General features: G+C 41.1%; 4 protein-coding genes across 5 annotated transcripts; 2 read left to right on the top strand and 2 right to left on the bottom strand.

Annotated features, from left to right (window-relative positions):
* Positions 1 to 6,086: 6,086 nt before the first annotated feature.
* On the top strand, positions 6,087 to 19,165 carry si:dkey-178e17.3 (somatomedin-B and thrombospondin type-1 domain-containing protein). 2 transcript variants are annotated; one of them, XM_056377505.1, is made up of 5 exons: positions 6,087 to 6,605; positions 14,084 to 14,266; positions 14,711 to 14,801; positions 16,958 to 17,116; positions 17,666 to 19,165. In XM_056377505.1, exons 1-5 carry the CDS (start codon positions 6,356 to 6,358, stop codon positions 17,769 to 17,771), a joined length of 789 nt encoding a protein of 262 aa, XP_056233480.1. In that variant the 5' UTR covers positions 6,087 to 6,355; the 3' UTR covers positions 17,772 to 19,165. The 2 variants fall into 2 exon arrangements, with proteins under 2 accessions (XP_056233480.1, XP_056233478.1); XM_056377503.1 differs by having other exon boundaries at positions 14,081 to 14,266.
* A 2,910-nt stretch (positions 19,166 to 22,075) lies between these two features.
* snap29 (synaptosome associated protein 29) lies at positions 22,076 to 25,797 on the bottom strand. The gene is made up of 6 exons (XM_056375685.1): positions 25,696 to 25,797; positions 24,374 to 24,610; positions 24,019 to 24,212; positions 23,738 to 23,823; positions 23,549 to 23,653; positions 22,076 to 23,353 (listed from the first exon to the last, which is right to left on the bottom strand). Exons 2-6 carry the CDS (start codon positions 24,608 to 24,610, stop codon positions 23,193 to 23,195), a joined length of 783 nt encoding a protein of 260 aa, XP_056231660.1. The 5' UTR covers positions 25,696 to 25,797; the 3' UTR covers positions 22,076 to 23,192.
* Positions 25,798 to 26,505: 708 nt separating this feature from the next.
* Positions 26,506 to 52,463, top strand: pi4kab (phosphatidylinositol 4-kinase, catalytic, alpha b). Its single transcript, XM_056375682.1, has 54 exons — positions 26,506 to 26,669; positions 27,743 to 27,859; positions 28,462 to 28,555; positions 28,944 to 29,032; positions 29,126 to 29,198; positions 29,292 to 29,554; positions 29,661 to 29,727; positions 29,936 to 30,084; positions 30,192 to 30,257; positions 30,379 to 30,475; positions 30,562 to 30,753; positions 30,877 to 30,977; positions 31,174 to 31,303; positions 32,019 to 32,148; positions 32,240 to 32,335; positions 32,448 to 32,631; positions 33,180 to 33,283; positions 33,555 to 33,723; positions 33,815 to 33,865; positions 37,798 to 37,906; positions 38,282 to 38,418; positions 38,529 to 38,662; positions 39,080 to 39,162; positions 39,252 to 39,322; positions 39,451 to 39,575; positions 39,666 to 39,747; positions 39,979 to 40,062; positions 40,379 to 40,468; positions 40,943 to 41,062; positions 42,190 to 42,282; positions 42,376 to 42,532; positions 42,626 to 42,753; positions 42,858 to 43,016; positions 43,376 to 43,527; positions 43,739 to 43,846; positions 43,958 to 44,085; positions 44,678 to 44,836; positions 45,028 to 45,107; positions 45,212 to 45,411; positions 45,794 to 45,884; positions 46,879 to 47,046; positions 47,364 to 47,417; positions 47,529 to 47,649; positions 47,759 to 47,888; positions 48,882 to 49,025; positions 49,133 to 49,203; positions 49,294 to 49,400; positions 49,539 to 49,643; positions 49,815 to 49,940; positions 50,091 to 50,211; positions 50,755 to 50,914; positions 51,002 to 51,091; positions 51,199 to 51,282; positions 51,383 to 52,463. The coding sequence occupies exons 1-54, from the start codon at positions 26,571 to 26,573 to the stop codon at positions 51,432 to 51,434; spliced, it is 6,294 nt and encodes a 2,097-aa protein (XP_056231657.1). The 5' UTR covers positions 26,506 to 26,570; the 3' UTR covers positions 51,435 to 52,463.
* On the bottom strand, positions 34,328 to 37,454 carry serpind1 (serpin peptidase inhibitor, clade D (heparin cofactor), member 1). Its single transcript, XM_056375683.1, has 7 exons — positions 37,358 to 37,454; positions 36,901 to 37,171; positions 35,936 to 36,579; positions 35,655 to 35,803; positions 35,453 to 35,577; positions 35,145 to 35,289; positions 34,328 to 34,970 (listed from the first exon to the last, which is right to left on the bottom strand). The coding sequence occupies exons 2-7, from the start codon at positions 37,161 to 37,163 to the stop codon at positions 34,779 to 34,781; spliced, it is 1,518 nt and encodes a 505-aa protein (XP_056231658.1). The 5' UTR covers positions 37,164 to 37,171; positions 37,358 to 37,454; the 3' UTR covers positions 34,328 to 34,778.
* Positions 52,464 to 52,713: the final 250 nt, after the last annotated feature.

Here is a 52,713-nt window from a genome sequence, read left to right as displayed (position 1 = left end):
TTCAGTTTTTGTTTAATCTCTTTTCGAGGATTTGATTCAACTGATCATTTGGGAGCCTACAATTTGCAGTGCATTGAATTACAAATAATTAACCAGTACCACACAGTGCAGCCTCCAAAATAACCATACACTTAAATCATATGTGCAATGTTCTTTTTTTCATGAAGGTAGAATTTATTGCAGGACTGTATTGTATCTGCAAGGTACAAGATAACTAAAGCTTTAAAATAAATGTAGTGGAGTGGAAGTATAAATATAAGTATTAAATAGCATAAAATGGGAATACTCAAGTGCCTCAAAACGTGCAGTAACCTATCTACTTCCAGTACAGGTGTGTGTAGGTGCAGGACAGTGGACAGTCAGAATCAGTGTACCATGCAGCAAGGGATAGTGGTCTATCAGTATCAGTTTACTTGGAGAGAACCTGGGATACCATCATGAACTCACTGACAAGACTGAAACACAAACACAAAAAACTTAATCCTAAACACTAGGGGGAGCTGTTACCAGAACCTCAAACACATCTGTGATACGCTCTCTCTCCTCACTGCTCACACACACACACACACACACACACACAAACACACACACACACACACACACACACACACACACACACACACACACACACACACACACACACACACACACTCCTCAGTGATGAAAGAGGCCTCCCCTCTCTTCATATTTGTACAACAGGGCTTTATGAGGAGGGACAAAGCACCCACTAACCTGCCTTCATCCGAACATCATCACTCCCTCCCTCCTCCTTCTCTCATCTTGCTGCAGTGCAGAGGACTGGTCCAAAACTGCCTAAAAAAAATCTCTCATCATCTTAAGTCACACAGGCATCAACCACACAGCAGCTCAGGCCCTGAGATCATCTTTGAACTCCAGAGATGAAAAGTGAAGTTCCCCTGTTTTTCAGAGAGTAGTCCATTTGTAACTTGACAGCTTCACTCACTTAGTTTGCCCAACATGTAGGGTACAAATACTTACCCTTCATGTACAAGTACATTTAATGAATTTTGAGGTACTGACACAAGTTTTCTACTTTACCCCACTGTATTTTATAGATGGAAAAGAAATTCTATATATGTGACCAGTTCCCAACCGTTTTGGCTTGTGATCTCTTATGAGATAGATCCTTACAGGGCCCCAGCTGACGGTGGGTAAACCCTGGACAGGTCAGGTAGAGACAATTCACTATGCATGCTTTTGGAGTGTGGGAGGAAGCCGGGATACCTGGAGAGAAACCACACAGGAAAAGCCTCAACTGGGTTTTGAACCCAGAACCTTCTTACTGCGCTACCACGTCACCATTGTCTATTGAACAATACCGCCAACCAGGTCCTCATCAGGAAAAACAGTGGCATTCTCATCTCTGAAGATACAGAAACTCCTTAGAAAAATTTTAAAAAAGAAAATGATGAACTGATCAGCCAGAAGACAGACTACCAACAGTGTCTCTGAAACAACAATAGCCACAGAGATCACCAAGTAGTACCCCATGTGTAAAAGCCCTAAAAAGGAGGATATCAGAGTCAAAGATGAGGGACACAAGCTTTCTTCAGCTCATGTGTGTAATGACTAAATTATCAACAACAACAGCATACAACAATCACAAATATCAGTGTATGTGACACAGAATACATTTCAGTCATAAGCCATGTAAATAACAATCAAGGCAGAAAAATATACTGGAGCAACTTTATCTCATATGCTTTTTTTTTTTTTAACTCTTCTCTGGCGCATTGATTTGTCCTCGGGCTGGATCCAATCATCCACCGGCGTGTTAATGATTGGGCGGGGCCGTTACGCACTATATATTTAGGCAGGTGAGGCTTTTTCTGATGTGCGCTGCCCCCCCCCCCCTTCCTGAATCTCCTCGGTGCTGGTTGGCGTGGCTGTCGATCGGCGTGAATGGCGTCTCCTGGTGTTTGCTTGATCCGGCTGCCCCGCGATTGAACGGTAGTCTTTGGGTTTCAGTTTTCTCGCGCGGTTGTACATTCGTAGCAGGTGGTAGTGGCATTATATGTGCCTCTGCTCCATTGGTTTGCAGCGTGGCCTACTCCTCTCCTGGCTGCTGAGTTAAAGTGTGCCGCCCACCGCCGTGGTGAAATCTTTGTTTTGTCGAGGTAGGCTGGCTCAACTTTATCTTTATTGTTGGCGATTTCTATCAGACCTGCAACCAAATTGTCTTTTTCTCTTGTCTCAGTGTTTTTGAACCTGTGAACTTTTATTATTGTGAGTGGGTAAACCTCCATATAGTAATTTCCTAGGGGTGAAATTCCCCCAGGTGGCGTTGTTGACAACATTTCACCCCCCACCGTACCAGTAGTGTGCATACCTGGCGGGGTAATGAAATTGGTTGCTAGCACCTTCCCTGAGCTGTTGTCCCTCAGATTCTGGCCTGCGGGCTGGGCTGTTGGCTCCCTCCTGGTCTGGTAGACCACTGGCCTTGGTGCTTCAACTAGTGCCATCGTGTTAGTCTCACTACTGCCACGTTTTTATGCTAAGTGGCCAGTAGTTCAGTACAGGGTGGAGTGTATGTGGTGGACTTGTCCGTCTTGGTCCCTACTGCAGAAATTGAGTTCGGTCTTCTCTGCCCATGCTGGTGATCTGGGTTGCACCAACCTCATCTCGCACGACATCCCCCTGCTTGACGATGTTCCAGTTCAGCAGCGGTACAGGCAGATCCCCCCATCTGAGTATGAGGAGGTGAAGGCTCACATCAACCAGCTTCTTGAGGCTCAGGTGGTAAGGGAGGGAAGTAGCCCTTATGCCTCAACCATTGTTTTGGTTAGGGAAAAGGATGGGAGCCTATGCATGTGCGTGGATTACCGCCTGCTTGACCCCAAGACGAGGAAGGATGTGTTCCCCTCGTATTGAGGAGAGTCTTGATGCCCTTTTGGGATCCAGCTGGTTTTCTACTTTAGATCGGCCAGTGGGTACAACCAGGTACTGGTCTCAGAGCAGGTCAAGCCCAAAACGACTTTCTGCATGCCATTCAGCCTTTTTGAATGGAACCGGATGCCATTTGGGTTGTGCCCCAAGCACCTGGGGCATTGCACAACCGTTGATGCAGAGGATGTTTAGGGACTACCAGTCCCAATCGTGTTTTCTTCTTCTGTCTCCCAGCACCTACAGCGACTGGAAGTCGTTCTTGGCCGGCTCCAAAAGGGGAGGGGCTTAAGATTAAACTTGAAAAGTGTGCATTTTCCAGCTAGAGGTCAGCCATTTGGGGCATGTCACCTCTGGTGGGAAGGTTTCTACAGACCCTGCCAAGAATGAGGTGGTGGCCAAGTGGCAGATTTTGCTCATCCCTTCATTTTAGAGGTTGACGCTGGCCATTGTGGTCTCAGGGCTGTCCTTTTGCATGGGTGGTGTTAGGCCCATAGCTTATGCTAGCCGAGGCCTCTGTCCCACTGAGTGCAACATGGCTAACCATAGTTCCATGAAGCTGGAATTTCTTGCACTTAAGTGGGCAATGATGAATTTTCGGGAGTATCTGTCGGGGCATAAGTGTGTGGTCTTCACGCACAACAATCCACTAAGCTATCTCCATTCAGCCAAACTTGGGGCCACAGAGCACTGATGGGCTGCCCAACTTGCTGCTTTTGACTTCGAGATCAAGTATCGATCAGGTCACAGCCGCCGGTGCTGTGGTTTAATGCAGCTTTGTTTTGACGAGGTAGGCTGCAACTTAATCTTTATTGTAACTACTGTCGGACCTGCAACTAAATACTTTTTTTCTCTCATCTCAGAGTTTTTGAACCTGTATTGTAATTTGTAATTTCCTAGGGGTGACAACAGCAACATAAGATATGAAAAAGCATAAATAATACTGTGCTGTGCTAACGCCTTGGTGATTTTACTTTTTTACAATAATGCATGTGTGACATATATTATTATATATAATATCATTTATATATATAGTAATCATAAATGCTATTATTTACACGTGTTTCATACCAAATTGCCTGCTGTGGAAAATACCTGTTACAAGACTTGAGTTGCTTCTCCTTACTCTTAGTTCAGGAGCCTAAATGCAGTTAATTGATAGCTGACAAATTAGTTTGATTTCATATGTATAATAACAATGATAGACAGTAATTGATAAAAGAAAGTGAAGCATTGCAGGTTGAATTATGTATTTACAAGGTATTTACAGTTCATGTTTTCAGTAATGTAATACCATAAGTTGATAGTTTATTTATGTCACTAAAATAAGTGTGTTTAAGATATAAACTGTACATAATTTAATTTGTTACATTTGGAATATAAAGGAATAGTTGACTAAGGTCATTGTCTTTTAATGAGTTCGCACCTGTATTGCTTTGATGTTCCCGTAAGAGGAGGGGCGGGGAGTGATACCAGGTCAGTCATGCAAGCAGAGAGTGGAGCCACACAGTTTTTTGACCTTTCTGTCTCTTGCTTTAGGTAATTATTTTTGATGACTTTGGAAATGGACATTGTTCTGTGTTATTTTCAGCTGTGTTGAAGTAAACAGCTCAACTTTATGGAGTGGTCATGTGGATTCTTTTGAAGTGGATTTATATTTTTCGAAGTGGAAGACTGATTAGAGCGTTGAGCTAAGGCTTCATTCATTGGAAATCCACACTTAGTTTGCAGCAGGTAATTACCAAGACTTCTGGTGTCAAGGTCAAAGGCTACTCTAATCGATTGTTACACCATCTGGTGGCTAAGAGCTGCATATACATTTTTTTTTCTGAGAACAACAGTTGCATCAGTCAGCTTCATTTCCTGATGTTACTAGACAGACATTTCTGCACATGATTGTGGTAGTTTCACTCTTCAGGACCAGAAATAGTCATTGATACAGAAATGTAAATATAGAAAAACTTAAAATACCTGCAGGGCTGTTCAGTAGACACTCCTCTTTATTATCCTGCATAAGTAGTGCAAACATTAAAAATTGAGCTTCCTTTGTGCCTACAGTAAGTGGTCAAACCTGCATCAGCAAACTAACCTCTAGAAGCAGATCTTGTCAAATGAGGAGCAGTTTTGATTAAAAGTTCAAACTCCTGCAATGCACCTGGACTCATTGCGAAAGGTAAGTTACCAGTAACATCTGAAGGTGACCATGGTGGCAAAAACAAAACAACTAAGAATGTGTTTTATGAGACCACACGAAATCTTATTCTTAACAAAAGCAGCTTTCATGATGCAGTTACAAAGTTGGTTTGACAACAGTGAAGCTACTTCTGCCCATGTGAAGAGTGCATAGTTGATTACCAGGCAAACCTGCGCTGGTATGACAGAAGGGAGTGTGCAGTAAATAAGAAAAAAAAACATCAACACATGTCTTTCCACCTCGTGCTGTCACGATTAAAGACCTAATATTTCAGTCGGTCTACATCATTGACAGAAAGTGTGATACAGTACATCTTATATATACAGTACGTCTTTCTTCTTCCGGAGCCTCCATTCACTCAGAACAAGTGAAGGGTGAGTAATGTCATTGTTCTCCAGTCTTTCTCTCAATAGGGTGGAAGCTCTTAGTCCTTCGGGATCAGCGGAGATCGTTTTGTTGCTGCAACTCAAGAAAGACCGTTTTCACCTTCTGCAGAATGGATTTTGTTTTCAACTAAACTTTGCTTTTATTTACTAATGAAGGTTTTATAAAGTGGCAGCGCCGCTGTCCGTGGTGCTGAATTAAATTTTCTGATGAAATCTCGGCGGTTTTAGATACTTTTCTGTTTACGGATTTTGTAATGGGAGACACGTGAGATGCACTTTTCTTTTTCACTTGTTTGCAGCAGTTTTGAATTCCTTGAAACGTCTTTGGTTCCAGCTTTGGTGCAAGTCAATATAAGTAAATGTCTTTATTACGGCTCATATTTTGACAGTTTTTTCCAAGGTCGTCTTGATTTGATCCTCACTTGTTTCCTGGCAGGAGAAGTGGTCCCACACATTTGGAAAGGCCAGATTCCGCAATACCACACTTGTTTTTTTTTTTGTTTTTTTTTTACTCAAGCAAGAGAGGGAGAGAGAGAAAGAGAGGGAGTGAGAGAGAGGCTGGTACTGTACGTCTTTCCTAATAACCAACAGTAGCTCTAAGGGGCGGTGTCCCACAGAAGGGTAGAGGAGAGCTGGTGCGCACACAGGCTCCACTTTTACGCATCGGTTGTTCGTGTAGGTGTCAATGCAGAAGTTACCTTGTTTTCTTCGTAAGTAGGACCATGTTGCACTTGGATGTTATATAGAAAATACCATCTGTGTCTTAATAACATTGTTTAGTTTTTAATCACCATCCAACGTGAAGCATACACCAACGTTGTGTGTGTGCGTGTCTGTGTGTGGAGCAAGTGGACCCAGAAAAGTTTCCGTCATGGGGGCGCAAGGATGGAGCTCAGCGCGTCTCGGGTTCGTCGTTTGTGGATATTTGGCGTTTTTCTGCGGGGAAATAGTTCCACGGGCTGAAGCGGGCTGCAGGGAGAGGGAGAGCCCAAACTGCTGCACCGGCCGGAATAACGAATGTTTTGAGTACACCAAGAGGAAAACAGTGTGCTACTGTGATACCTACTGTAAGAAAACCGGAGACTGCTGTGAAGACTATCAACGTGTGTGCCAAATATCTGGTGAGTTGCTTGTTCTGTCGCGGTCACTGAAATCTGTAATCAAATAACCTCAGAAATTGTTAATGCTTGTGGAGTTTGTGTCCTGTCCAGAGACAACTGTTGTTCATTATTGTCCAGTTTGAGCCAGAGGTGGCCGGCATGGAGGTGACACAGAGACAGTGAGACATACTACACATAGCTGTTTCTAGCTGTTTGTTTTAGCCAGAGGTGACCATTTGTAGGGGTTGGACTTGGAGGGGTATCTCCTGTCTTCATGGTGTGTTTTTCAGCAGCAGGTTGTATGTATGTGTTTTTAAGTTTGTAGGGTTGACCCTTGGCCTTCACATCAAAGCTTCAAATTACACAACCTGGCCATGAAGTGGTTGGAAAGTGGAGTGAGTGATCATAAGAAAGACCAAAGAAATAAAAACTCCCCTTTGAGTCATGAAAGTGACATTAAGTCGTTCAGAGAATCCTTAAATGTGAGTTAGGGTAACCTCTTTCCCCATCATCCCAGCTGCTGCTGCTGCTATATATGGACAAATGCGGGGATAGACACCATGGAAACAAACTGCCAAAGATGGTCAGGATTACAGGGGAGCTGTGTCTGAGATGTGACACACAGGAAACACTCCAACCTGTAACTGAGGCTGCTCTTACAGTATGTTGAAACGCCTCAACTTCAGGAGGAGTGATTCACTAAGACTGTAACCTTTATCTTAAGTCCACACTAACAAGCACCTGCATGGACAATCCTACAAGTCAAAGAACACTTAAAATGCTGCAGCAGTCCTTCTATTTAGTCACATTTAGTGTTTACATAGTGAGCCTTTGTTTGAGTGCTGTATCTGTGTGGTGATATGAACAGGCTGCCTCATCCAGGCTTGAGTCAGTCACTTAAAGGTACATAAGTGCTGCGATGGAAGCAGTGATACGCTTTATTAGGCCGCAATGTTCACGGCGAAGATAGCTGTGAACCATCTGTTTATCACTCTGAGCCATACAAGCGTTTTGCACATTTTAATCAATTTACTTCTTCAATACTTGTATACTTAAATTACAATTAGCATCATGTAGCATATAGCTTTATTTAATGTTTTTTTTTTACCGATTGTAAAGCCCTTTGATACAAATTTGTGATTTCGGGTTATATAAGTAAAATTAACTTGATTTGTAGATTCCTGCTTGAGAATCCTGATACATCATCATCCATCAAGCAGCATGTTCTAATCAATCTACAATTTGAACTGCATTATCTTAAACAGTGGAAGTGTTTTGCTGTAATGTTGATTAAATGTGTTGTCTAGACCATTAAATAGGCTAAAACATTCAAAAACACCAGTACAGTGCTTCAAATGTGCAGAAACTCTAAAATATTGCAATGATCTAACTGTGTTACATTAAATAAGTAAGGATTTTATGCATACAAGATTCTGTTTCTGCTTTTGAATTAAACTACCAAGTTGACTGATTGCGCATGGAGAAAGGTTTCTTGTAGAGAGGCATTTTCAGCACAAATGAATGCACTCTGCAGTGCTGCTACACTTAAGGAAGAAATATTGCAGACTCAATCTCAATTTGTGTTTTTCATCCACCAATCAAAGAGGCATGTCGAGATGGCATTTATCATCCGGCAGCCAGCAGCCAGGTATCACTTTATCCATCCCATGTGTCTGCCAGGCTGACCTCGGGTCAGTGTTGAGTCATCACTGTGTTGTTCAACAGCAGCTGGTCCCTCGGAGGTCAGCTGACGGCTGCCATGTGCATCAGTTCACTCACGTGTCAGATGAGGACTTTTAGCACCGTGGACCTCATGTGTCGCTCCGATGTGACACAGTACAGTAACAAAGAGCAGAGTCGCAGTTTGGTGTGATGCACATGTTACAGGTTGGAGAGTGTTTTCCAGATGAATGTGGCTACTGTGCAGAACAGCTGTGAATGAAGACATGACTGCTGAATACTCATGTAAGGTTTATATTCATTTTCAATTTAGAAAGTAGCAGCTGTAGAAAAATACTTTTAGGATGTTATCTTTGATGGAGAGACACGAATCTGAACATGAGTGATGTCATCTTAACCATGACCTTTGAACCCTGTGTGGACCAGTGAGCACTGAGTGACACTGAGAAAAACATTCTGACTTCCTCCCTGTGCAACCTGAGCATCTTTACAGTATAAACACAGCTTGACCCACTTCCATCAAAGCACCCTGATATTTTCTCACCCACATTACTCTCTGAGACTTTATCTGATCCTGATCCTGCAGGTCTGTAACACATCAAGGAGTCTGTCTGTGTACTGTCTGTCACAGTCTGTAATTAACACGTGTCAGCTGTAGCCGAGCAAAGAGCTTGGAGTGGGTGACATCAGAGGAGAGACAGAAAGCGAGGCAGACTGTTTGTACCACTTGGACTCAGACACTTAAAGCTCTTCAGAATGTGAAATTGTTCTCTCCAGAGATGATGTTCAAATGAAGTATCTGGCAGGACTGTGTGTAAACAGTGTGGAGGATGTTCCTGTGCACGCCGGTAGACACAAGTCAGATTTTATTGCTCTGTTAAGAGCTGTGAGGTTTTTAAGATAAACACAAAGCTTGTGCTACAGGTATTAATTGAAAACAAGAAGAGTTTGTGGTGGAAGGTTTTTAGGGAAAAAATTGTCCTCCCTTCAGCACAACCACCAAAGCAACTTAAAGTGATGTGTTGTGCATTTCTGTGCCCGTTTTTGCCTCACTCGTCACAGTGTGGCAAGGCTCAGGAGACATTTTCCTGGCTTAAAATCATCATCAATGGGCATAAACAAAAATTACTTTGCAGAAGGTGTAGCACCAGAAAGCTTTTCTCCCCTTGACTGCCTGAATGTACCACTTACTGAGCCGTTCTTGTGTTTGAAATATCCCAGGTTTGAAACATTGAAAATATTGTGGAGCTTGTGGAAACATCACATTTCAGCTGATAATTGAGTTGCTCAGCAGCCCTGAATTTTTAGGACCACAAAGTGAAGTTTTGAAGTTGAGGAGTCAATATATGTCAAGTTAACACAGTTTATCATCTTTATCATCCAAACCAGTCTGCATAATTTGCTAATATATGTGTCTTCTAGCTCCTGGGCTTGGTTCTGAGTGGATGCTTGCCAATTTAATGTCTCTTAATGTCAGCAAAACTAAGCATGCTATTATTCAAGGGTGGCTTGCCAAGGTTATGTGAATAAACTGACGAAAAGTTTATATGAAAAATTTCCCCCAGCTGAGCTAAAAATAAAGGTTTTTAACTAAGCATTCATAAGCTTTCATCTTTGGCGTTTCATTTTAAACACGTGGACAAATGCATCGTTGAGGAGGTTGAGAGGATACCTAATTCTGTTCTGACTGAAGCCTCACTACATCAAAATGAAACACAGCCTTAAGATAAGACGCGAGACACTTTTTTGGCTCTCGCTTTCGTTTTTTGCTATGCTATAACTTAGGTTTGTCAAAAGGCATTCTGGGATAGAAAAGGGAGGGGATAGAATGCGGGTAACTGTCACAAATGAATGATACTGTATGTACAGTGTTAGAAATCCATGTGGGGAGTTGACTCCAGAGATCGAACTGGCTCACAGGAGGATGGGGGGGGGGGGCTTTTCTCCTCTCCTCTCCCACTGAGGAGTCTGTTAATTCTCATTTCAGCAGGAAGACATATTGCAGCCTCTGCCTCAGACACACCGGAGGTTTGCTCATCACTCATCCGTCTCTCCTACAGGCGCTTCTGCTCCTCTTCCTTTCCTCTAGGGCTGGACGATGTTTGCGTCTATCCAGCTACCTTCACTCCCTCTTTCCCTTCCTGGCTTCCCACATGTTCTTTTCCGAGCTTGACTGAAACAAGCCAGCTGTTGTAGACAGCCAACCATCACGTTTCTGCGGGTGCTCACACACTGCACGTACCAGGATAACTACTCCTGGTTGCAAGAAAGTCATCTTTATCATTCCCTGAAGGTGTTTGTCTCACTTATGATGATGATGATGTATTCTTTGTGTAAAAGGATTTTACATTATGAATCTGTCCCAACTTTTTGCTTCCACCAAGTTGTTCATTAGATAAGATGCAAACTCAGAATTGATATATTGAGTTTGTGTATCATGTCTGTCGTCCTTAAGCTATAATAAAGTTCGGGAGGCCATGCAACGCAAGCACTTCTTAGGTGCTGCTATTTCAACAGAAAATCTGTCTCAGCTGTGTTTGTAATGAATCCTTTTAATTAGTTGGTTTGTTTGGCTCCTCTTTTCAAGGTGTCTACAGGAAACATTTATATGCTAACCTGTTATTAGGGCTCAGTCCTGTGTCCTTCACCTCTATTAACAGGCTTATGGTTCTCCCTTGTGGTGCCAAACATTATAAGGCTTGTCTGATTGGGACCAAGGCCCAGCTCTCTACATGGGAAGGGAGGGTGAGCGCGGAGGTTTTGAGGTGCAGTGGTCCTGCAAAGCAGCTGGACATCTGGGTCCCATCAGAGAGGAGATGGGAGGGGGTAGGCCTGGGGGGGTGGGGTGAAAAGGAGGACCAAAAAAAAAAAAAGGGAGACAGATGGAAGAGCAAGAACAAGGGAGAGTGTGTGACAAAGTGATAAAGGGAGAAGAAGATAAAGCAAATTGGGCGGGCAGGTCTGATAATCAGCTCTTTTGTTATGAGACCCTAAAATGGAAGCAGGATTCAGGGAGAGTGAAAGAAAAAGCAAAGGAATGCCCATGTGAAAAGCTAGATTGTACACTATTATCTCACTGTAACAAGTGTGACTGGAGATTGGCTGACAAGTCGGGAGATAAAAGTGCTGATGTTGGATACACATTCAGTCCTGTGTTTCAGTGAGTGGTGTTTGTCTGAAGCTCTGCCAGCTGCCAGGAAGGTTAGCCACACTGCCACAAACTCTGTCTGAACAAACTCCTATTCTCCTGAAGTTCTATATATTCTTTTATATATATTACTGTCAACTCTCTTGTTTCACTAGCTACATTTTTAAACATGTCAAACACGTCATCTCTGCAGCAATCATGCTCCAAATCCCTGAATACCTGGTTTCAAATCTTAAATCGTGAATGACATAAAAAAATGTGTGACTTAAACCGCTTCCAACTGATCCCCCTCCTCCTCCTCCAAACTGGTAAAAATGGAAACTGTTTTAATTTTGGCAGAAAGTTGCGTGTTCATGTAGGATCCTTTCATTCATAGCAAGAAGCTGATCGAGAAAATACCTCTTCAGGACCTTTAAGTTAACCACACATTCTGTAGGTTGTACTGTTTTTTTTTTTCTCACACTTTCACTTTAACATCAACCTTGTGCTCCAAAAGATTAGAGAATAAACATCTAAAGTCAGGTGCAGATAAAACAATCTAAAGTACTTGAAAACACATTGTAAAAAATATTAGCTCATTGAAAAAGCAAAAGCTGAACCTGCTGACAACGAGCACCATTTGTTTCCTGTATTGGGGTCAGAGGTCAGAGGTGGTGGCGCACTTCCCAACTGGGGACTTTCTCGTCAACAATGGGAACAGGGGACAACAGTGGCTGTAAGCTGTGTGGGTCAGGCTGTGTCAGACTGTCATCGGGGTTATCGCGTGGGTGGTGGGACTGTCGCACTGGTGGTACCAGAAACATAGCTGTGGACCACCACAGTTAGGTAATAACCCTCTGACCTCTGGTTGGCTCGGGGGCCAATAGGCTTGAGACATCCAGACAGGGCCTCAGTCCTGTTTGTGTGTATGTCGGTGTCGATCAGTGGGGGTAATAGCCCTGTTTCCCCCTTGGGTGCGGGAACTCGCCGACCCTATTGGGTTCATTGCACACCCTCAACAGTAACGAGCCCTTCATGTTTTTTCCCGCCGTGAGAGAGAAAAACAGCAACATTGGAACTGCTCCTGTGAACGTCAGAGGATGTAGGAGGGAAGGAAAGGCGAGGAGACAGGGCAAGGATAAGAAGAGGAGGAGGAGGTCAGAGGAGGAAGCTGATATGGTTGTACTGTCTAATTCGATCACGCCCTTGAGCATTCTTTCAAGAACCTCCGTGTCGTTCTACACAGAGAAATGTGTATGTCTGTGTGTTTTAGGGTGATGACTGAGGATGGAACAAGCCCAAGTGGGTGGGTTTGTCTGACAGATATTGTTTTCGATGTGTGTGTGTATGCATGTGTGTGTGTGGTGATCTGGGAAAGGCGAGTGTCAGGTGGGCAGCACTAATGTGCAGGAATGCAGAGATTCCACAGTGGCTTTGTGGATCGGCTGTGTCACTGAGACAGCCGCCCCCCCTCCGAAACCCCAACAGGACCATGGGAATGAACCGAACAGGCGGCACCTTGAAAGCTCTCTCTCTCTCTCGCTCTCTTTTTCTCCTGTTCACACATACACACACACACACACACACACACTTGCAGCATTGTACTGAGAGTGGTGAGTGTGTATTATAAAGACAGAGTGAGGTAGATTAGATGACGACGGAGGATTAGATTCAGCTATGGTATATTTATCCTCTCTCTCCCTATAATTTCACCAAGAAACATCTGAAAGTTTCAAGCTGTGTGCACCTGCTCTCATTGTATTAAACTTTTCTTGTCCACAGTGAGAAAATACAGCTCCACACTACTAACATAACCCTTCACCAAGAACAATTTTGCAGTGTAAATCTTTGCATTTTTTAATTTGTGTGTGAGCATTTGAGTGCCTCTCTCCTCTGTTGTTTATGTGTTTTATGACGGGCACACTTCCTCCCTGCTGCTATTAAATCTCAGTGTTGGACAAGGCTTGATTACTGCTGGAGACTCCTGGCTTTGATCAGAGCAGCCATCTAACTAATACAGCTTCCTCTTAGCCTGATGTAATTAGTCTACAGAAGCCTGATTGCTGCTGCTGCTGCTGCGTTTATGTGTTGTATTTGTGTGTGTGTGTGTGTGTGTGTGTGTGTGTTGAAGTGTGGTGTGGAGGGAAACCAGAGAGAACAGGATGCAAAATTAGACCCTTATTTTAAACGCCCGCCACACACATGACCTGGGTCGCAGACTTCCGGAGAGTCTGGGGTTTGGCTGATCTAACATTAGTAGATGGTAATGACCCAGTCACTCTTTTTTTTTGCTACCCCACCTACCTGCTCAGTGCAGTATCATGCAAGTCTGTATCTGGGTGTGTGTTGCAGCTCACACTTTCAGTCATGCAGTAAGACATGGCAGAACAGATTAGGGGAAAGTTTTTCTGGGGTAAAGGTGCGTTCCTTTTTTTAGAATTAGACCCCTTGTCGTGAAAACATAGCTGGAAAGAGCTTGTTAGAGTCAGAAAAACATTTCTCTTTCTCATGCCTTTAAATCTTTCACCACTGAGATAACCTAAAGCAACCCAAAACAACTAGAAGAAGGTTCAGATGATCATTCTGTGTATTTTTCACATATTTATTTCATGATTTTATTTTTGTGTGCGTTTCTGCTGCCATATATCAAAGACCCCCAGCTGATCTCTGTATTTCCCTGCTTCCCTAGCAGCCATTGACTGTGTGGTGGGATCATGGGGTCCCTGGTCATCGTGCACATCTCCATGTGGAGTTGGCAGCACAGAAAGGAGTCGCCAAGTATCTGTTCCCCCTAGAAACGGAGGCATGCCCTGTCCGGACCTCAAACAGCGTCGAGGATGCTTTGGAAACAACGCCATATGCAGCACTGCGAAAGGTGAGAATGTGACCTTTTCTGTGTGCTCCTACATACGTGCATTTCTGCATGCACGGACTCCTGCTCTGAACGCTGTTAAACATGAATTTGGTATTTTAATGTTCTCTGGGGGACCGTTTGTTAACAGTTTTACTGTAAGCAACGCATTTGCGCACATCTGCTTCTGAAGCCTTATCTCCAGCTGCACTATTTCAAAACACATCATTTATGATCTTTACTGTTAAGCAACTTATCCGGTGATAAAACACCAGAACTCAGATAAACACTCTTCCAAGAACATTTTTTCAGGGAAAACTGCACTTCACATCACTCTAAGTCATTTTGCGTCATATACTGTATATATGGAACGAGCTGCTACTTCCACTGACTTTTCTATTTATTTACCTGACATCATTGTTGCCCCCCCCCCCTTTCCCCTTTTCCATCCCCACACTTGACTTTCAGAGGTGGCAAAGATCCTGCCTGATTCCTTCAAGAGGAACTTCAAGGACCCTTGGAGACGACCACACATGCTGATGAAGGAGGAGAAGGCCAGGTGAGGCCTCTATTATCAGACTGCAAACAAACACACAGGACTGCTCACTACTGACCCAGCCATGCAGCCCACTTTGATTTCCTCTTTTGAACTGGCTTTTATTTGCAATCAGTGCAGAGAGGGAGTAATTACAGCTGAACTGCATGAAATGTTGACTGATCGTGTGTCCGGTACTGCACTGAGGCTGAGATTTTGTGGAGACAAAAATGCTGGCCAAGCATTATTTATGCAGTTTACAGGCTTAATATTTTAAAAGCATATTTGATTCTATCGTTAAAAGCAGAACTCTTACTCGTGGCTGTAATTAGAATGAACAAAATGCTCTACTTTCTTGCCAGCCGTTATTATTATTATTAATAATTAAGAAACTTTCAGATGTTAGAAAATAATTCTGGCATAAAGCTCTTTCATTCCAGCTCCAACTTCCAAGGCTTGCATATCAGCTCCACTGATAGCACTGGATTTTACACTAGGTTCATATCAGTTTTTCTTTATTTTTTTCCTTAGTTTGAAAGGTCACTTTAAGGTCAACTTTACGCTCCAAAAGATTAGAGAAAAAGTACACAGAGCCTTGAAATTGCTTTGACTGGGTAACATGAACGTCAACACTGAATATTTGCATCATGAGCTGGCCTTAAGTGATAAGGCAACTGGAATCCATGTACGAGGTGAACCCTTCCTGCATGGATGTCACCTTTGATCTGAAGCGGATTGCAGATGTTCTCAGAGATGGAAAAATCAGAGACAAGGGAATGAAATCATGGCCTGTTTTCCTGAAAGCCCACAGCCTTTCACACTGATTAAAATGGACATTGGATACCTTTGTTTTGACTGCAACACAAAGCATCAGAGGATTGGAAGTGCATTACTCATACATGTGAGAAATTCAGCACGGATCATACAGAGTTAGGGTTTCACAGAGACATCTGGTGCATTGACAGGTCCCTGGTGTTGTCATGGAAATTGATCCAGGAAATGACGGGTTAAAATGACATAAAATGATGATTGTAGTTGTGTTTGGATCTCTTGTTATTTCTGGGAAATTACTGGAAGGAGTAGGATTTTAGATGTAACACTTGGAGGCTTAACACAGATCTGTTTTAATTCCTGACAGACGATCTTTCAGTAATTAAGACATAAAGATATTTGTTTTTATTGCACATAGCAGGTTTTGCAGAATGTACAAGTCCAAGCCTGATTTAGGGAGGGAGAAAAAAAAAAGCCTTTTCAGCAGTGGTGTGTGTGGATATATATGTGCAGAACTTCATTACTCTTCTTATTTCAGCATAATTTAAAAATGATCTCAAATGCCTATGCTAATAAAAATGTATGACAGAATCCATTAAGCACAAGATTTTCTGAACACTCCAAATCAGACTATTGCACAAGAAGATATTTTCCAATGTTACTGTTGGACAATGTCCTCATGAATCATTCTGAGAAAAAAAAACAAAAAACATGATGTTTTCATAGACAAACCTCCCTACTGGGGATGTTCTTTTGTCACAGCTGACTGAGTCATTGACAAAATAAATAGTTCCTGCTAGAGAACAACAGGGATCTAAACAAGACTTTATTATTGTTTCCAGTGCACAGACTGATCCGTGTTGAAATGAGGATATGGCAGATGACCATGACACTGCTGGATCACCTTCAAATGGAGCCAGACTGTTATCAACCAAATTCTATTTGGCTTTTGTCTGGTTATAATCTTGGGCAAGTGCAGCTTGCTGTGTTGGATCACCACTTGGCTTTCATCAATCAAGCCAAGCTGGATCGCTTGAAGGGTGGGGGAGAGGGGGGAGGCCTTTGTTGGAGCGCTTGAACCCGGCCTGTGTCTGTCTCTGTGTCTTCATCTGCACATTTTGATGCTGGAGAGGCATACGTGAGTGAATGATTAAAGAGTCCAAAGCTCAATCCAAAGAACAAAATATCAGATGCTGTGCTGTTGGCTACAGAACTGTGTGAGCAGCACCCTGTTTGATTCTCACAGGATTACATTTATAGGTTTTTAAGCTCATGGATGTGTGAGTTGACTTTTTGACCTCTGCATTTTTTTTTGTTGCCACATTTAAGAATCAAAAGTGAGTAAAATCGAGAATTATTTTTGACACTTCTCCTGTCTTTCCTTGTATTTCTTCTCTCTGTGCGTGCAGTTACTGCGTGCACCTGCGGGTGAAACAGGCCAGTGCAGCGTGTAAACTCAAACTGTGGAGTAATCAGCTGGTGAGAGAGAGGCTGGTCTGTGCAGAGTGTCAGAGTGATGCCATGTCAAAGTCAGACCGCTGTGGAGGTGACGGCATAAAGAGCACCAGGTAAACCAAACAACCCACAAGATATGTTAACCCATTACACTCCTGATGGTTGTAACTTTAGGATATTGGGTCTGTGTAGATGTGTAGTCCATGAGCAAGGCATTTAAAGGAACTAATACATATGTTTTTATGCATCTGCATGCAGTTAAAGGTACAGTCTGCTGAATTAGCTTAGCTCAATTAATGGATGTTCATGGGATCAAGTAACAGCTGCTTCTGAATAAGCCAAATATCTTCCTCAACACAGATCCTGTAAGGTGTAAACTGGAAGTGGGATCAGAGATTTTCATAATATGTTACGCACCACCCTGTGGGGAATTTCCCCACAGGGTGGTAAAACAGATACAGTCAAACGTTGGCCAAAGCTAAAGTAAGCATACTGTTCAACATACATTTAAAAAGTGTGCAGAGCTGTAAAAAAAACCATTAGTTAGTCTGACACTGGATAATATGGAAAAATAGTTTCCCTCAAAACTGTTTTTTTTTTTTTATCCCTCATAATGAAAAGACCTTTCCTATATATGCCTGATGCGGTTGTTATGTTCTCAGAACATTCTGGGCAGCAGCGTCAGTCCCAGGCTGCCATGGCTCCTGGGTACGGGAGTCGTCTTCTGAGGGCTGCCGCTGTCCTCCCTCCTCCGTGCTCTTTGTGTGAGCTGACATCATTCAAACCCAAGAAATCCGTGTGCAGGGAAAAGGTTTCCCTCAACACCTCCTGCAAAACTGTGGAGAGCCCTGCCAGCCAAGCCAGACCCCTTCGATCCAGGTTCCTGGATGGGTAACTCAAGGAGATCAGCAGCATCCTGCCACTTTTTCCTTTCACCTCATACTCTGTACTGTATACACTATTGCTAAGCACACAGAAATTCTTGCATTTAACTTCAGATTTTACAGCCACGTTATGTACTTTTTCTCCTCCAAAGCACAGCAACATCTATTTACCTTTTTACCTCTGAATCTTTGCTATCTACCTCCATCAATGCAAGTGCATTTATTAATGCATAATGTATAAATATATAAATATATTATTTTGCTTTATACATTTTCTACTTTTGATTGTTTATGTGTAATGTATACGTGTCGATATAGCTACACTTATTTGTATCCAACAGTTTTACCACCAAACAGCAGCTGCTGCACCCAGTTTAAACCCCAACCCAAAGGGTCCTATATCACCTGCAGGCTAGAGATGCTGAAAACTGGTTCCTCCAAATTGTATCCATTGCTAGTCAATATATCTGTATTTTGCAGTTTTGTCTCCAATATTATTTCTTGTCAACAAAAACATTTACATCAGCAAGTCAAGGTGAATATCAGGTATTGATTCTCAGGTGCTTAGATTTGTGTCTTTGTCTCCCATCAAGCTTCCTCTTACATGTTTGCCTCTTCTTATGGTGAGTCACTGATGTTTTTAGTAGTTTAAAGTGACTCATAGCGGAAATCAGTCACATCTGTTTAGACCTAATATTGTTGGAGAGGAAAAAGAGCCATTTAAGAGAATTTCGCTGTGGTTCTCTGTGTTCTCTGTGTCCTCTGTGACTGAAAGGAACTGTTTTCTCTGACTCCCTGCCTCGCTCAGAAATCCAATTAAATTCACAGGGGAGTTTATTTCATCAAAGTATCAGCCAATATAACTATCCCATGCCATGTTACTCCCATTTTATTAATTAACAGAATCTTCTCCCATCAACCCCCTCAGATCCTTGACATGCACTTCTTCTCTCTTCTCTGCTCTTGTTGTCTCTTGGTGTTTTCTGTCAAAGAAACTGTAGATGCACAGCGTTACCTTCTTGACTTAAAAAGCAGGAGTCAGTCAACCAGCTCTGTACGCCTTCGTTTTTAAGATGAGGACACGTGTGGTGCCAGTAAAAAAAAAGAAAAAAGAAAAAAGGGCTTTTCTTTCTGGAAAGCTGTGACTTTCTCTTTCTCTCCCATGTCTGTGTATGTGTTTGTGTGTTTATTTATTATAAATCAAGTGATGATTTTATTAGTGCAGCACAGCATACTCTGTACACTGTCCATTAGTGAAAATAAACAACTATACTGTCACCCCCCTCCCCCCTTCCCCTTGTCATATGTGGGTATTTAATTGCTTCATTGCATCCAGATTAAGCAATAACATAGATTTTCCAAGCACGTCTGACTTCTCCGCTCTAGTTATTGTAGGATGACCACCGTTCCATCCGACCCGTTCTCTGCTAAGGTGCTGGAAGTATCACTGAGTCCATTTATGACTTCTCTACTCTGCAATTACTACTACGAGCCCAGCACTGCTAAGTATATCCCTCAGTTTGACCAGTGTTTACATGCAGCAGCTCACAGTTAAAAGGAAAACATACGTAACTTTATGCAAACATGTGCCCATCAACACATTTTTGTTGCATTCTTGAGATTTTTACCTGGGTTGTAAATGTGATGACGACAAGCACAATGACAGCCAAAGTGTATAATCATGTTTTTGAGCTGCATTTTTCTGCAATTAGGGGTTTGTTTTCATGATATAACTGTCAGATTTGATGTGTGGACAGACTAAAGGAGAAGCCTGAGACGCTGGACAGCTTGCATCATGTGTAAGTACGTCTTTCATTGGTGTTTGCTCGGGTCCTCTTGACAGAGAACACAAAAATGCACAATTTGAAACCCAGCTTGCCTGTTACATTATGTAATACATGGACTAGTTAACATGGAGGAGAGGATGTCTAAACCTTGACTCTGACCCTGAAAGGATGTGACTCTCGTTAAAGTTATTGCTTCTTGTCCTTGTTGACAGGTTTCTACACATTTGTCAAGCGCATATTACACAAATAACACCAATCAAACCACAGTTCAGTGAAGCCCTTCAAAACAAGCAGGGGTGTAACTAGGAGAGTAAAGCGGTAAAGCAATGTTAAGGATGCATTTGGGGTTTTAAACATTGCATATGTCTCCTATTTAAGCCTGAAGTTGAGAAATATTAGAGGTTACTCATTGTCTTCATGAATGAAGTGCAGTTTTGTCTGAACATGGAAAACAGAAAAATGCCAAAGACTTCCCCGTATACTCAACGGTACACTCGTCCTGTCACTGACAACAAGCGCATAAGAAATGGCTTTGTAAAAAGCCAGATGACCAAGATCTAACAAATCAACACTTCCAAAATGAGTCCTTTGAGAGACACTGCTCAGACTGCTGGCTGCTTTCATGTGTTTCATCTCAGAGGCACTTGAACTTCACCTCCTCCATTAATCTCTCTAGCCACCCTCCCCTCTTTCTGTGCCCTCCTCCCTCCCTCTCCCCAGCTCCCTACCAAACTCCCCTCGGTCAGCACAACTCTTTATTTTCTCTTACTACAACAGTGGCAATAGAGTGCTGTCAGCCTGACAGTCCATCCCTTCTGAAGCAGGCTTTACCCCCCTGGCTGCCCTGCCTCTGCTGCTAACCCGCTTTCCAAAGGGCAGGAAGGCCCGTCTCTGGCCCAGTGCCTGATGGGCTCCGACAGCAGTGTGTTCTGGGATTACGCCCGCTGAAAAGGGGGGCATTCCAGCACCGACGGCCTTTGTCACAGCACGGCCACTGTTTGCTTTTGACAAGACAGCTGTTCAAAGCCCTCTCGGCCCCCATGGATGGCGTGAAGGGAAAGAACCCAGAGGTGACTTCCGTTTATTGGTGGTGTCGGTGGATGTGTGGTGCCACCTCGACCTGAGGTCCCTTCTTCAGCATTTTATCCGTAGCCCCTGTCTGACCATCTTATACAATCGCATTTGATTCTACTGTGATCACTACATTGAAGTCACAGAAATAAGTCGCTGCTTTTGGCAAAAGGGAGTCAAACCTTGAGAATGAAAGAATCACTTAACAAGCTTGAGACTTTTCTGCCCCACGGCCATCTAGGTTTTCTCTCCAAGCAGAATTTTCAATTGTCCTTTCCTTGGAAATTGGAACGTGTCCTAACCAGTGGTTTCTCATTCAAATTCTCTGCAAGACGGACGATTAACCACAGGGAAAACCTTCTTAGGTTTGTGTTCCTGCGTGTTTGGCGTAATTGCACAATAGTTGCTCAGTTTTTAAGTTGTTTGTTGTATCTGGAGCATTCAACTAAACCTTGTTTTAAATAATATATATATATATATATAAGTAAATAAACATACAATATTTACATATACGTGCTTGAGGTATGACAAAAACACCTTTTAGTCCTCACATGCCGGGGCCTCCCTCAGCTTGGGGCCCTGAGTAGGTGGTACCCCTGTTTTCCCTCTGCATCGCCACAGTGTTAGGTGTTTTTGGGAAGTGTGTACTGTAATTAGTAAGTCGCCCTAATGAAGGCTTGTGTCCTATGTGGAAGCAGCTGGTCCAACACAGAGGAATGATAATGAATAGACGCTTTGACATGAGGACCTGAGCTACACACAGCAACACAGCTGGTACACAACAGAACCAGTGTAGTAAACACCCCCACACCCTAAGATGATCGTATAGAAAGAAACTTATCAGAAATAAATGTCTTGTTTTCAGCATCATGGGTCAGTATAACACAGAATATTTATATTTTTTTGTCTATTTTAAATTATAGTAGAATTTTGAAATGGCTTAAATGAGACTTCAATAATAATTTCATTGTTTTGACTAGAGGAGAGAAGTTTTGATGCACATAGCAGGGCTACTTTCAACTATAACATGTGTGCTTGGATAATAAAAGGTACATTCTAAATGATTCTAAATTATCACCCAGTTGATGTATTTAAATGCAAAACTAAATCGCGCTGGTCCTGTAGTAATGCGAGCGGTGGTATATTGCTACAGAACTTTAGGGAAATTCAAACATACAACTCTGGCGTCACCTTGTGGTGCTTTTGAATTCCTGCTAACAGTGACACAATCGCTAAAAACACCTTATGTGATCAACCCTTACAATGGCTTTTATTGAGTATGTGGTTGTTGATTAGAATACATGATAAGCATGATAACAATGAAACACTGTGACCATGAATCCTCATTTATTTTCTTATTCTTGATCAAATTAGCCTTGTGTTTAAAAACATAACACATTGGGGAAGGTTTTATGATTCTAATATTGCAGATATTCCTTCAGTTTCTAGAGTTTTTATATTCACAGCTAACTTGTTCACATTATTTATGCTGTACAATAATTTCCATCACATTCTGCAGCATTCAGAATGATAAAGATCAATATAAACAATTTATATAAAGCCACAAACAGAAGAACATGAACATACATCAGACAAAGGAGAATCAATTTCATACTGAAGATTTTTTAAAAAGTGAAGCATTATGATGAGATGTATCTGTGGAGGCTATGAGCAATGGCACAGAACCAAAAGCTAATCTTCTGTACAAACAAATTACATGTAAGGCAAATGTGACTTGAGCAAGACTTGTATGTACAAATGTGGAGACAGGTCCAGGATATTAATCCTACACACAAAACATTCTGCTTTTAGACATGTGCAGTGTTCTTTACTGAGTTAATAATTCATATGTCAAACCATTCATCTGCTTTGCCTGAATGACGAGCAAACTAGCAGCCAATTTGGTGACGAAGAAAAACTGATCTAGCTGACAATGTAATCAACCAACCAATGCAGATTCAGCTGACTACAATCAGATAGAAGTGCAGTGGAGTTTTATGGAGAAAACAATCAGATTTTAACCAGACAGAGACAGTCCCTTACATCTCATACACACACGGAGTAGAGTATTCCCTTCGAAGCAAACATGTAAAGGAATCACATTTTAAGGTAGGATAATTGTAAGAGGCGTGTGCAAGAGTCAGCTGGACAAAACCCAAGATAACATGTCAGTGTAAAAGTCTGTGGTGGGAGGAAATAGGCAAACGTGGGTTCATGGACTAACCTGAAACAGAAATGGAAAATTCACTCAAGAAGTAAATAATATGGATTAAAAAAAGTTTTCACCTGTTCGTTTGTGAGAGTTACATGTTCCAATTCATCAAAAAAACAGAAAAAGAAGAAGAAAAGACTAAATCAAAGAACAGGTGTATTCGACAAAGGCCAGGATGGAAACCAAGTGAGAGGATGGTGTCTTTGTCTCTGCAAAGTGAGTCCAGGCGTTTGTTTTATTTGAGGTTTTTAATCTGTTGGTTTGTGTTGTGGATTTTGACATCCATCTTGTCCACTTTATTCATCAGAGAATCAATGGAGTCGTCCTGGTCCTCTATCTCAGACTGAAGACCAAGTCCAAGGTTCTTTAGTCTTCTCAAGCCATCGGACATCACATCTATCAATGGATATTTTAAGGTCATGCATTTGAAAGAATAGTGTAATGGTGCAGTGTAAATTATAGTAAATAAATTTAAACCTTACCAAAGGCAGGGATATCATCCCCTTGCATCTTTCTCATACAGCATTGTATAAAACTTGGTATTATGATCAAACAGAAATACAAGAGAATTAAAACAGAAATGGTTTTTACCTAAATTATTGTCGAGGGTCTGGTGAGCCTCCCTAAGGTGTCTATTCTGAGGGTATCCGTTCTGTCTAGACGAGCTGTCATCTGCTGATGCAGAAGCTCCAAATCCTGCAACATAAAAAAAATCAACAATGGTGGCAGCCAGTTTGTGGTATGGTTATGCCATGCTGAGGTTCTAGTGCAAACTCTTACCTCCTGTGTTAATCTTTCTGAGGTTGGGGTGGCTGGCTTGGTACTTATCTTCATGTTCTCTGCTGCTGGACATGGCATCCTGTAATCTGAACACGAGAAAGTCAGATAAGTATTGTTTAACTATTTATCAAGGAAAGTCAATGACAAGTGGCTGGAAAATGCAAAATAGCAATTAAAATATAGTTGCTAAGAATGAAGTAGCAACCGATGATGTAAAGATAGAATACTGTACCAGTTTTATCTGACATGGCTGTGATTCATATTGACAGACTGAATCTTACCTTTCACTGCCCTGGTAGGCCTTAGGCTGCTCAGGTGGTGGCTTTGTCTCTGGCTTGCCCTTGAAGTAATTGACAAGGCCACCCCACACACTCCTTATACTGTTAATGTGCTTCTGACTGGTCTTCAGGTCCTGATCCATGTTGTCCAACATCTTGTCTGTCCTCTTCAGAACCTCACCCTGTCGCATCAGCTCCTACATAGACAAAGACAAAGACAAAGAAAGAGAGAGAGAGAGAGAGAGAGAGAGAGAGAGAGAGAGAGAGAGAGAGAGAGAGAGAGAGAGTTTAATTGTCGCCCTCTCGGAGACAATGTAATTCTTTGTGTTCCAGTGAAAAGCTGATTAGCTTGACATACCTCTGCAGTTTCCACACCCATCTTCTCTGATTCATAGATGAGGCCAAGGGAACGGTTACTGCTGTCCACAGCAGACTGAGCTGTACGCATCACTTCCTGCTGGAGGTACCGCTGCTTCCTCTCTGCTTCACTCATTCCACTGTCACTGGGGTCATCATCAAAACCCCTACTTTTAGGCTTAAAGTCCTCGTCATCGTCATCGTCTGCAAACGGGTTGTGGGATTTAGGGTAGGCCATCTATGGAGGAGACACACAATGTGTTGACAAAACAATTTCCAGAGCTTTCAACTGTATCTCATGATCTTCATCTTTGTCAAGCTACTACTTCCAAGGTTAAGAATGAACTTCCATACACAACAGAGAGTTTTGTTTCCATGAACAGCTGGACAGTGGGGATTTTGACCATATTTCAAATGGGAACAAAATGAAATTATTAGCTGGTGGAAAAGAAGATTAAATAATAAGATTACAGTTCTGATGCTAATTTATTGATCAAACATTCTGGAAACAACATAGCAAATGTAAAGAGTTGCTTTTCTTAATTTCACATCATTACAAATGAAAAAGTATGGCGTTTGGGTCTTTGGTCAGAGCAGTCAGGTTAATAATTTTACTATAATTTTTGACTCTTGCATGTAAAGCATTAAATTGTTAAAGGCCCTTTTGATATGGTGACAAAAAGATTAATCCATAAGGAAAAAGAAAAATTATTTGTGAGGACTTGCAAGTTTACACTCCTCTGCAGAATTAAAACAAAACTTCTACTGATACTTTACGTATATGTTATTGGATAATACGTATGTACTTTTACACTTTTACTTTTACAGTTTCACAATTTTGAATTCAACACCTATACGACTAACAGAGTTTTTTATATTATACCATTGTTACTTTTTTTTTTTTTTTTTAGCGAAATAAAGGATCTGAGTATTTCTTCCACTTCTGCTTATTTAATTTGACAGATGGTATCCCAACCTTGAGAGAAATTAATTGACTCGATCTTTAGATTGCTGGTTTCAGCTAGCTAAGATACAACGGTCACAATGACTCACACTAATCAATTGCTAAAACAAGTAGACGATATTAACGGAAAGTAACAGCTACTGTACAATAGCTATATTACAATGTTTCAAGCGTTAAAGCTAAAGAGGGGTGTTGGCTTGCTAGCTAATTAACAAAAATTGAAAGCTAGCCAAACAACCACACCCATAAGCCAAGACACGACGACGCTGTGCCGACATTGGCGTTTTCTATTAAGAGAATAGATAGTATATAAAATTAAGCTATAAAAATTACAGGGATGATCGATTTTAAAGACAAACCTTTGACCGTTGGAGCTGTGGACGTTGTTGTTGCTCAGCTGACTGTGAGCTGCTTCCGATCACGTTCGGTGACGTAGACGCGTGTTGTCCTAACGACTACTCCTGCGCATCAGAAACGCATAAGACGAAAATTCATATGCAATTAACTTTGACACTTTCACATGATTCACTCATGTCTTTTTTTAAAATATCAATTATATTTAATATATATACATATATTAAATATATATTTCTAAATACTCAAAATCTTAGCTTTTTTGTTCCTCACATCTTTAATTAAGGTGAAATATTGAGTTCAACAACAAAACGATGAAAGCAGGGTTTGGACCCTGTCCATTTAAATGTGTGGATGTGACATTTACCAGGAATCATATGCAACAAGATGTGTAGGAAATATTCACTTCCTTCTCACCAAACACAAGATACAATATCATATCAAATACAAATCAATCTGCACTTTAATTCCCGTTTTGCGCTTCATAAAACTTTGCATATCCAAAATAAGAGTTAAAGCAACAAAAAAACAAATGAAAAAGTATTTTCTCTATCTTGATTAACATAATTTGGTGGAAAAATTATACAGACAACAATGTGGTGAATAAATACTGTCTCAACCTCTGGCTTTGTTCGTTGCTCATGTTTGTTTAGGAAACTTTGGACAAAAGAACTTAAACACAGTACTAGATCACGGTGTCTTGTTTAACAGTGACTGTCGCTGTAACAGTGTTTGTGTGGTCAAATACAGAGCCACTAATGTCACTGCCAGCGCTCGTCATGTTTGTCCCTGCTGTGTTGCCGTACTGCGGCTGTGCCAGCGCCAGCTGCTCGGCTGTTTCCTCTCCGTTGAATTTAGCTCGTTTGATGTCGGGGTAAACATGTCTGTAATGGGAGGTGGTACGAGGGGTTTTTATTTCAACACAGTCCTGTCGCTGGCCCGCTCTTTAGCCGCCCACCGTCCCGCGCCGGTCGAAAAGGTGAGGAAGGAGAAAAACGAGTGAGATCCAAAAGGCACATTTGTGTTAATTAGCTAACATGAAGCAACAGTTATCGTTTGTTCGGGGTATAGCTCCGCTTCCGCACAAGCGCCGGCTTATTTTGATTACTGACATGACAGACGAGGTAACATTTGAGAGGTGTGTGTACCTGGGTGGCTATGAATCACTGGAGCTGGGTCTTGTTGACAGGGTTTTTCTCGGGAGTAGAGGAAGAGAGCAACGCAGGAGAAAGTGGCGTCGCTGCTTGTGTGGTGCATTAGACGAGCATAGTGGTCAGGCTTGATCAGCACTGCAGTCAAACAGGTTTACAAAGTGAAGAGCGAGAGAGATGGAGGGTTTAAAACATGCTCTGTTCAATATGGCAGTTTCTGACCTGTTGCAAGGATTATCAGGTGTTAATTAAACAGGTTATGTGGAACAATATAGGAAGAGTTTTTAAACATGTCATATTTAAAATGGGAAGAAACAAACACAAATATCTATGAACATGTGGAGGCAGTCATCAAGACAGGGTATTGATATTTTATGGATCACCCAGTGTAGGTTATGTTTTATTGTGTTTTTTTTAGCTATAGCAAGGTGACTGGCTCGCACTATATCAAATATCAGAAATACCTTTGCCATGATACCATTACTCTAAAGCGCAGTAATATGATAATATATGGTCCCCATCTTGATAGCAACATACAGTAAACTTTATTGATGCCCATCAGGGAAACGTAAATACAGAAATGAAATGTATATACAGTATGTTACCTGAACTCTGTGTGCATAAGTGTAATGCGCATGCAAATCCACAAACTAGTTTCCTCATATCCCAAGTAGGACTCTAGCAAAGATCAAAACTTAGTATTGGAGCATGCAATCATTTAAAAAAAAATCTCATCTTTTTTTAAAATTTGTTATTTTTTCTATTGTTGTAACTAAGTACACACAGCTGCAGTGGGCTTCTCATAAGCCTGGACCTTCTGATTTCTGTCATGATTTTTTGTCAAAGTTTTTAAAACGGTATACAAATACATTTTAGAAATGATGTTTTTGTGGTCTTTCAGGTCCAGAAGTTACAATGTATGTGTCCACTGGAAGTCCGCGGTGTGTTCACTCTTGATGTGCGTCGCAGAGATGCTGTTATTGCACTGGCTGTGTTTCTGGTGGAATCTGGCTTACAGGTGGGTGGTGGTCGATTAAAAGCCAAGGTGTTGAGCCTTTTTCATCATAATGGCTGCATTTTATCATCAGGTTAAACATTAGAGCTTTAGGCTGTCTGAGAAGTTAATGGATAATGTTAGATTTAATTTCCAAATATTATTCACATTATTCACTTTACAGTATGGTTTACTCAGAGTTTATTATCTTGGGATGCTGTTGGATTATATATTTATAAATGATTTGTATTAATATATTAGCACTATAAGTCCACTTTTGTCACCAGCCTCTCTCAGGACTCCGCTTCACCATGATAAGCTTATTCTCTCTTCTCCCATAATCTGATTAAGATGTGGATTAGGCATGCAGCTGGCCATGTAAGCCTTTAACCTCATCACAACGAGACACTGTGAAAAGTTTCCCTGCCATCTGATCATGTTGAGATGGTAGCTTCACTTTTCAGTGTTAAAGTAATGTTTGATATATTTTCTTGGACCTGAATTTGGAACTAATAATACCTCCATATTTTTGATTTTATCACTGCTTGTTAGTCAAACAAAAGTGCTGTTCTTTGCTAGTGACCACTGTTATTTGTGGTGTGTAATTATTTGCTTTACTCTGGCAGCACAAAGACATACTTGTTTCCTACTTGCTGAGCCTATTGAGAGGCCTACCACGGGTCCAATGGATCGAAGAGAGCTCGGGAAAGAAAGGAAAGGGTAAGAACAATCCTCTTATAGTTGGGCCTTTTTGTTTTACAATGGCCTCTATTTACTCACTTGACCAGTGCACAAAGTAATATTTATAGTTATTCTTATTCATTTTCCATCCATCTTTAAATTCCCATTCAACAGTATTTCCTCACTTGTTAAGAGCAAAGTTATATTGGCCAGATCTGACAGTGGAACAACATACTGTGAATTAGAGATTGTTGATTCCACTAGTCAACGTTAGTTAATTCCACTAGTCTTTTATATAGTATTTATTGTTTGTTTGCATTTAAAGTTTTTGATGAATCTGTTTGTTGCTCTATTTCTTGCTGCACACTTACAGATATTTGGCATTTAACTGTACATATTAATGTTTTTGTCATTTTCTGCTCTTCAGAATTTCTCCCAGTTGCAGAAAACTTCAGCTTCTGTCTAGTGACTCTTTTGGCAGATGTGGCTCAGAGGGACCCAGATTCCCGACAAGAGGTCAGCTTAAAAAGCGGTGATAATAAATGCTTCTCAGGTTAGGGTGCATGTGAGTTAAGTGCTAAGTTATTATTTCTGCTGTTCCCCCTCCAGATCTTGAACACTATAATGGAGGTCATGCAGGCATTGCAGGACATGTGCCAAACACCCGATAATCATGACAAAGGTATGCACACACACACACACCCACAAGGTAACAAAGTCCCTAACATCAATCCGTCATAATGAAAAACCTTCATAAATGCTCTCTCATCTCCAGTCTACCTGTGCAGATACATTGTCCCCAGCCTGCTCGGCATGACTCGAGCATTTGGCCGCTACAGCAACACAGATGAAGCCCTGTTGTCCAAGTTGTTCCCCAAAGATTCACCCCAGGCTCGCTGTGTCACAGAAGAAACGGAGGGAGTGCGGCGCAGATCCTTCAATGACTTTCGCTCTATCCTTCCATCCTCGCTGCTCACGGCGTGCCAGAGTGACACTCTACGCAGGCGCACGGGGACCAACCTGGATTCCTCTGCACAGGTGTGTGTATGTTGTGACAGAGCAGGTTGGATTCAAGACACGTTTTGTGTGTTCTGGACAATTAAAAGTGACTTACAGAAATGTTCTGTAATGTGCTGTCTCATAGGTGTGTACAGACCCAGGAGGCCACTCACCCTGCTCTCCTACAACCCCCGGCCCACATTACTTTGAAGGTAAAACTCAAGAAGCACAAGGTGCCAATGTAAATCTCTAATCTCTTTGTATCTTATCATTGTCAGCTGTAGCTAGCTTTTTTTTTTTATTAGCCATTTTTTTCTATTTTAAGCCATTTAATATTACCCATGGCACCCTGAAGGAACCAGTCATATGTGGTCTAACTCGTCTCATGTTTCTAATGTCATCCCGTCTCTTTCATTTCAGGCGCCTACCTTCCAGACAGCAGTACAGTAGACCCTGACCACTATTTCTCCACAGTCAGCTCCAGTTTTTCAATGTCTCCTCTCTTCATGGGGGCAGGAGAAAACGAGGTGGAGGTGCCTATTGATCTGCTCCGGCAGCTCCTTAGCATGGTATAGCAGCCCGCTACCTGTCTTCTGAAATACTACCTACGTTGTCTCTCATCCTATGTATGTATTTTGCATTTTTTTTCAGCCATGTGTGTATTGTCGATTTACAGGTGAAGACATTTGTTTCCGACTCTTTTTTGAAAACTCTGAACGCCACTATGACAGAAGTTATAGAGGTAACTGTACTCTATAATCACTGCCAATTCAAAAAAATTAACAGGTAAAGTCAAAGTTTAATTTATGCCATTATCAGTAACGTAATCTTCTCTGTCACTGTCTCTTTTGTTTGTTGTTAAGTCTAATCCTGGAGTCAACATCTATTACAAAACCTTCAGTGACCCTCTCTATGTGTGTGTGTTCAAAATGCTGCGGGACACACTATACTACATGAAAGGTAAAGCATCATAAATTGCTTATTTATTATGTATTAAAGCTGGTTTAATTGTTAAATTAATTTCATACTCTGGTCATGTTTCTAAGCCTTGCAGCCGGCCTTTGTACGGGAAGTGCACGACTTTGTGCTGGAGCAATTTAGCAGCAGCCAATCAGAGCTGCAGCGGGTACTTCATGACACGGCTGGGTTGACGGGGGAACAGAGCCCCCTCAAGCTTCGTTGCCAAGCCAACGCCGCGTGCGTGGACCTCATGGTGTGGGCCGTCAAAGATGAGCAAGGTAATCAATTGTTACCGTAGAGGGAGGGCAGAGCAGTGTTTTCAGATGTCGTAATCAGAGGGATACTGGGTGTGTTTCTTTGTGCTGCTTGTTTCACTTTTCCTTCCTGGTGTCTTTTCCCAGGTGCAGAGAATTTGTGCACCAAACTGTCAGAGAAGCTGCAGTCGAAAACCTCTAGTAAAGTCATCATTGCTCATATGCCCCTGCTCATCTGTTGCCTGCAGGTATGATACTGAAAGATAGAAAGAGTACTGAGATATGAAATAGAAGTGAAATGTTAGACAAAGTACTAGATCATGTGGTGAGAGTAGGTTAGATGTCTTAGTTTTGAAGCTGATAAAAACCTATGTTGCAAGTATTTTTGATGATTTAATGGGTATTAATTTTCCTTTTCTCTAATTGTCTTCTCCTCTGTCTTAGGGCCTGGGCCGTCTGTGTGAGAGGTTTCCAGTAGTTGCTCACTCTGCCACAACCTCTCTCAGGGATTTCCTGGTGGTTCCTTCCCCTGTTCTTATAAAACTCTACAAGTATCACAGCCAGTACAGCACAGGTACAGATATACTGGTAACTTCAAATTCACCCCAGGACTGACTTTCAACACTCCCATACTTATGAGCATATGTGATTTCGTTCTAAAATACAGCATGATGGCAGCACCTGTTCCTATAATTCAGTTGAAGAAAACATGCAACTACTGCTTGAAAGCAGAGTGGAACTAAGCAGAGTTAGTCTGAAACTGGCCATGGATTTAATATTTAAGCAATCAAAACTAATATATCTCCACTTGCATAAAAACACAACATTTTCCTAAAGACTAGAATTAATTTACATCACGTCCTGCAGGAAAGTTGTTATCCCAAGTACAGCATAAATGATCAGAGCCAGCAGTAAATGGGACAAGAGTGCTGTGGCTGATGATGCATCAATAACATTGTCATTGTCACATCCAGCTCTCATCTATCATTGATCTTAACACAGTGTTCATTGATGAGCAGCTGCAGATACAGACAACTGGAAATGCAATTCAGGTTACTAATGTTTCCGTTCTGCAGTGTATTGTCTTTTTATAGATCAGATGCTAATCTGTTAGATTATAAAAGACAACAAGCCGTTTGGATTTGGCACCACACTCTTCCCTTTTCTTTTCTGTGGAGGATCATATTAAGTAAAAGTTTTAATAGATTTTAAAAAGGCTTGTCTTGAATTCCTTTTGTTTTGATGTTTCTATCTCTGTGCTGTTATCACTCTTTTTTTTTTTTTTTAAGGCACAGGTGAAATTAGGATAAACGTGACCAATGAGCATTCTCAGTCCACCTTCAGCATCCTGTCAAACAGGAAAGACCAGCCGTCCATGTACGAGCAGCTCAGAGACATCTCCATTGACAACATCTGCAGGTCAGACACAAACACCTGGCACAGCAGTGATTAGAGATTTTTTTTAATGTATTTTTATGTATTTTTCATGTTTGTGTGCTTCCTCTCTCAGATGCCTAAAAGCTGGTCTGACTATGGACCATGTGATAGTGGAGGCTTTTCTGGCCAGTCTGTCCAACCGTCTTTACATTTCACAAGAGAATGACAAGTAAGCAGCGTTTGTAGTCAGAAACTATGTGCTTTGTAGTCACCCAGAATATTTTCAGGTCCTTGAAACTGACGAGCAGCTACTCTAAAAATAAATCATATCATTCTGTCAGGGATGCCCATCTAATCCCAGATCACACCATTCGAGCACTGGGCCACATTGCGGTGGCTCTGAGAGACACTCCTAAAGTCATGGAGCACATCCTGCAAATCCTTCAACAAAAGTTCTGCCAGCCTCAATCACAGCTGGATGTTCTCATCATCGACCAGCTTGGCTGCATGGTGATTACAGGAAATGTAAGTACAAAGTCACTATGATGGCACAGATTTAGAGTATCTTGCTTCTATTATTCTTTGTATTGATGGTTGAAAAGGTATATAGGGGAAGTAAATAACTGGGGTTATTCAGAAGTGTAAAGTAGTAATTACTGTCCTGTAAATAGAAGCAAACTAACCCTTTTTCTTAACCCAGAGGAGCTGACATGATGTAATTACCTTAAACCTGTTGGCTCCTGTTAACTTGCTTAGTACACTGCATTAAGAATAGGTTCCAGTATTGCAGTTGACACACAATAGGGTGTTTTTGATAGCCAGAGGGTGATAGGCCCTTATGTAGCAGATACAGATCACGTACAACATGCTTTGCTCAGTCCTGATACAGACCTCGCATATTTGCTAATTTTATCCCTAATAATGGGATTGTTTTATTTTAAGAAAAAAAAGCAAATGTCATAAGTAGTAAGTAAGTAGGAGATTGGCTTACAAAAAATATTTTATCTTGAGTTTAACCTGTTTGCGCCTTCACTTTCTTGCTCCCTGTTACTTCCTGGCTGTTTGTCCTGTAGCAATACATCTATCAGGAGGTGTGGAACCTGTTCCAGCAGATCAGTGTGAAGGCCAGTTCGGTGGTCTACTCAGCTACTAAAGACTACAGAGATCACGGCTACAGGTCAGCATCCGCTCTCACCCTGGTCAGAGTTTACAGTTGCACCAGGGGATGTAATGGCTGAAAAAGAGAAAACGTAGTTGGGAGAATGTTAATAACTGCTGCTCTTTGCTCACTCCTATCAGGTGGTCAGCGGTAGTAGACTATGGTACTAATGTGTATTCCGTGGGTTTGTGTTACATTGGTGTGTAAACATCTGCAGTAAATACTTCTTGTAGGTCTTGTTTACATTTACGTCTACACAGAGTATAACTGCTTATCTTTCTCTTCCAAGGCACTGTTCTCTGGCAGTGATTAACGCTCTGGCCAACATCGCAGCCAACCTGCAGGGGGAGCAGCTGGTGGATGAACTGATGGTGAACCTTTTAGAACTGTTTGTCCAACTAGGCCTAGAAGGAAAGAGAGCCAGCGAGAGGGCCTCAGACAAAGGGCCAGCCCTGAAGGTACGTGCGTACATGCACAAACAATTAAACACAACAGGAAACTGATAACAGCCATGCTGATAAATTGATAATGGCTCTTTATCTCCCGCAGGCATCGAGTAGTGCTGGAAATCTTGGAGTCCTTATACCAGTGATTGCCGTGGTGAGTACTGAATGTCATGTGTGTGCAAACTGTTGCCCCTTTAGAGACAGTTCCAAGTCATTTTCGGCAAGACTTTGTGTTAAAATACCTACACACAGTGCAGTTAAAAGATCTGCATGAGTTGAGTTGATGACTTGTTACAGATGTTAGTTAGCTTTTATCTCTGTGAACAAATATTTACCCTTTCAGCTGCAGTACAAATATCTGTCACCAGTTCACTGCTGATTTTTTTCTTACGAGATCAATTTAAAGCCAACGTAGTAATAGTATGGTAGAATATGAACTGTCTATATTGAATATTATTCATAGTCCAACAAAAATTGAGTACCAATTAGTAGTATTTTTTCATTGTATTGAGATAGTAATAGTTTTAAGTAGGTTTATGTAAAAACTTGGTAATTAAATAATAAGGTATAATTTTTTTTATACCTTTATGTTATTTCTTCTTAAAAAAGAATAATGTAATGTAACCAGTGTAGGTTTTATTTACAGAAATTCTTCTCTATTGTACAGAAGTGTTATGCATTATTTTATTATCCCCTGTCATGTATTATTCATCTTTGGTCTTTCTGCAATTAATACACAAAAGCATGAAGGTTATGTAATGTCATGTTTTTGAGCACACTCATCCACTATCCTCATTGCAAAGGATAAAACATTAACAGACAGATAACAAGGTTTCATTGAATCACTCAGACAAACTCAGCACTTGAGCAATATGAAGGAGAAGTTTAAATGTTCAGACATATAAAGACTCAGTACTCGTTACGTTTTACATATTGTACCAATTGACTATTAAAAAAACAACACCTCAGCTATTAAAATCGGTAATATTTCTGAGGTTCACTAGCAATTTTAGCTTTCTGACCAAAGGTGGAATTTGTAGTGAAAAGTTTAGTTGTTTGTTCCAGTTTTAGCTCTGTGAGGGATCAACCACCCGGCCCATGAACACGAGGCAGTCTGTGCGGTGCTCGTAGATCAGGAAGAGGAAGGGATGATCCACGGTGAAGCGGATCTGAGAGGAGAGGGGCATGAAGCCCACCTGGGTCAGTGCTGCAGCTTCTGTCCCCTCTTCATTCACAGTGATGGTTCCTTGGTGCTTCAGCTGCAGAGGGAGATCACAAGGTGTTTTGAAATAGTTAGTATGGATTATTGATTGCAGTTGAGAAGGTGCCCAGGTGACTGAATAACCCAGAGACCTTCATTTTGTTTTGATGTTTGATTTTAGGCTCAGTTGGTTATTTCTTAGTAAAAGTATCACTGATTTAGTCTTACTCACCCAGTTCATGGCAACCTTTTCAGAGGTCATTCCAGAGAAATCTCCACTCTCCTGGAACAAGTCAGTGAGGCCCATCTCCTTCAGATTTTCAATCAGGTCGTAGTTCTGCTCCAGTTTAAACCGAGGTAACACAATCTCCCGAGTCCTGAAGGGAGTCATAGAAAAGTTTCCTCATTGCTCTATAGCTCTTAAATCAAGCATTTTCACCCAAGCCATTAACTGTAAAAGAGTTCCTGTTGAAAAAGTTTATTGTATGTTATTATTATTATTTACAGTACATATTTTTTTACAGAAAGAACGCTGCAGACCTGTTTGTCATGTTTTTGAGCCACTTGTTGACAACGGTGGGGGAGAGATCCTGCTCTAAGGCCCTCATACCAGTGATCTTCCTCGGCAAGGCGATGAGCATGCTGATGTTTCCTGTGTATGGGAGCTGAAAATAATTCAATCATTATTACGTGGCTCACTTGACTTGTTTGTAAAATTTCAAACCAGTCCGAGGCCACCCACCTGAAGGATGTCGCACTCAAGTTCATGGTCAGCAGCAGCCAGATAGTTCCCCTTGTTGCTCATCATTGGCACGCGCACATTTGTCTTTTCGTTTACTCTGAAGTTGCGATAGTGAGTCATTTCTTTGGGAAATTTCTGTTCCCATGTACCTGTTTATTAAACAAACAAGGTCAAAGAGTGATATGAGTACTTTGTGAGTCTGATAACCAAAGCAGTGTTACTGTCCTCAGAGTCCTGCAACATTGAATTGTGAATGAACATTTGTCTTTATTTTCACCCACCTTTGAAGTACAGGTAGTTGAGCAGCATCAGCACCATATTTGGGTCCACGCTCTTGAGTGGTTCCCTGATCAGCCCTTTGGTCAACTTTTGTATGCGACGGTTAGCCTTGTTCAGAAAGGCAGGGTCCCTGAAGTCCACTGACTGCGGCTCAGCAAAATAATAAGCCTTTGTCTCAGTGCGGAAACTATCTTTCACTGAGACATCCCTCTTCACGTAGACATCGTTTACAGAGCGGAGCGTGTAACCAAAGTTCCTCCTGAAGAGCCTGTGTGTCAGCTTCCTGAAGAGCTTGTGCACTGTTGCGTTGTCATAGTGGTGGCTAGCATTGACAAACTCTGCGAATCCCAGAGCTTTGTAGATCTGGTCATGGGTTCCCGCTCCTGCCCCTAAAGACATCATCCCCATGGCGATGGAGATCCCAGCAGGTGCTAGCAGGATGTTGTCAGTCTGGTTGACGCCGTTACGAAGACTTCGATAGAGATTGAAACCAAAATGGGCATTGACGATGTTGAGGCGTTGAAGGCGAGACCGGCCATGGAACAGCCGAAGGAGTCTGGCACGACGAATCTTTGGGTCGGAGGGTTCGGCAAAGATGTCGATGTCTGGGGCTGGCGTGGCGATCTCATCTATCTCATCCCCTTCACTGAAAAACATCATAAAGTCATCACCCAACCATTCAAAAGTTGAATCACTCTAAATTTGTTTTGATATTTAGTATTTAAACACTTCACACAATAGCTGCATCATAAGTAACTATTTTTAGGTGTGTACATTTGTTATATATATATATATATATATATATATATAATATATATATATATATATACACACATATATCACCAGCACTGATAAGAAAAATGTCACCAATCCAAGGTATAAATGTAAAAATGTCTTTCTTAGGTCTTCCATATGAAGATTACATTTCTGATGTAACCTACCAGATGTAAAAACCATTCAAACTTACATGTAATCATCGCTGCCTGCAGCCAGGATCTTGTCAAAATCAATATAATCTTCATCCTCAAAACCATCAAAAACTAAGTCATTAGTGACAGTGTTTTCCTTGTGGAAATCCAACGGGATGGCTTCTATATCCAGTGTCCCGTCTGGCTCAAATCTTCTGGGGTCCGGTTGAGGGTCAGTGAAGTGAGAGCCGAGGTCTTTGATTCCAGCCAAGGATGGACTGACCAGCAGTGAGGCCACAAAGAAGATGGTGATGACCCACATCCTGAAGACTGAGGCAGAGGGAATGGACATTTAGTGTGGCTTAGTTAATGGTCTGACCAATAATTTGAGAATTTAATTAAAGTATGTTTTAATAAATCTGTAGGAATTAAATTATGTCTTCACTTGCTAAAAAGGCAAAAATATTTTACGTGAATTTCCCTTAAAAATCAGTCGTAGTCTGTAAAATGTCTTACCGTTAGTGTGTGCTGGTGGAAAGTGCTGTACAGCTTCTGTTTGTAGGACGAAGAGCAAAGAATTGAATACAAAACTGAACTTTGATGTGGGCTCCTCCTGAACAAATAGACCAGATCAAACAGACCAGAAAGTGCTGTGACTGACTAAAATCTTTAACTCTTCACAATTCAGCTCTTAAGAATATTTAATATTGATTAACTGTTAAAGAGCTAGTAGTCTGGTAAGATATGTTTTGCAGTTGTTTCTTTATGTTATTTGTATGTCTTTATTTTGTTAGTGTGCTGAACGTCCAAGAAGATTTTCGCTCTGTGTTTGAAAGAATTTCCATTTTACCTTTAGAATCATTTGAACTCAATGTGATTGTAATTTGTATAATGCAGCATAAATCTTGAGAAACTTTTCTCACCCTTTTCCTGTGCCCCTTTTTGTAAACTCACAGTTGACCAGGCGACTTCCGCCAATCAAAGAGGCCAAGCCCCGCCTCCAGAAGCTGTTCAGGGACTTCTGGTTGTACTCTGTGGTCATGGGTTTTGCTGTAGAGGGATCAGGTGAGCAAGGAATTAACTGTTTTCAGTACACTGCATGTTAAGTACGAAGTCATGCACTGCATTATAAGCCTTAAAATGAGCTGGAGCTGATATTTAAAGGTACACTCCTGATTTTTGTTTAGTGGTTAGTAACTTCACCAAATCACAAGATCTCTTCATTCTCAATGCTGATGTTCTGAAACTCAAGCTGTGACCTGTGTGAGGGGTTTCAAAACATCAAGCTGCCCATTGCTTTAATTCATAGGTCATAGATCCTATTTTCTCAGGTGGTTACAAAAAGGTTTTGTTATAATCTGATGAATGTACCTTCAATTAAGAGATTAATTTTATTAATCAGCATTAATCCGCATTCCTATATATATTTTGTCCTTTCAGGGCTTTGGCCAGAGGAGTGGTATGAAGGCGTGTGTGAGATTGCTACCAAGTCTCCTCTTCTCACCTTCCCCAGTGGAGAACCTCTTCGCTCCGAGCTGCAATATAACTCGGCTCTAAAAAATGACACAGTGACACCGGTACAGTGTTCAAAAATATAGATATCTTTTTCTGCATTAATGTCGTGGAAACTCTTCTTACAACAGCAAAGCCAGAACTAATATTTAGATCGTCAATTTCTGTCTTTTAGGCTGAGTTGAGCGAGCTGCGGGCAACCATCAGCAATCTCCTCGACCCGCCTCCTGAAGGATCTGCCCTCATTAACAAGCTAGACTTTGCAATGTCCACGTACCTGCTCTCAGTCTACAGATTAGAATACATGAGGTAATGTTATATTTACTCATCTTTTGTCACCACTGGCATTATTCCATAAAGGATAGGTTGACAGTCTTAAAACAATTGTCAGGTGCCCGTCTGAGTCTTCTTTGCAGAGTGACAGTACCACGAAGTGGAAGTTTTGTACTAAGAAGGTTGTAAATTTGGAAGATACTAACTCAGACTGTTGAAGCCTCATATTGGACTCATATTGAAAGTTTGGACTGTGTTTTTGGACAAGACAAGGACTGTAGATTTTGTCCCCCTTCACTTACATTGAAATTGTTTTAAGAAGGGATTGGGCAAAGTATGTACACAGGCCTGACTATTGTTTTAAGATAGAACAAATCTAAACCTATCCTTTAATAAAGGGAGGTCTGATTGTTCAACTTTGTAATATCTCTCTTTCCTTTTGCACACTTCCAGGATGCTGCGATCCAATGATCCTGACAGGTTCCAGGTCATGTTTCGATACTTTGAAGACAAAGCCATCCAGAAAGACAAATCTGGTGAGGGCTTTATGCCTGCACACCTCTAGCTATCTTTTCCTTCAAGCTGTGTAATTCATTTTCTTAAATTCCCTTTTTTATCTACACAGGCATGATGCAGTGCATTATTTGTGTTGGTGATAAAGTATTTGATGTCTTCCTCCAGATGATGGCTGAGAAGGTAGGTATCATACTCTCTCTTGATATTTTGAATAATAGTGAGGAATATCTAAAGGTCTGGACATTTTATTGGTCACAGATTTTGTTCTGCTCTGAATAAAAATCAGTGTGTATTTTTTATGTTTGTAGCCAAAGACCAAAGAGCATGAGGAGGAATTAGAGCGACATGCCCAATTCTTGTTGATCAACTTTAACCACACACACAAGAGGATCCGCAGAGTGGCAGACAAATACCTCTCTGGTTTGGCTGAGACGTGAGTAGTAATCATTCAGCCACTTTGTCTGCTTGCAGTTTTTAAAATCACTTTACAGATGTATCTTTTACATCCCTCTACTTCAACCAGATTCCCCCATCTGCTTTGGAGTGGTCGCGTGTTGAAGACCATGCTGGATATTTTGCAGACACTCTCTCTGTCTTTAAGTGCTGTAAGTATCAGAGAGAGGGAGAGCCAGTGCGCAGTGCCAGGTTGTTGGTTTAAATCCCTATAACGAACAAGAACATCTGAAGGTGGCAAATGAAATGATGTGGAATATTCTCATCTGGTGCAGCTTTTAGTCAAAATCTTCAGAGTTTTAATCAAACCCCAGAGAAATGTTGAAATAGGTGCAAAGTAGAAGCTTCAGTTGCAATAAATTTCTTACTTTTTTTTAATTCAGGACATTCACAAGGATCAGCCATACTATGACATTCCAGACACCCCCTACAGGATCACTGTTCCTGACACATATGAAGCCAGAGAGGTGGGTTTGGATTGTTGTTACACGTGTGACCACTAGGGGGCAGCACAGTATTGGTTGTAAACATTGTAGTGATCTCTTTGCTGTCTGAATTTTTTTGGGTAGTGGAACTAATTTGTCAACTAAATAAAACTGTAGGTTTTAAATTAAACTTATGTATACTGCAAAATTCTATGTTGTTTTCATATTATGTTATTTATACTAAAAATCACTAAGAATCTAGCATTTTGCACAAGGATTTCATTGAAATTTAAGGTTCGCCAGCGCTCCTGTACTTCATCTAGTGGTGTTGTATCCTTACTTCCTTATCTCCTCTTAGAGTATAGTAAAGGACTTTGCTGCCCGCTGTGGTGAGATCCTGAAAGAGGCGATGAAATGGGCCCCTTCAGTCACAAAGTCCCACCTACAGGTCAGTTTATTTACCTTTATGTTTAAGTGAGGACTGACACAGATTTAATTAAAGTAGTAAATTTGATTGGAGCTACTATGTCTTTGTAGTTTAAAAAAAGAAATGTAATAAAATTAGGATGTAGCAAAAGTATATTTAAGAAAAGTGTCTTTCTGAAAGTTGAGATATTTAAGTTTTAAACATTCACTTCTTGTGGTTGTGCTTCTAGTTTTAGCAACACTACCTCAGCCACAATACCCTTATATTGTGGCTAAGGTTTATTTTAATAATATAATAGTATTGTACAAGAAATGGTGATCTAAGATCCCTAATTGGTTAAGTATAAACTGTTTGATTTAGTGTTTTAAAGGGAAATCATTTTGTATTTTGACCCTATAGACAATATTTGTCATCTCTGTTGTTCAACTATTTCTTTTCCTTTTCCCACTTTCTCTTTTTCTGTCTCTTCTTGCCTGAATGTTATGTACAATGCAGGAATACCTGAACAAGCATCAGAACTGGGTGTCGGGACTGTCCCAGCACACTGGCCTCGCCATGGCCACAGAGAGCATACTGCACTTTGCAGGCTACAACAGACAGAGTACTACACTAGGCGTGAGTCACAAACACACATGCAGGCATCCATACATGTTCGCACACAAACCTTTTCAGATCACCACTTTTATTGTATCGTAAATCGCAGATTTACCCCAGATTAAAAATGCACGAAATTACATTACCAAATTAAGGTGTGTGTCACATTTTAAGCATATTTAAAGAATGCAGAAAGAATATCAATCTGTCAGCAACATTGCACATCATTAAAAGCCACAATACAGGCACAGTATGGTTTTACAGTCCTACCAAAAATGTGTTTGCTTTTCTATTGTGAGAGAAGTTACACATTTTTTTAGAGCAGTGCGGATGCCTCAGGATGTGACACCTTGTCACTTTGTGTATCAAGAAGCACGTAGCACTTTTTAATTTTTTTTAACAAACTGTACTTGGAGAACATAAAGCAAACTTTAAAAGTAGCTCATTTACCTACCCATGGCCTCACAGTCTTGTTGATTTCATGCTTATTAACATTTGTCCAACATTAATGGCTTTTTAACATAACGAATGTGCTGTTTAGCTGCTTTGTCAAGGCCTTTGTGGTTTTGTTGGCACTGATCAGAGGTGTCTTGTATCCTTTGTGCACATGTATTTTATTATGTTTTATTCTGTATGCACTCTGTAAAGCACTGTAAACACTGGGAGTCTTTTTGTCTAGTTGTTTACAGTACTGTATGTCCATGTGTGCATGCTTACTAGTCTGTGTGACATTATTTTGCTTGCTATGCATTTTTTATGTGTTCTACGGCTTGCATTCTGCTATATCTGTCTTTTCATTTGCTTCATTTGTTGTATTTTGTCTTTATTAAACTGCACCGAACTACCTACCTGGTTGCTTGGCTGGTTTACGGATTTGCTGGTTACCTGGTTACTTACCTACAATGGACGGGTGGGTTGTTTCGCTGGTTGCCCATTTGGCTAACTGGTTATGCTGGTGCTGTCCTCCACCATGTGGCCAACCATAGGCTGCTTTCCCTCAGGTTGGTCTGAATACTAAATACAGAGACAGGGCTCAGGCATGATACCTTCCAGTTTATCCAGAAGTGTTACAGTACAGCTGCGTATCTTACTTTCCTACCTTGTGACTGGGTGGCCCTAAGTGGCCCTTAAACTCTGTTTTTTGTTAGACCACCCAGCTAACGGAGAGACCAGCATGTGTGAAGAAGGACTACTCGAACTTCATGGCCTCACTCAACCTGCGCAACCGCTACACAGGAGAGGTGTCTCAATCTTCTAGATATTAAGATGATATGACTTTCCAACACTTTTTGCATACAGTCTGATTCATACCGGTCTGTGTATGTGCTGTCTAGGTGGCTGGTATGATCCAGTTCTCAGAGGCGACTCACAGCCAGTCAGACCTCAACAAGCTGATGATCCATCAGATGACCCGTGCTCTGGACAGAAAAGACCCAGAGGCCTTCACCCAGGCCATGTTCAAGATGGCCGCCCTGCTTATAACTACCAAAAGTCAGCAGCTCTGCCTCATTTCATTTTGTACATCAAATGTTTTTTTTTGTTTTGTTTGTTATGAATCAGTCATTTCTATATTTCGTCTTTCAGACTGCGATCCTCAGCTCCTGCATCATCTGTGTTGGTCTCCTCTGAAGATGTTTACAGAACATGGGATGGAAACTGCTATCGCCTGCTGGGAGTGGCTCCTGGCTGCACACAACGGCGTGGAAGTGCCAGTATGTATATTTATCACTCTTAATATAATAACAATAACAATTTGTTAAATGAATGTGTATCTTGGTTTGACGTATATCTTATCTCCTCTTTCCCATCTGCCTAGTTCATGCGTGAGATGGCAGGGGCTTGGCAGATGACAGTAGAGCTGAAGATGGGATTGTTTTCGGAGGCTATAGTAGAGACCGGCCCTCTGGCTGTCTCAGAGGAGAGTCAACCTGCACCCTGTGCACCCGACGTCATCCCCCACTTTCTCTGGATAGAGGTCAGTGACACTGAGACATTAACTACTGCTTCTGTTTCTTGTCCTCTATATTTCCAAGTTATGTTACTGTTAAAGTTGTTTTAAACTTTACTGTCCAGAGATCACATGACTTTATGTCAGTAAAATACACAAAAGTACAGCATGCACATGTTCACCAACGCACTGGACTGTTGAATCATTTGTTCAGCTTCAAGAGTCCACCAGTCCACTGAGCTTGTCTGATTTTCACTTAGAGGCGTTCTATCATTTAGATGTATAGTGTTTGTATTAGCCATAAAATGGTGTTGAACTAATTAATTAAAGGGTCTAAGGATTGGAAAATGTCACCTCTTTATCCCTCCTCTCTGTTCTCCCTCCAGTTTCTGGTGCAGAGGTTTGAGATAGCCAAATACAGCAGCGCTGACCAAGTGGAGATTTTCACCACCATTTTGCAGAGATCTCTGTCTCTGAGTGTCGGAGGACCCAAGAGCAGCCTGAACCGACATGTTGCTGCCATTGGACCTAGATTCCGGTACTGTGTCTCAATATTACAACAGCAAAGTAGTTTAATTATAATTAAACTATTAAAACTTAAAATTACCAACTTAAACTTAAAATTACTTAAACTTAAACTTAAACTTAAAATTATTACATTTATAATTATAAATGTAATAATTAGCTGTATGAAATACTGAATCGTAAACTTGATAAGACTATTGTGTCACCACTTTGCTTCATTTCAGACTGCTGACTCTGGGTCTGACTCTTCTGCATGCTGATGTTGTGACGAATGCCACCATCAGAAATGTGCTTCGAGAAAAGATCTATTCCACGGCTTTTGACTATTTCAGGTAGAAAAAATTCCAATCTGGTTTGTTGGCAAAAATGGAAACTCTGTGTTAGTGTCATTTAAAGCTGTCTTTCTGTCCACTAACTTCTTTGCCATCTCTGTCTTTGTGTAGTGTCACTCCCAAATTTCCCACTCAGACAGATAAGAGGCTGAGAGAAGACATCTGTATAATGATCAAGTTCTATGCCAGCCTGCAGTCTGACAAGAAATATCTGGCTGCCAACCAGCTGGTTCCTCCAGGTACAGCAGTGAGAGAACAGTGACCTAATCTTTCAGTAATAACAAATAAATTAACAACTTCACACAGCCCAAGAATTCACACTTAATGTCTGGATTTGATTGATCTTTAGTTTAAGTTTCTAAAAGGTGAATTTCAATATCTTTTGCTGCTTTTTTTTTTATTTAATTGATAGAACAGTAATGTGTAATCTAGAGTATGACAGCTGAATCAATGCAGAGACCCAAGTTTGTAATCTGTGATGTCATACCACTAATGTGTTAACTTGAGCTGAAAGTGAAATTTGCAAGGAAATGATTTTATACTCATGAGGGCAGTGTAGTGGGTACACCACCTAGGCTTTTTTGTTTTCATGGAAGGTTACAGATGGTTACAGGTTAGTGAGTGGATCAAAATATACTCTTTGGTAATTGAGTCAAAATGTATAGCTTGAGCCCAAACTGTTGTCAGAGCGTCTTTGTCAAGAAAAGACGCACATTTTCCCACTATCACTCATTTACAGTTGTAAAGTTGGTATCTAGATCTATTCATTTTAATTTTCTCAATAGGTGGATGGTAGATTTGTTGGATAAATTTATCTTTTTCTTTATATAGATCCCCAAGACATGTCTGTGAACAGCCTGTCTGTAGTAGCAGTGACGGATAGCCGGAGCAGCCTTGATGCAGCGGTGGGCCAGAGGCAGCAGGTGGCTCAGGGATGGATCAACACCTACCCTCTGTCCTCTGGGATGTCAACCATATCCAAGAAATCGGGTAAAAAAACAAAAAAAAAAACACATAGCATGTTAAACTCGCTATGCTGGAACCCATCATATGCTGCAAAGACAGTCTCGGTGAAACTGAACCTCTTATGCGTCTTATTATTAATATTAGATTACCATTAAATGAAAATTCCTCTGCCATCATGTGTTGCTTATGTACATATTACTCCTGGTTTGTTTCAGGACTGTCTAAAAAAAGCAACCGAGGCTCTCAGCTGCACAAATACTACATGAAACGCAGGACTCTACTACTGGCTTTACTGGTATTTACCTATTCTCTGTAACTATGTATGTTCAACAATATGTGGTATTGAAGAATTGAATTGCTGTACTAGTGCTGGTGTTGTTCCTGTATGTCTCCCTCTAGGCCAGCGAGATTGAGCGGCTGACAACATGGTACAACCCGTTATCCACTCAGGAGCTTGCTATTGCTACTGAACAGTCGGTGGAGACTAGCATTGCGAACTGGAGGTCCAAATACATCAGTCTGACGGAGAAACAGTGGAAGGACAATGTCAACCTGGCCTGGAGCATAGCACCTTACCTTGCCCTGCAGCTCCCTGCCAGGTACGCAGAACAACAATAAGTGAAGTCCAAAACTTTCTGCACATTGTTTCCCTTTATTGCTGGGAGAAGTAATTGTATGATGTTCAAATAACAGCACCACAAAGATGGCAGATAATATGGGGTTTGTGCTTGTGACATCATTTCCTCCCATTAGTGTGTGTAAACACCTACTATTTCTACCTAAATGAAAATATCCTCATCAGGCCAGCTTAATGCCTTTTACTTAATGTGCCCATAACATATCCATCAACTAATGAAACACAGACTATGACTTTGTTACAGGCCTGTAACTTTTTTTATGGAAGTTTATGACACGACAAAGGATAAAGTTATTCTTTGGGCATGCTCCTTTTCAATTCTTTCAATTCTATTTGTTTTTCAGATTTAAACACACGGAGGCTATTGTCTCTGAGGTGACCCGTCTGGTGCGAATGGATCCAGCTGCTGTGTGTGATGTTCCTGAAGCAGTCAAGGTGAGGTCCTCCGCCTGCCAGTACAAACCAACAGCCTGGTAGTTATGTCTGCTGTCCCTTTGTCAGTGGGTTTTGAGAGGAGGTTTAACCAGCGGGACACGAAAATTGAAAATTCTATGAAACACCATAAATATATAGCAACAATCACAATAAACTCTTCAAATTCTGTCTGGCCAGATTCAGCTCATCCCCTGTTTGATAAAGTAGGCTTTATGAAAATAGCTAGCATATCTTTTAATGTGTATCTTATACTTCATCGTCACGCTGTGTGAGATTGGAGAGCTGTCACTGTACAAAAACAGGTTGCTGCTCACTTTTCCTTGTCTTATTTTTATATGTAATGTAAAGATCTCTTGTGTCTAAAACCCTTTCAGGACCTCATTTTGCCATCACAACCATCTATAGTCATAACTATAGATTCAGTCATACCCTTTAATCTTAACAGGCAGGGATTTTTCAGTTAATACTGTGGCTTCATTGAATCCCGTTAACATTTCTGTTAAGTTGTAACTATGGTATAATGAACAGAAGAAAAAAGTTTTTGTCACTTAATGTTTTGCTGTAAAGTAGCCATGCACTGCCACTTGAGAAATGATGAAGTAATCGTTTTCCCTCCAGCTTCCTCTAGTCCTTTTCGTTTAGTTCTACCTGACTGAACTCTTAATGAGCCTTGTACCTGCCTGAAGAGGAAGCAGCTGAAGGCAGAGCACGGCCTTCCCCAAAGGCCACCATAACTTATCAGATAATCCTACTTGACATCTCACAGTTGATTATTCCAGTCACTTAAGTAACTAATAAGCTTCCACTGGAGGTTAGTTAACACACCACCAGGCTGGAGGTCATGACGTTGAATCAGATTTCTGTTGATGTGATCTGATATTTGATACATGCTGCACAAAGAGTTGAACCTATCTAAGTGCTGATGTACATGTTGGCTAAGCTCATCAATTTTTGACATATTTCTTTCTCTCTCTTTTGTTTTGTTTTTATTCAGTTCCTGGTGACATGGCACACGATTGATGCTGACTCTCCAGAGCTGAGTCATATCCTGTGCTGGGCCCCAGCAGATCCTCCTACTGGCCTGTCCTACTTCTCCTCCATGTACCCTCCTCACCCCCTCACAGCCCAGTATGGGGTCAAAGTGCTTCGCTCCTTTCCTCCTGTACGCACAAATATCATTTGCAATTACAGTAGTAAACGGCATCAGAACTGATTTTGTTTTTGACAATTTGATTATTGTAGTTCTGTGTTGAGGCATCTATATTTCACATGCGTATGCTTAATGGTGTGTATTCGTAACCAAATTCAGTCACTGTGCCTCAAACATTACTGAAAAATCTGATGAAACTGACTGATAAGCCCAAGAAGTGCTTACATTATTCATAAGGGACTGTGTATCACTTGTATACAGTGGCTTTTTTTATATGGCTAATTATTATTTGTTTCTTTCTTGTAAAATATTTTTTCCACTGTTTCTAGGATGCCATTTTGTTTTACATTCCTCAAATTGTCCAAGCCCTTCGTTATGACAAGGTAAGATCAGGTTTTCTCAGTGAGCATATACATTTAAAGCCCCGTATATCTTATGATTATCATATTATTATAACGTCCCCTACTTTTCTTTCCCCTTACGCTCTGGTTTAGATGGGTTACGTGAGAGAGTACATCCTGTGGGCTGCTCAGAAGTCTCAGCTGCTGGCTCACCAGTTCATCTGGAACATGAAAACCAACATATTCCTGGATGAGGAAGGAAACCAAAAAGATCGTAAGATATCTCTATTTCAGTGTGTGACTCTCGCTCACACTTACACCTCAAGCACAGACATGAACACAAAAAATGCACAAAACTGATGAAAAAAACTTTCTGCCTGCAGCTGACATAGGGGAGCTGTTGGAACAGATGGTGGAGGAGATCACTGGCTCGCTGTCCGGCCCGGCCAAGGACTTCTATCAGCGAGAGTTTGACTTCTTCAACAAGATCACCAACGTTTCGGCCATTATCAAGTATGAACACGCTTTTCAATCACATGTACTATACATGCACACTGCAGATGACTCTTTTCCAAAGATACCTCACATTTCTTACTTTCCAAGCTTAGTTCAGTGTATAATTTGAGACTTGAAACTTGCTTGAAGTGAGTTTTCCATCAGTCAGCACTGACTCAACTTTAGTTTCACTTTTGTTTTGTGGAAGTGCATGTGAGAGCGAGAACCGTTTAGGTGTGATGAGGATGCTGACTGATACTTAAGAGGCTAAAATGTCTAAAACCAGCTGTATTGTGTAACCGGCATATTGCAGCATCTTTATTGATTTTTAAGATGCTAATACAATCATGAACTGAGGCTTACACTGAAAGAAAAGCTAAAACACTGAACTTTGCCAAATGCCTCAAAGTAGCACAACAGTTAAACCTTTCTGTTATTTGGATGTCATACTTACTGAAAAACACTACTCTCTAGGTAGCCTTTAAGGTGTTTATGAAGTGATAACAAGTTTTCCCCTGAGCCTTCATGTTATGTTCTTTCCTTCCCCTGTTGTTCATTTGTTGTTCGTTTATTTGGCCATTGGTTGCTGTACTGTCTCTCTGATTATGCATTGGTCTGGAAGACATTATATGCTGTGCTCCCTCTGCCCCTGACTACCTGTCCGCCATGTGTGTACACTGTGCAGCTGATGAGCAGTTTTCTGACAGGTCCCATTATTGCCAGCTCGTACTGAGTGCTTTGTCAGCCCACTAGAGGCTGACAAAATTCCCTTCTGCCCTCATTATAGCTCTAATTGTAACATGTCAGGGGATAAATTTCTACTATCCCTTGGCCTCCACTCTCAATTAGTCTCTACCCCAATGAGTTACCTCTGTGAATAACAGCAGAGCCTGACTGTCACTTGTGGTCTGGAGTTATTCAGTGGGATACCCATGCATGCTATTCTCAGTGAAGTCAGTCATAGAGATGTGGAAACTATGTGTTCAAGTTGTTTTTGTTTGTCTTCATCAGACCTTTTCCCAAAGGCGAGGAGAGGAAGAAGGCCTGCCTGGAAGCCATGTCACAGATCAAAGTTCAACCTGGCTGTTATCTTCCCAGTAACCCCGAGGCCATCGTTTTGGATATAGACTACAAGTCTGGGACCCCCATGCAGAGGTGAGCGTCAAAAGCAACAACTGTAATGCTCTTACCAGTTACCAGAATTTACAAAGATATGTGACGGCTTCACTGAACCACTTGTGTCTCCTCGTGTAACTGTTTAGTGCTGCCAAAGCTCCCTACCTGGCCAAATTCAAAGTTAGGAGGTGTGGAGTCAGTGAGCTGGAGAAAGAAGGTATAGTTACCATTAAAGGAACCTACAGTAGATTTTATACTTCTCAAATTGTGCATGGACAGATGATGTATCCTGACATCTTCCTCTCAGGTCTGCAGTGTCGCTCAGATTCTGGAGAGGAAGTTAAGAACGAAGAAGAGGCCAAGAGAATCTGCTGGCAGGCAGCCATCTTTAAAGTGGGAGACGACTGCAGACAGGTGTCCATTTCACACGCCTCACCTTTTACTTACCACACTGCTATCACTCATTAATTCAATGCTACCTTAGTTTGACGTAACTTGAGTATTTTAGCTAGAATTTCCTTTTTATTTCCATTTGGTCATTTGTGTTCACAGGACATGCTGGCTCTTCAGATCATCAGCCTGTTTAAGAACATTTTCCAGCTGGTTGGCCTGGACCTCTACGTGTTCCCTTACAGGGTGGTGGCCACAGCCCCTGGAGTAAGTTCATATAAAACTTTTGCTGTCTTCCTCTGTATTACTATATTATATTCCTGACGGGAACTACTGAATGTTCATACCAACTATCCCACGAAGATAATCGAACTTAGTCGAACTTTCCCCTGTAATCAAACTTCGCTCATTCTTGCTGTTTCTGATGTTCCCCCTCAGTGTGGAGTGATCGAATGCATCCCGGACTGCAAATCTCGTGACCAGCTCGGCCGACAGACAGACTTCGGCATGTACGACTATTTTAGGAATCAGTATGGAGATGAATCCACACTAGCTTTCCAGAAGGTAAACGCCAAATCTCACAACCCTTGTGCTGACGTTTCCAGTCATCAGTCAGTCCTTTATACCTGTAAAAGTATGCCATATTTCTCAGTGCTCACATTTTGTATGTACTAACAGTTTAATCTGGTATTCTTCTCAACACTTCCCCTTTAGGCACGGTACAACTTCATCCGCAGTATGGCAGCTTACAGCTTGCTGCTCTTCCTACTGCAGATAAAAGACAGACACAATGGAAACATCATGCTGGATAGCCAGGGCCACCTCATCCACATTGGTGTGTATTCTGTGCATTTCTGTGTCCATTTATTGAAGTTGATGTGTATGTTTGTCCCTGGTGTGAATTTAAGACTGTACCAGTCTTGATTTTGTCCAAGCCAAATCAGATAAACGGTTCACTATCTGTTTTTCTTATCTTCCACCAAGCCTATCAACATGTTTTCAAGACTCTGCTTGCACAACTGCACAACTTGCAACATGATGATAATAAAATATTAAAGATAACTTAATGATGAACTTTATATCTTGAAAAAAAAGTTTTAAGACAAAATTTTAAACCAATGGCTGTATGAAAGAGAGGAAAATGCATTTAAAAAATCTTTTAAAAAGTTCTGACTTCTAACTAACCCTTTGCAACCCAAGCCTTTATATCATAAAATTCATGACTGCAGTCTTTGCCGGCCTGTTTGAGTGACTGGAGAAAAGGAGTACAAACAGGAGTGCTTCTGATAATGATCATGCCAGACTTTATCTTCATGCTGCAACGAGATACTGGAGGCTTCAAAGAAAATCCTAAGCTCTTGTGTCTGTGTGTTTACAGACTTTGGGTTCATGTTCGAAAGTTCTCCTGGTGGGAACCTCGGCTGGGAGCCGGACATTAAGCTAACCGATGAGATGGTGATGATCATGGGTGGCAAAATGGAGGCGACGCCCTTCAAGTGGTTCATGGAGATGTGTGTGAGGGGATACCTGGCGGTCAGGTGAGTAGGTAGAAGTGCTAAAAAAAAATGCTATAGGCAGACGATGACTAACATGTGACATTAAGATAAGTTCCTCTGGTGAATCAGGCCCTACATGGATGGAGTGGTCTCGTTAGTTAACCTCATGCTGGACACTGGCCTTCCCTGCTTCAGAGGACAGACCATCAAATTGCTCAAGTGAGTCAGACGTGGATGTGTTCACATGGTTGTGCCAATTTGAATGTGAATAAGCAGCTTGACAGTGATTTGCTGTTGTCGCTCATAGTCTCTTTCGCTCCATCTAGGCAGCGATTCAACCCGGGTTTGAGTGAGAAAGATGCAGCTTCCTTCATCATCAAAGTCATCCAGAACTGCTTCCTCAGCAACAGGTCAGTATAGTTGACATATTCCTCTTTTATTTTTATTAATAAAAAATAAAAAAAATAAAAAATATTCACATTTATTCGCTTGCTCTTCTCTGTCTTACAGGAGTAGAACCTACGACATGATCCAGTATTACCAAAATCAGATCCCATACTAAACGTTTGTGCCTACGCATGTGCATATTTTAGCTGGTACGGAGCGTGCGTGCGTGAGATTGTGTGTGTGCCTTTGTTCATGTTCATCATTGAAGATTGTTGCTCATTGTTTCTGCTGATTGTTGGATGTTGTCCTTTGTGTTTGCTTTAGCTTCTTGTTTCCTCTCATAGCATATTTTCTTTATATTAGTAGTTTATTCTGTTATTTATTATTTTATGTTGAAATCAATGTTATTAATTATTATTCTATTGCACTAGCATCCTGACTTCTGTGCACTTCTCAGAAACTCTTGGTAATCTGCACGTTCAGTATATACTTTATCAGAGTTTGTGCCAATTTTAAATAATTTATAATATTTGTGAATGTGGATTCTTAAAGCTGTTGATTTTAGATGGGGTTTGAAATGTAATTGGATACTTTAAGTAGACCGGTTTCAGTTCTGACCAATGTGGCCTATTCTGTCATCTTGTACTTGACTGTACTACTGTGCTTCTCTTTTTATTGGACCAGACAGAGTTCTTTGATCTGTGGCATGGTACTTGTCTTGTATTTAACAGTGAGACTGTATAGACATGGGTTACACTGTCTGTATTTTTGGCTTTCCATATTTGCACCATGGTTGAATGATACAAAGGAGTTCTGGAAAACAACAGGGCTGTGTTTTGTATATTTAGCATTGCCAAAAGGGGGAGGGAAGATAATGCACATAAATCAAACTTTTCTATTGTTTGTGGATGAAGGTATAAGGCACAGCTCGAATGTTGGGCAGTTGCATGAAGTTAATTGTTAACTGCCATGTAGCCTGTGTCCAATGTGGCTTTTGGTGACCGTTATTTTAGTAATTCAAAGTGCTGTGCCCCATGTCCATATGGTTAGCTTAAGCCTTTATGTAATGTTACTGATTGTAAAGATTTTGCCTCTCTTTGTATATTTATATCCATGCCTCATTTTCTGTCTCCTTTTCTGTCTTCATGCCTTTTGAATGAAAATGCATAAGATATGAAATCAAATAAAGATCTATTAACTTAAAGGCACTGTCTTATTCTTGTTGCTCCTTACTGAGGGCAGATTTTCATTCGATGGTATTTGAAGTTGAAGGCATCATTGCCCATTTAAAGATAAGTGATGTTGCATCATATTACAATAAGAGTATGATTAAAAAAGAAACTATAAAATACAATTTATATAAGAAAAATGACAGGGGAAGGCAACTAAAAATGTCTATATCCTGAGTAAAATATAATCTTGGCAGATGGTTTGGAATACATTTAGCGTATATT

This window comes from Seriola aureovittata, chromosome 5, assembly GCF_021018895.1.
Source record: "Seriola aureovittata isolate HTS-2021-v1 ecotype China chromosome 5, ASM2101889v1, whole genome shotgun sequence".
NCBI classification, from domain to species: domain Eukaryota; kingdom Metazoa; phylum Chordata; class Actinopteri; order Carangiformes; family Carangidae; genus Seriola; species Seriola aureovittata.
This window is presented reverse-complemented; position numbering and strand designations above follow the sequence as displayed.

Bases quoted from the DNA above. Each gene is read 5' to 3' on its own strand.
- pi4kab (XM_056375682.1), top strand. From the start codon at position 26,571: ATGTCTGTAATGGGAGGTGGTACGAGGGGTTTTTATTTCAACACAGTC. The intron at 38,663-39,079 runs GTAATGTTATAT...GCACACTTCCAG, and splicing joins TACAGATTAGAATACATGAG to GATGCTGCGATCCAATGATC. The intron at 39,163-39,251 runs GTGAGGGCTTTA...TTATCTACACAG, and splicing joins CATCCAGAAAGACAAATCTG to GCATGATGCAGTGCATTATT.
- serpind1 (XM_056375683.1), bottom strand. From the start codon at position 37,163: ATGTGGGTCATCACCATCTTCTTTGTGGCCTCACTGCTGGTCAGTCCA. The intron at 35,578-35,654 runs GTGGGTGGCCTC...AATTATTTTCAG, and splicing joins TTGAGTGCGACATCCTTCAG to CTCCCATACACAGGAAACAT. The intron at 34,971-35,144 runs GTGAGTAAGACT...CTCCCTCTGCAG, and splicing joins AAAAGGTTGCCATGAACTGG to CTGAAGCACCAAGGAACCAT.
- snap29 (XM_056375685.1), bottom strand. From the start codon at position 24,610: ATGGCCTACCCTAAATCCCACAACCCGTTTGCAGACGATGACGATGAC. The intron at 24,213-24,373 runs GTATGTCAAGCT...TTGTCTATGTAG, and splicing joins TGGGTGTGGAAACTGCAGAG to GAGCTGATGCGACAGGGTGA. The intron at 23,824-24,018 runs GTAAGATTCAGT...TCTCGTGTTCAG, and splicing joins GCCTACCAGGGCAGTGAAAG to ATTACAGGATGCCATGTCCA.
- si:dkey-178e17.3 (XM_056377503.1), top strand. From the start codon at position 6,356: ATGGGGGCGCAAGGATGGAGCTCAGCGCGTCTCGGGTTCGTCGTTTGT. The intron at 6,606-14,080 runs GTGAGTTGCTTG...CTGCTTCCCTAG, and splicing joins ACGTGTGTGCCAAATATCTG to CAGCCATTGACTGTGTGGTG. The intron at 14,802-16,957 runs GTGAGGCCTCTA...CTGTGCGTGCAG, and splicing joins ATGAAGGAGGAGAAGGCCAG to TTACTGCGTGCACCTGCGGG.